This window comes from Quercus lobata, chromosome 3 (assembly GCF_001633185.2).
Source record: "Quercus lobata isolate SW786 chromosome 3, ValleyOak3.0 Primary Assembly, whole genome shotgun sequence".
In the NCBI taxonomy this organism is placed as follows: Eukaryota; Viridiplantae; Streptophyta; class Magnoliopsida; order Fagales; family Fagaceae; genus Quercus; species Quercus lobata.
This window is the reverse complement of record NC_044906.1, coordinates 18,464,653-18,533,674: the sequence shown is the minus strand read 5'-3', so window position 1 is coordinate 18,533,674 and position 69,022 is coordinate 18,464,653. Positions and strand designations below refer to the sequence as shown.

At 33.7% G+C, this 69,022-nt stretch overlaps 3 protein-coding genes, 1 long non-coding RNA gene and 4 pseudogenes across 8 annotated transcripts; all 8 read left to right on the top strand.

Annotated features, from left to right (window-relative positions):
• The first annotated feature begins 9,920 nt into the window (after window positions 1–9,920).
• LOC115979843 (GTP-binding protein SAR2-like) lies at window positions 9,921–16,157 on the top strand. 2 transcript variants are annotated; one of them, XM_031101908.1, is made up of 6 exons: window positions 9,921–10,007; window positions 13,073–13,315; window positions 13,357–13,432; window positions 13,541–13,642; window positions 14,390–14,512; window positions 15,604–16,157. In XM_031101908.1, exons 3-6 carry the CDS (start codon window positions 13,394–13,396, stop codon window positions 15,919–15,921), a joined length of 582 nt encoding a protein of 193 aa, XP_030957768.1. In that variant the 5' UTR covers window positions 9,921–10,007; window positions 13,073–13,315; window positions 13,357–13,393; the 3' UTR covers window positions 15,922–16,157. The 2 variants fall into 2 exon arrangements, with proteins under 2 accessions (XP_030957768.1, XP_030957766.1); XM_031101906.1 differs by having other exon boundaries at window positions 13,073–13,432.
• A 2,231-nt stretch (window positions 16,158–18,388) lies between these two features.
• Window positions 18,389–25,506, top strand: LOC115979851. Its single transcript, XR_004089206.1, has 3 exons — window positions 18,389–18,559; window positions 22,608–22,739; window positions 24,274–25,506. It is a non-coding gene; the product is annotated as an uncharacterized LOC115979851 (long non-coding RNA).
• Window positions 23,294–23,413, top strand: LOC115983032 (annotated as a pseudogene).
• LOC115983034 lies at window positions 23,725–23,844 on the top strand (annotated as a pseudogene).
• Window positions 25,507–38,737: 13,231 nt separating the features above from the next.
• On the top strand, window positions 38,738–46,274 carry LOC115979842 (GTP-binding protein SAR1A-like). Of its 2 annotated transcripts, none has more exons than XM_031101904.1 (4): window positions 38,738–39,123; window positions 39,223–39,330; window positions 44,534–44,662; window positions 45,384–46,274. In XM_031101904.1, the coding sequence occupies exons 1-4, from the start codon at window positions 38,857–38,859 to the stop codon at window positions 45,708–45,710; spliced, it is 831 nt and encodes a 276-aa protein (XP_030957764.1). In that variant the 5' UTR covers window positions 38,738–38,856; the 3' UTR covers window positions 45,711–46,274. The 2 variants fall into 2 exon arrangements, with proteins under 2 accessions (XP_030957764.1, XP_030957765.1); XM_031101905.1 differs by having other exon boundaries at window positions 38,741–39,123; window positions 44,570–44,662.
• A 10,377-nt stretch (window positions 46,275–56,651) lies between these two features.
• Window positions 56,652–66,753, top strand: LOC115979844 (GTP-binding protein SAR1A-like). Of its 3 annotated transcripts, none has more exons than XM_031101909.1 (6): window positions 56,652–56,786; window positions 59,989–60,120; window positions 63,811–64,746; window positions 64,833–64,940; window positions 65,107–65,268; window positions 66,228–66,753. In XM_031101909.1, exons 3-6 carry the CDS (start codon window positions 64,684–64,686, stop codon window positions 66,636–66,638), a joined length of 744 nt encoding a protein of 247 aa, XP_030957769.1. In that variant the 5' UTR covers window positions 56,652–56,786; window positions 59,989–60,120; window positions 63,811–64,683; the 3' UTR covers window positions 66,639–66,753. The 3 variants fall into 3 exon arrangements, with proteins under 3 accessions (XP_030957769.1, XP_030957771.1, XP_030957770.1); XM_031101911.1 differs by lacking the exon at window positions 56,652–56,786 and adding an exon at window positions 58,521–59,076; XM_031101910.1 differs by lacking the exon at window positions 56,652–56,786 and having other exon boundaries at window positions 59,972–60,120.
• On the top strand, window positions 60,642–60,761 carry LOC115983029 (annotated as a pseudogene).
• Window positions 61,066–61,185, top strand: LOC115983037 (annotated as a pseudogene).
• Window positions 66,754–69,022: the final 2,269 nt, after the last annotated feature.

Sequence of the window (69,022 nt, the reverse complement as noted above, 5' to 3'; positions counted from 1 at the left end):
ACCTTACATTATGTCCTAATAAAGTCCTTATTTGATCTTGAAGATTGTGTAGTTCAGATATTGATATGATTGAATAAAAAGTGTGGTATAAATTCTTTTTGGCATCCTTTCATGAGACTACTTGTTCATTCTTGGTTAAGCGTTTTCCATTCAATTTATATGTGAGGTATTTGACATTATTCTGCTCACATATATTGTTGAGAGTGTTGCACCCCATTTCAGAGTGATTTCATTTGTTGAGTGATAACACTAGAAAGATTTGAGTTGAAGCATACTTTCAAATAGAGATTCGAGTCAAGTTTATTCTAAAACTAAGAGTATGTTTGGGTTGGCTACCATTTTTTTAGTATTCATTCTCAGAATTTTGTGGGTATATTCCCTGCAAACCCTCACGAGACTACAACTCGTCCACTAGTGTAAGCTAGGGGTTTAAAGGCTTGTTGCATACGCTAAATGCAATCGAAATTTCTAGCGAAAGTGGATTAGATAGGATTTCCTTTTTCTTTGTTTTGTTTTACTCTTTATCTGTTTTGCTCGAGGACTAGCAAAATATAGGTTTGGGGGTATTTGATGTGCATGAAATATATACAATAAAGTACTCACATATCTACATATTTAGCCTTACTTTTATGTTATTTTGTGACTAATTCTATAATATCTTTGTGTTGTAGGTAACAAGGGCTTTACATGCAAAGTGAGGTTAGGCCAATTGAATCAAGCCAACTTACATCCAGCCAGGCATGAATTCAAGAAAATACCAATCCAATTAAATTTAAGTCCAATTGGAGTAAGGAATCAAAAGAAATTTGCACCAAATCCAAGCCCAATTCGGATTAGGATTCCAGACTGCACATCAGTTAGTATTTTTAGCATAACTTTCGGCTCACATGTCCAATCGAGATGATTCAAGTTGGGCTGAAAAGTTAACTTAAAGGGCTACAACTTTGTAGTTTAGCAAAAGTCGGAATTCTGAAGTTAAATGGGCCAAAACCATCGGTTAAATGAAGCCTAAAAATCTGGGATTTTCTCCAAACAGGAATTCAACTTGTAATAGGATTCCTTGACCTATTTAAAGGCTCTTTAGGGCAAAATTCAGGGGGCTGAGGCTAGTGCTAGGGCTGGGGGCTGTACATAGAGAGTGCGGCTACTTCTTTGGTTTTCTTCCATGACAGTTAGTTTTATTTTATTTGTCTAGTTTAATGTTTAGTATTTTATTTTTGTGTTTTCTTTCAATTACCATGTGTAGCTAAATTTATAATTAGAGTTGAGGATAAAACCTTGTTAACGATTAACAGTAATATTTATGTAATTTGATTTTTCCCACAATAGTTGTTCTTTAATTATTTAAATTGTTCTTGCTTCATATCAATTGACTAAGATAGAATTCTAGATATGAGTTCAATCATGTTTTTCTCATGATTTAGGATTTGTCTTAATTAATTGAATGCTTGGTTTATTAATTCTTGATTATAAAATTGGATATCGCTTGTGATTTGTCTGTCAATGGATACAATTTATGATTTGATTTTTAGAATTGGATATATTTTATGATTTGTTTGGCTACGGATACAATTGATGATTTGATTTTATACTTAAGAAGAGAAGAAGAACATGCTTTTGATTTTTAAAATAAGGGTTTAAATGATGATATTTTCCATGATAGCAAGATTGATTTCTAGATTATCATGTAGTGAGTTGGGAAAAATTAATGATCATAAATGTTGATATGATTTACAAGGCAGATTCCAAAACCTTAATTCTTTTCCTTTGATTGTTTACATCTTTTTATTGTTTTATATCTTTTGGTTAGTTTAACTATTTGCTTAGTTTTATTATTTGCTTAGTTTATTTAATCTCAGAAAACCAATTTTTATTAAACTAGATTAGGATTAATTTGATTAAGGTTTAATTAATTTTTCTACGTTTATTCAAGTCCTTGTGGGTTCGACCTCGTTCTTGTCCAACTATACTTCGGTACGGTTCGTACACTTGCGAGTATTTTAAAATTTCACAACAAGTTTTAAAATTTCAAAACTTGTTGTGAAATTTTAAAATACTCGCAAGTGTACGAACCGTACCGAAGTATAGTTGGACAAGAACGAGGTCGAATCCACAGGGACTTGAATAAACGTAGGAAAATTAATTAAACCTTAACCAAATTAATCATAATCTAGTTTAATAAAAATTGGTTTTCTGAGATTAAATAAACTAAGCAAATAATAAAACTAAGCAAATAGTTAAACTAAGCAAAAGATATAAAACAATAAAAAGATGTAAACAATCAAGGGAAAAGAATTAAGATTTTGGAATCTGCCTTGTAAATCATTGCAGCATATATTTATGATCATTAATTTTTCCCAACTCACTACATGATAATCTAGAAATCAATCTTGCTATCATGTAAAATATCATCATTTAAACCCTTATTTCAAAAATCAAAAGCATGTTCTTCTTCGCTTCTTAAGTATAAAATCAAATCATCAATTGTATCCGTAGCCAAACAAATCACAAGATATATCCAATTCTAAAAATCAAATCATAAATTGTATCCATTGACAGACAAATCACAAGCGATATCCAATTTTATAATCAAGAATTAATAAACCAAGCATTCAATTAATTAAGACAAATCCTAAATCATGAGAAAAATATGATTGAACTCATATATAGAATTCCATCTTAATCAATTGATATGAAGCAAGAACAATTTAAATCATTAAAGAACAACTATTGTAGGAAAAATCAAATCACATAAATATTACTGTTAATCGTTAACAAGGTTTCATCCTCAACCCTAATTATAAATTTAGCTACACATGGTAATTGAAAGAAAACACAAAAATAAAATACTAAACATTAAACTAGACAAATAAAATAAAACTAACTGTCATGGAAGAAAATCAAAGAAGTAGCCGCACTCTCTATGTACAGCCCCCAACCCTAGCACTAGCCTTAGCCCCCTAAATTTTGCCCTAAAGAGCCTTTAAATAGGTCAAGGAATCCTATGACAAGTTGAATTCCCGTTTGGAGAAAATCCCAGATTTTTAGGCTTCACTTAACCGACGGTTTTGGCCCATTTAACTTCAGAATTCGGACTTTTGCTAAACTACAAAGTTGTAGCCCTTTAAGTTACTTTTCAGCCCAACTTGAATCACCTCGATTGGACATCTGAGCCGAAAGTTATGCCAAAAATACTAACTGATGTGCAGTTTGGAATCCTAATCCGAATTGGACTTGGACTTAGTGCAAATTTCTTTTGATTCCTTGCTCCAATTGGACTTAAATTTAATTGGATTGGTCTTTTCTTGAATTCATGCCTAGCTGGATGTAAGTTGGCTTGATTCAATTGGCCTAGCCCCACTTTGCATGTAAAGCCCTTATTACCTACAACACAAAGATATTATAGAATCAGTCATAAAATAACATAAAAGTAAGGCTAAATATGTAGATATGTGAGTACTTTATTGTATATATTTCATGCACATTAATTCTATAAGTGGATTATGTGAATATTGCAACAACAGGGAAAAAAGAGCTTAAGGATTAAGGGATATTTGCAAACTAACGTTGTGAAGGGATAGAATATAGTAAGTTAATACGGGTTTGAAAGAAAATTGTACACTAGCATCTCGAGTTTTAGAAACTCGAGTTCCATATCAATCTTAAGCCCCAAAGACTTGCTTCCCACTTGCGAGTTTACTGAGTTGGACATAATTATGCCACATAGATCTCGAGTTTTTAATAGTCCAGTTCAAAAAAAATGAATCTCGAGTTTTTTACACTTGATTTCAAACAGAGAGCAAAAAACGTACAAACCCAGAGAAAAAAAAAAAAAAAAAAAAAAAAAAAAAAAAAAAGGACCTAAAAAAAAAACAAAGATCTGAAGAAAGAACGAAGAGACGCTAGGTAGGCGATCTGGCTAGAGAAGAACACTGGGTGAAGCGATGAAGAAGAACACCAGCTACGCTGGGCAATCTAGCTAGAGAAGAACGCTGGGTGGAGCGACGAAGAAGAACACTAACGACGAAGAAGAACATAGAACACGAACAGACGCAAAGAAGAAGAAGAGAAATAAGATGGTGGAACTCGAGTCTTAGAGCATCCACATTAGTTCTTTTAAATTTTCTGTCTATTTTACACAAGAAAAAACCTACTTTTTCTAATTTACATTATCACTTTTACAAAACACCCACATCAGATTATCTATTTTACAAGATATTTCAATAAAATATTCATTCTTCTCAATTTTTTTATTATTTCTCTCAACTACCCTTTACCTACATACACGCGCTCTCTCTCTCTCTCTCTCTCCCTTTCTCTCTCTCTCTCTCTCTCAAAAACTACCAACCCAGATCACTTCTTCACTGGGTCCTTTCTTCACCAGCCAATCCAAATCCTTTTTTCACCAGCCAATCCACGAAACAAGCTCCACGACTTAGATCCTTTCTTCACTGGCTAATCCACGAACCAAGCTCCAGCGACCCAGATCCTTTCTTCACCGGCCGATCCACGAACCAAGCTCCACTACCCAAATCACTTCTTCACCAGCCGATCCACAAACCAAGCTCCACAAGCACCGATCTATCTCTTTGTTGATTTGTTTGTGTGGGTTTGTTTGGGTGTGGGTGTGTTTCTGTGTTGATTTGTCTGTGTGGATATGTTTGTGTATGGGTGTGTTTGTGTGCATCTGAGGAAAAGAAGATAAGGAGTTGAGGTCATTGTGCACGGAGAAGAGAGAGAAAAATTAGTGCGAATGGAAATTAATAAAATAATAAATACACATGCTACAGTAACCGTGTAAATATACACGATTACTATAGCTCGTGAAAATATATAAACAAGTTTAGAAGCACTGATGTGGAGCAATTTTGAGGCAAAATGTGTAAAAGTGATGTCTTTTTTTATTTTACACATCTTTAGAAGCACTAATGTGAATGCTTTTAAAAACTCGAGTTCCACGTAGATTTTTTCTCTCACATCACCACTCACCACTTACAAATCGAGACTTATAAACTCGAGTTTTATCTTGGAACTTGAGTTTTAGACACTCAAGATGTTAGTTTCTAAATGGTTTCGAAACATGACAACTAATTAAATGGTTTGATATTTAAGGTTATTTGGAAAAAAAAATTCTTAAAGATTATATGTAGTTTTAAAACTCTAGGTTCTTATTCGTAGAAAGGACAAATGGTCATATCAAATAAAAGGATGTGTTGATTAGACTCAGGTAACCAACACAACAAGCTTAAGGACAAGGGAACCATTCCAGAAGATATCAAGCACAAAGCATCTTAGGAGAAATGACTTTTACACTGCTTTTATAAGAAATTACCTTTTCCAACATTAGCTGATGCCCCCGGCAAATCATGGAAACTGGTGTCCGTATAAAATCCACCAATCATCTAATATGTTAATTTTATTTTTGCTGAAAGTGTATTAAAATATATTTGTATTTAAAAAATATATATATATATATAAATATATATATATATATATATAATTTTAAAAAATTATACATAAAAATTAAAGAGTAAAAATCTAGCTTATAAATTATACCAACACGCAAGAGATTAAAGTTTTGTGAGATTGTGGCCCATAGTCACATCTAGGCCCCTTAAATATTACTCAACAAGCATATAGATGCTACTAAAATCACGTCTAAATAAGATCTTCAAGGGATTGGTCACTCATACCTGTTTTTCAGGAAGGAAGGAAGAACAAAAATAGAGTTGAACTAGATTCATACTTAAATTGGCTAAGCAGGAAGCACCATTAAAAGATAGGAATGTGCATCAAACTTACTAACCCAACCCAACCCTTCAGTTAGTTTTGTGTGTTGGTGAGTTTGATTAGATTGAAATTTTATTTTGAAACTTAAGTCAAGTCAAATTGGAGTTAATAGTATTTTCAACCCATCATGTATATAAATTTATTTTATAATCTTTATTTTTTCTTTAAAATATTTTTAGTTGATTTTGATTTTGGTATTTTAAGAATCAGTTTTGATTCATTTATAAAATTTAAATATAAATTAAACATATTATATGAATTGTAATAATTTATTGAAAAAAGTATTTAAATAATTGCACAACTCACAAACCCAACCCAACCTAACAATAACTTAGGTCATGTGATGGTTTGGAAATTTATCAACCTGACAAGGTGTTAGGAGCTTTACAAGTTGCTGATGATGGCATGAGGAAGTGGAGTGCTTGGACAACATTAGACCAGTCATATGGCTCAATGTTTTCTCAAGACACCAATGACTCCTCATGCCTATCTAGTGAAGCTCCTAAGTGCTCTTTGAGGGAGACAAGCCCGGTCTCCCTGTTGGAATCAGATTGATGAGCATGATAAGGGGCAGCATATGGAGGCACCTTGCTCCACATGATGCCCCAAGGCCATGGTAGAGGAGGGCCATGGTGGGTAGGGACGAATTGTTGATGATGGGCAACAGCAGGTGGTGCTGACCCTACGTGGTAGTGCATGGCATGATGGCTTGGTTAGTGGTTGCTTTGTATGTGAGCTTGGTGGCTTGGGTGCAAGGCAGTGCTGGGCTGCTGTGATGATGATATGTTGTGCAAGACATTGGGTTGGTTGGTGTTGGCTAAATGCATGGACTTGTATGAGTAGGCTGATGGCAGTTACTTGGTGTGCTGCTGATGAACATGTTATGTGGGCTGTGATGCTGATGAGAAGGGGTTGGGCAGAGGGCCAAGGCTTCTAAAACGTGGTGAAACTATCATGTGTGGGCTGCTGGAACACGGGTAGAAGCCCCATGATGATGTGCTGAGTAATGGGCTGGCATGTGCAGAGTGTGCAGCAGCAGTTATTAGCAGTTACCAAACGTTTCCAGGCTTTGTGGATGTTTAGACATGCTGTGTAAGGGCTGGAAACGTGTAAGGTAGGCCAAGACAGCATCAGTGAAGGTGTCCTAAGTCAAACTACATGTGGCAGCAAGTCCTGGACAAGGGGCAGTTACTTGGCAGTAACTGCTGTGACAGTTTACTCTGTATATTATCCTAAGCTGTTGGGGTTGTCAACAGCAGAGAGTGTATTATTTGCTTAGAGAATTTCGTGTGTATTCTCTAGGCTTCCTTTGTACTTGATATTGAGTAATAAAGGTTGGGGTTGATGCCCTGTAAATACTGTGTGTGCTCTGTGTGTGTGCATTCCCTTTATAATTTTGTTCATAGTATTCCTGCAGTGTGTGAGTGTGGAGTGTTGGCTGAGACTAAGTCAATGGACTTAGTGCCATCACAGGCAGAAAATTTAAGAGAAAAATTGACCTTGTGACACAAGGTCAAGTTGGGTTAAAAAAAAAAAAACCTCAAACTTGAACCAGGCACACCACTATTAAAATATTTAGGTTCCAATAGAGTAATTAGGAAGAAAGTGAATAATCTCTTTTACATCAAGTTTCTATTGTATACATTTTAAGATAAAGATTTTGCCATACTTAAAAAGTTTAATGGTTTTATTGGATTTTGATTTCTACGTATATGAGAGTGATGCGTGGAAATTAACACTTAATGGAAGTATCAAAACATGGACAACAAAAGATGTAATGGGTAGTGTGTTATGGACTGAAACAGAAGCTACAATCATAATAATAGTTTCTGGAAGCCTGTTATAGTTTTAGTCATTTCTTAGGGTGATTCTCAAAACACCATTTTAGCCTTTAATAAAGCAAGATCGTTCAAATTTCGATTGAGAGGTATAGTGAATGTTGGAAGGGACCTCAAAAACGTGCTAGCAAGAAGCAACCTTCAGAATATGGGACTTTTGTTATTCCCATATGGAGCCCAATTTGTTGGTCCATTAATTTGGAAACTGTGGGCTGCTCTTTGTTCTTCTTGGGCCTCATCCCATGTCCTCCCTTTTCTTTTTAGGAGCCCCAAAAAAAAGGAACTTCTGAATTGTTTTGTCTGCTTTACGAAAATCAGCAACAACAAAAAAAGATCCATAGCAAAATGCATTTGAATTTTTTTTTTTCTATGTTAAGAACTTATTTGTTAACAGTTAACAAAAGTTCTAGTTTTGCCTTGAAAAAAAAAAAAAAAAATTTAAATGTTGTACGTAACCAAATAAGTTTAAAAGAAACTATCTATTTTTTTTTTTTTTTTGGTATATATATATATATATTTATAATTGTTTTCACAGTGCTTTTCTCAATTTACTAGTGATAAATGGTGATTGGAATATCATTTTTACCTGGACTACAACTAATACTACTTATCCACCAATTATAATAAACAATATTAGTAATTCTTCAATATTTAAACTTTCGACTTTCGAGAGTACACTGTGATGATATTTTCATTTATCATATAATAGTTGATTTTATTATTTAAAATACATGTGGTAAAATTGGATCTGGGCCCAATAACCCGACCTAAAAAAGAAGATAAATACTTGACAATTGACATGGCCTATGATTTTTTTTTCCTGGGTAAAAAAAGGGGTCGAACCTTACCCAATCCGTTTTTAAAGGGATTTTTTTTTCTTTTTAACATATCAGATTTAGGTGGGAAAATTTTATATATATCTCTTTCATGTTTCACATGCACATTTAGAGCACTTGCAATGGTGATGCTAAAATTGCTAAAATGCTAAAAAGCAGCTACAATGGTGGAGGTATATCTAATTTTTTTTGCTGATAAGGGAAATTTTGTGGCATTAGCAAACTCGTCCATATTAGGCAAAGACGACGGGCCTAATAAACAGCCTCGCTTGCACATTCATAGCCCAACAACGAAAGGTTAAGGTCGACTGTTTCACCTCGAAGTTGACGGCTGCACCTTGAAGTCAACAAACACCTAAACAAGACGATTAGAATATATAGACGGGATAAGAAATTGATGGAGTGAAGCTGAAGAGGATAAGCAAACCTTTGACGAGGCTGATGTGGCCTTACTTGGCCTCCATGCATGAGCATATAAGGAAATATTTTGTGCCCCATGTTTAACTCTAATCAAGAGAGTCTTATAAGGAAAGGATCTCGTAAGATACGCGAATTAAAGAAGATCTCTCCCACAAGAAAAGATCTTCTACGCTAAGGAACGAATATCAACCCCATGCTACTATAAAAACCTAAAGGCCCTCACAAATCAAGGTACGCATAATTCCCCTAGCTCTGACACTCTAGAATTGTGAAAAGTTTCCAAACTTAACATTCGAAGGGTTTTTGGCTGGTACCACACTGGTACTCTCTTAAGGTCTTCTTTATTTTTGTTTCGTAGGTGTTATCTCGAACACGTGAGGACTATATGACTTACCGACGATTTTTCAACATCATCATTTGCAAATGGTGAACAATAAACTTCTATCTTTACAAGCTCCCTCTAGCTCCAAAGGGGGGAAAATTGTTGTTTATTTGGCAATTGTGGGTGATAAAGAAACAAAAATAAAGAGAGATAAAGAGACAAAAAATAAAGTAAGAATAAAAAAATGATAAAAAAAATAGGGTGGTAAAATATATAAAAATAGTTTTTTAAGATACTAGAAGCTAAATTTTTTAGGGCCGTGAATGCTTTTAGTAATTATGGTGATAAAATATTGTATCTAAAAAATATTAGATTGTGGGAACTTAAGAATTTTCAGTTGCATTTTGTTATCTTGCTTTCGTAAAATAGAGTCTTCTCATGTTACACGGCAATGTAATATACCTATTATAACTTACAACTCATTTATTAACAAAACATGTCTTAAGCATTGATAGTTTATCTCTTTGGATCAAAGAGAATTATTATTTTATTGAACAAACTATTCTCTAATATATAATTTTTTTTTTTTAATGTTTAATGAAGTTTCTCGTATTTCCTTTAAAAAAAAAAAAAAAGGCCAAAATGGGACTGCACTGTAGATCTTTATAAAGTGTTCTATAAAGGATGGGTTGGGGTCACATCAAAAAGAAAAGAAAAACAAGGCCAGGCTGTCTGTTCAAACTTTCTCAAGTTCCTCCGTCTATAAAAACCGGTCTGGTTATCCCTCATTTCCTCACTTAGGTGACTCTCTCTCTCTCTCTCTCTCTCTCATTTCTTAAGCACTTTGAGCTCATTTTTAAAGCTGTGTGTCGTTTTTAAAGCTCTGTGTTAATTTGTATTTGCGTTAAGTAATATTTGACATCATGGGTGTGTAGTATTGGGAAAGGTAGATTTCTCAATCTATCAAATTATCTTTAATGGGAACATTAAGTTAATGATATATTCAATATGATGATATTGTGATTGTAGTTTAAATTTCATATTTACTCTTGAGAATGCTTGCATCTTTTGGGGTTGCCTAGTTCTAACTCTCTTGCTTACTTTAATTTAATGGAATCCTTTCTGTCATAGTAGGGAACATGACTTACATGATTGAGCTAAACTCTAACCAAAATACCAAGCAAATGAAAAAATTTTGGTGTTCAAATATATTCTGTATTTATTAAGTTTCTTTTACATATGAGCTTTGCTATCCCAGCTGGTCTTCTGTAATTGTGTGTGCTTATGTTATGTTATTGCTTTCTATTCCGTATTTGATTCATGGGATTTTGGTGATAGCACAATATTTTGTTTTAGAAGGTGTGCTAATTCTAATAGTGTCTCGACCTACCAAATTTATCAGGTCAAATATTAATTACATTGCAGATCTCTTGCATATTATAATATATATGGAGTTTCATAATTTTGCTAGTACATCATTTTCTCACTCGTTGATTATCATTTCTTGTTAGTTGTGTTTAAAATACTATTCTAAACACAATGGTGATCCTTCTTATCTCTTTTGAGATTCTGGATTTGGGAAACTTGGCAAATGTCTCAATCCACACCTAGATGGCTAGATCACTCCGCCATCCACCCACCGACCCACGCCTAGAACTTGATCACTCTGGGACCCACGCACCGACCACGCCTAGAACTTTATTATTAGTATTTTATTTTTTATCTTGGTAATTGAAATAAAGAATAATAGTGTGAGAGATGGGTTAGTATTAGTTTCCCCATTTTAGGGTAAGTTCCCAATTTAGAGAAAAATGTTCAAAATCTCTACTAGTTCTTCATTTTTGGGAAGCATAGCTCATTCCCCGAACTAGGTACATTGCTGTCCTATATCTAGTGAAGCGGAAAAATTTCATATGCGTTCAACACATGAGATACGATCTCTTAGGAAAGTATGGCTCGTTCCCCAAAATCCCAAACTAGGATCTGCTTATTTGGGAGAGGATGATGATAAATTTTATATATGTATATTTAGGGTAGATTACTTATTCAATCCCTAACTCTTAGGTTGTGTGTTAATTTGGTTTCTAATGTTTCAAATTTGTCAATTTTGTTTCTAACCTTTTGATATTGTGTCAATTTGTTCTCAACATGGATCTGTCTTTGTTGAGAAAGAGAGAGACATCTCATTTCAATTTGGAAATTTTTGCTGCCAAGTTTGATTTGGGAAAGAGAATTAGAAACTGGTTTAAATTGAGTGGGCAAACCACATTAAACAAGTTCAGCTCTTCTTCCCAAGTTGATGTGTGATTTTTTGATAATAAAAACTGATCACATCACTAAAAAAGTCATATCATTACTTTGTTAGATATATTAACAAGAAAACTATCATAAGTTGGTAGAGGAAATAATAACACTCATTTTTTAAATTTCAAGGATAAAAAAGCTAACTTCAAAGGGTTGGCTTTATGGTTCCTAAAACATTATAATATCTATGAGATCCTAAGTTCGAAATCTCTTGTTAGCATCTTTGGGCTACCCTCAATGGGATTCTTTTGTGTAATAACCTAATGTGTTTGAGATGGGGGGATTACATACACCCGAGGGAATAGTCAAATCCTCAAATAGGTCTAGACATCCTTATTTGTATAAAAAAAAAAAAAAAAAAGGACAATTAAATGTTCGTAGGTTAACTTTAAAGATCAACAATGTATTTTGACCCTTTTTTAATAATATATTTTAGATTGTTCAATCAAAATGATCACATAATTGATTCTAAAAAAAAAAAATTATCACATAATTGTATTGACCAACAAAACCATAAGTATTTCTTCAAATATATTTGAATTCAACCTTGTGGTTAAAAAACTACACAATTAAATTTAATTAAAGAATCTAAAATACAAAAAACTCTAAATAAGTTAAGATAGAATGTTGGTGGCTTTGCTTAAAGCATGAGAAAGTCTATAGACAAAAAATATTGAATAAAACTTCTGACAATTGCTGATGTGGCAAATTATTAGTGACAAGTAAAAAAGTAGCATCGATGGTGAACTTTTTAGATGAAAACTAGTAAAAACTTGACAATTTAATTGTTGTGAAAAATGTAGTAAATTTTTTTGCGTAATGTAACATTGTTCATAAAACACAACTATTTTAGGTCCACGTTGAACCTTTCACGCTCTTGCAAATTCTTCTAGGATCACAACTTTTATTCTGTATTTTTTTTCGTAATTATGACGTGATCTATCACTTTCATATGAGTTTACAATTTTTTTTTTTCCTCTATTACTCACAATCTACTACAGGAAAATTATGGTAGAAGTTGTGTTCATATATTTTATCCCGTTATTTACTTTCTTTTTTTGTGGAAAGATCCTGTCATTTACCATTAGTTCAGTTGTTTGTGGTAAACTCATGACTGAATGGTAATAAAAATTAGGCCTGGATAACGAGTTTTTTAATTGTCAAATTTTAAGAAATTTTTTATATAACTTTTATAAAAAATATAAAAGGAAAGTAAAAAAAAAAAAAAATCAGTTACTTTTTGTTCTCATAAATAAATTATGAAAATATTACCTAAATTAATAAGGCATTCCTTAACTTTTTTTTTAGTAAAATTTATTTATAATCTAATTTATTTATGATTCTAGTTAATAAATACTCTTAACGCATTAAAGCATTTGTTAATTGATAATTTTTTTAAAAAATTAATACCATTTTTACGAAGAGTATAAACATTTGTAAAAGTTTTTTTTTTTTTTTTTTTTTTTTTTTAATAAAAAATTTCTAAAAGTAATCGTTAAACCAAAGGAGATTTGCTAACTTTTCTCTTTACTTAACTCTACTGCTTTGCACTTTGGAAGCAGGCTATCCCTTCCTTTCACCTGTCATTGCTGTCAACACTTTGACTTTGTATCCCTTCAAAACAAAACAAACACTTGACCATGTACAAAAACAAGCATGGACGTGTTGTGATAGAGTTGGATATATACACCTTAAACATAAACATTGACACTACCACCAAGAAGAAAAAAGAAGGTAAACTCCTCCACCATAGCCAACGTACCAGTAAAAATACAATCAGTCTCCTTCTCTGTTCTCTCACAAACATACAAATACAATCAGTCTCCTTCTCTGTTCTCTCACAAACATACATACTACAACAAAAGAAAATAGAAGAAGGAAGGATGGATTTGGTCAATTGGGTTCGTGATCTCTACTTTGAGGTGCCACTCTCTCTCTCTAATTTCTTAAGCAATTTTTAAAGCTTTCTGTTAATTCTTGAGTTTTTAGTTTTTTTTTTTTTTTTTTTTTTTTTTTTTTCCTGAGAAAAGCTGGAGGGCTTTTATATCTTCAAACCAAAGGGTGCCAACGTGTTGTTCGTAGGCAATGATGAGAGCTGCAAAATGGCGGTGATTTCGAGCCTCTCAGACGAGGTAATTCTTTTTTATACTTTTTTTGGCTCAGGAGATCAAGAGTGCATTTTTAAGAAAAATAAATCCTGGGTTTTCTTTTTCCTGCTAAGAAGGGAAGGTTCGATTTTGTTTTTCACTGAAAATAGAATTATGTTTCTGCTGTGGAAAATTCAATAGTAGTAAAGAAGATATTAATTAAAAAAAAAAAAAAAAACAGGAGTTTGATGAAGTATGCATTTGGTGGGCTATATAATTTTGGTAGATTCTGCCTTGTGTGTAATAATACCTAAGGATGTACTATTTGAGGATGGTGGAGATGAAAAGTTAAACTTTTCATTTCAACCGTTAATTAGAGAAAGTAAAAAATGTTACTTTTTTTTTTTTTAATCTCTAATCCGACAGCTGAAATAAAAAATTGGGTTGTTTAACTTCACATCTTTGCCATCCATGAATCTGAATCCAAGTAAATGAAATTGGTAAATGCAGAATCTAAAGATTTTAGGTTAAGAAGGTGTAACAGAGTTCATAGATTAGAGAGTGACATTAGTAATAGTTAAGAATGAGATAGATACAGTCATTTGTATTAGTGAATGTGAGATTTTTAAGCTTTAAAGCTGGAACTTTTAACAATGAAAAAGCTTTTTTTTTGGTTTGATTTTGATTCTCAGCTAAAAAATGATGGATTGGTGTTTTGTTTCATTTGACTACCATTGATTTGATATTCTTTTTTGTGGGTATTGAATCTCTATGGATGAATGAATATTGCAGAATGTTGAGCCAGCGCTGTATTTGACATCATGGGTGTCTTGTATTGGGAAAATCATATTCAACTTTTTTGATTTAGGAAGACCTCGGATAGCTCATGCAGTTTGGAGAGACTATGGTGCCAAGGTACATTTCTCAAATTGTCAATTATCAATTGTCAATTATGTTTGACAAGAATATTTAGTTAATGATATGTGCAATATGATGATATTGTGATTGTAGTTCAAATTTCATATTTAGTCTTGAGAATGCTTGCATGTTTTGGGGTAGCGTAGTTCTAACTCTCTTGCTGTGTTAGACCAGGCTGTTTTATCTGATGCAGTTCCTGAACTCTCTGTTTTAGTTAAATGGAATCCTTTCTGTCCTAGTCTGAACATGACTTTCATGATTGTGACTAGTTTTTGCTAGTAAGCCGGATTCTAATTCACCCTGATTTGAAGTTTGAACCATGATAAACTTTGAGTTGTGACTGTATATGCCATAAATTTGGTAGTGGTGAATGTTTTGGTTTAGAATGGAAAAGTTAGCCTTTGTTATATTTTAATTGATTTGGCTAACCGCTAACCAAAATATCAAGCAAATGAGAATTTTGGTGCTCTTACATTTGCTATATTAAATTTCTTTTATACTTCTCTCATATGCTTAAGCTTTGCTATCCCAACTGAACACCAGCAGCCTGTGAAATTGTTTTTGCTTATGTCGTTGCCTTGCCCTAAATCTTAATATACTATTGCCTTCATACTCCCAGGCAAACCATTCCATGTTTATATTTGATTCATGGAGGCAAACATTGATCATGGAAGTTCGGTTATAGCACATTTTGTTTTAGGTCTGTTTGTAGTGTCTCAACTTACATGATTCATTCTACCAAATTTATCAGTTAAAATATTACATTGCAGAGATCTTGCATTAAAATATGGAATTTCATACTTTTACTAGTACATCATTACATCTTACATGTTGATTATCCTTTCTTGTTTAGAAATTCTTTCTTGTTGGTTGTTTTAAATGACATTTGGGAAATGTTGAAAAAAAAAGGTGATCCTTATATGTCTCTTGAAATTCTGGATTGGGAATTTGGCTTAATTTCTGTCGGATTGGATAACAAGATGGAAAATGTTTCAAGTTATGCTTGGCATTGTGAGTTGCTCCACCATGCCATCTTCTTTGTTAAGTAATGCAATTTTGCTAAATACATTTCAATCTTTGTTCTGTAGATGGATGCAGTTGTCTACATTGTGGATGCTACCAGGGCCAATGAGCAATTTTTGGGGCCAAGAAGAGACCTGAATGATCTACTCTCTGATGAGGCCTTTGCCAATCTTCCATTCCTTATTTTGTGCACAACTCAATCTTTTGATTACCCAGAAGAGGAATTGTGTTCCCTTCTCAACCTGACCAATGTCACCACAGGGAAGGGTTTGTTAGAGCTGGCAATAGCAAATGCCCATCCCCTTGAGGTTTTTGTGGCTGAAAAATACAACACAAAGGAGTATCTACGTGGCTTCAAGTGGCTTTCTCACTACATAAAGTAGTGGTAAACTAAGAAGAGGCAGAACAAAAATCTTATGTACAACACAAAGGAGTATCTACGTGGCTTCAAGTGGCTTTCTCACTACATAAAGTAGTCGTAAACTAAGAAGAGGCAGAACAAAAATCTTATGTTTCACTTCCACTTTATACTCTATCAATCATAACTTGTTATCTATTTATGTATGTTATATATTTATGTATGTTACTTATAGTATAACCAAAGTTAAAAAAAAAAAAACGTGACACAACATGATTATGGTATTCAAAAACAGTTTTTTTATTATTGTAGGTTCTATAGATTCTGTGACTTTTAGAATTTAATTTTTCTTTTATATAATTTTTAAATGAACTTTGTGTATACATCCTCTGCATCAATAGAGTTCTTAAATTCTTCTTGTTTATTGAATTTGAAATGAGTGGATTTGGATTTTACTATGTCATCAAAATGGTCAATGTTTTACCCTATAATAGTAAAATCCAATTTACTCATTTTAAAATGAGTAAAATTGTAAATACAATTTTAGAAACTTTACAATGAAATTACCATAAAAACTCTAGAAAATTTTAATCCATGAGTAATACAGCATCACACATTAACCATGCAATGTATAAGCCTATTACCCTAGCCAATCCAAGAGAATATCCTAGTGGGCGTAATTGGTGGCAGTGATGATGGTTTTAGCTGTTGTGAGAATGCTTAAAGATTTGTTTACTCCTTAGCATGTGTATGTGGGTGTATGCCTGTATAGTCTGAATCTGGTGAGGAGTGTTTCTCTTTCAGAAATCAGCTTTTTTTTTTTTTTTGACAGTAAAACGATAGACGTATATTAAGCTTTAGAAAAGAATACAAAGATTTAGCACCTGAAGGTTGTACAAGTAGAAAAACCAACTCAGTGGCTATCAACCTCAGGGAAAAACCTAAAGAATAAAGAAAAACTTAAAAGAAAAACAAAAACCAAAAAGTATAAAAAAGGGGATGAGTTCCATGACAGAGCTCATCGTTTGTGAAAGGCTGCAGTAAGTCTCTTGTACTCTTCCAGCAGAGACGAAGCACCTTTAAGAATCACATTAGGAGAAGTCTGTACCTGCTCAAAATGGAACTTGTTCCTGGTATTCCATAGAAATCAGCTATGTTAATGCCAATTTTACATGATTTTTTTTTTTACTGAAATAGGAATTAATATAGCTGAATTCAAATTAAAAAATGGCATTTAATTTTTTTTTTTTTTTAAATGTGAAATCAGTATTAGCATTTTAACTTAGAAATTTTCAGCCAAAAAAAAATTTTAATTTTAATTTTTTTACAGTGATGGTTATGATTTTTCTTTTTTCTTTTTTCTTTTTTTTTTAAAAATTGAAATGAGCAGTGACATTGTATTTTCTCATTTACTTTTGAATCAAATATATAGACTTATAAAAAGTTTCTAATTTGTTAGAAAATTTAACTACAGTTTTTTTTTTTTTTGGGTCTAATGTCATAATTTTCTATTATTTCAATTTTAGATTATGATACAACTTAAAAAAAAAAAGCTTTAGAGCTGTCATTTAAAGAGATTAAACTGTTTAGATTATTAAAAAAAAAAAAAATTAACTGTTTTACAATGTGGATTGAGAAGTTTTTTTTTTATATTTATTTATAATTTTTGGATAAGTTTATTTTGAAAACATGGATTAGTAGAAGAATATTTTATTTTGCAGGCATTTTTAGTGGAATTGGGATATATTTTTACTGGATTGTTCCTAAATTTTGTTCATATTAAACATAGGGTTTAGATTATTTCTGAATCATATAAAAGTCCAATCCAAATAAGAGAATCCTGTTATAAATAGTATGAATAAATTTAGATACTGTACCTAAAGTATTGTACCTAGTACCTTTTTTTTTTTTTTTTTTTAATTTAAACACCTCTCCACTTACTTGTTTTAATTTTCGTTTAAACCATCAATTAGAGAAGGTGAAAACTTGGAAACTTAAAAAAGAGCGTGCATGCGCGCGCACACACATATATATGGGTTTGGTTCAAGTTACACCTGGTGTAACTCTAAGTAATGTTACATGACTCAATATTTTTTAATTAAATACAAATTTTGACAAATCCACCGTTAGATTATACTATTTTTGTATATTCTCCATGCTTGCAAAATTTCAAGGTGATCAAAGATTAATAGTCATATCATCAATCAATTATTTAAATTCAAATTTTTATAGTTTAAAATAATGCATAAAATATTAGTTTATGAATCGAATAGTAAATAAAATTCAATTGACATGAATATTGACATGAACGCTAAGAACATATAAAACATGTAATTCAACGGTAGGATTTTCAAAATATAAATTCTATAACAACTTATTGGGTGGTGTAATATTGCCTAGAGTTATACCAAGTGTAACTTGAACCCAACCCTATAATATATATATTCCTATAATAGGTCCGACCGTTGAAATGAAAAGTTGAAGTTTTGAACTTTACATCTTGGCCATCCATGGCTGTTGCACCCTGTGCAAGACTCTGAATCCAAGCAGATGAAAAAGTAAACACCCAGTTGAAAATCTAAAGAGATGAAGGATCTAAAGATTTAGGAGGACATTGAAATTGGATAGCTCGTAGAGTTTGGAGAGACTACTACTGTGCCAAGGTAGATTTTTCTCAATCTATCAAATTGTCCCTTTGATGAGAATATTCCTTCAGTTAATGATTTGTGCAATATGATGATATTGTGATTGTGTAGAGAGGGAAAATTTCCAACCTATCACAAGCTGACACGTCGCATTACCAAGTCTACAAAATACAACCAATTATAAAGCACCACGTATTGCTACTAGGTTTTGCTATCACTATTCAGAAACCAATAGACATTTGCCAAGTGTCATGCAAAAACCAATCACACATCAGTGCGTGTAAGCGATACCATAAGCAGTCCAGCACGTGCAAACGATGACACAAGCAGACCAATCAGGTTGTAACATGTGTCACCAATCAGACTCTGCCACATGTCGCTTACCCACCCCAAAACTCCTATAAATAGAAGCCTTCCTAAGGCATTTAGGAGGACACCAAGACATCTTAGGGAAGGAGACCAAGCCATCTGAAGCACAAGCAGCATCAAAGAAGGTTCAGAAGCACTCAGAAGTACTGAAATTCTGCTGGAATCAAGCTCTGAAGCCTCCAGCAACTTCAAGAACTTCGACCTCAAATGCAAGGAACATCCAAAGCAGAATCATCCAAACTACCTGCCTAGATCTTAAAGGTCATTGGAATCAAGCTCAAAAGCCTCCAGAAACCTCAAACAACTACAAATCAGTGAAGCTCCATGGATTCAAGCCTCTAAAGCCCCGAAGAACTTCCACCACAAATCTTCGAAGACGAAAAACACACAAAGAACACGAAGAACGCGAAGAACAAAGGATTTCCAACAAGCTCATAGCCAGAGATTCATTGTAATTCTGTTCCAAATATCTTCAATCCATTCTTTAGCCAAATTGAAGTATATTGGGTGTTCGAATCAAAATCACATTACTACAAATACAATCAACAAGTCTTTTAAGGAGATCGAATCAGAGGATAACTCTTTTGTAATCACAGAGAATTATACCACACAATCATCAATACAAATTCACATTTGTGAAACTATTTTACTTGTTTGACTTATTTCAAACCGAGAAATTTAGTCGTCCACAGATTGTAATTTCAATTTCTCTGTTTTATCTTATATATTCTCTTTTTGTTAATGTAGAGACTGTAAAGTCAATTTTTTTTTTTTATTCAATTGTTGTGAGTAGTTTTTGGTAGCAATCCAGATTCAGATTTCAAGCATGATGAACTTTGAGTTGTGACTTACAACATTAAATTGCCATAACTTTTGGCTGAATTCTAACCAAAAACTAAGTAAATGAGCACCAACATTCTCATTTACTTAGTGCTCTTAGTCTTATATATCTACAGTTATTTTCTTTTATATATGTCTCATTTGCCTGTGCAATTGTTTTTGCTTATGTTATTACCTGACAATAAAGTAAAGCTTTCCGTGTTTATATCTGATCCATCGGAGAACATTGATGATGGGAGTTTGCCGATAGCGCCTTTTGTTGTTTCGTCTGCTATTAGTGTCTCAACATACATGCATGAGTCATTCTCTATGTCATTATTTATCAAGGTCAAATATTACATTGCAGATATCTTGCATTAAAATATTGATACCAAAACTAATTCATATACATGCATTGAGATACCATTCCTCTGCTGCCATATGTGATACACAGCAAACCATAAAGCTAAACGGAATACATTGGATCTGAGGCTCTTATTTTTGGCATCTCTTTCACCCCAAGCCATGATCTCTACCCAACAAAAGCTAGGATGCTTCACCAAGCACCAACTCATTAGAGTTTTCCATATTATACTGGGTAAAAGAGCATTCAAAGAAGAGGTGCTCTCTGTTTTCAATTTCATTTCTGCATAGTACACACTTAGTATCTCCATTAAAGCCCCATTTAAGCATTCTTTCCTTTGTTGACAATTTCAACATGGCCAGCCAACCAATGAAAGAGGTTTGGCTCTTGAATACATATCAATCTCCACCAACTAACCTCGGCTTTTTTCTCCCTGATGGCCTTCAAAGTTTCTGCACAAGAGTATGTACCAGATTTGGAAGGGATCCAAATTGGTCTATCTTCCTCAGCAAAATCAATTAAGCACAATTTGCTTTGGATAGGAACTAGGTTATCGGATCTGGCTGGTGCCCAAATCCAATTACCCTCTTGCAACACACTAGACAAAAGAGCATTAGAAGAATTGGCTGCATCATGCATTCATACGTTTTCCTGTGGATATATTTCAAGAACAAGGCACCATTTGGATGCCACCAATTGTGCCAAAGATGGATATTCTTACCTGAACCCACATGAAATCTAATGAAGGTTCTAGCAATCTCCCTGAGCTTCAGGATTTTCCTCCACCCCCAGCTGCAATCTTGAGGTATTTTGATTATCCAAAAGCTTTTACCCTTTAGGAGATTAGTTCTAATCCATGCTACCCATAATGACCAAGCTTGAACAAAGAGAGACCAAATAAAACCCATTATTGCTGCTTTTTTCCAATCTTCAAGCCACTTTCACATTTTCGTTCACAAACCAAGTCCCATTTTACTCTAGTAACTTTTTTAGGCAATATGAACGTCCTACACCAATAGGACTGAAGACTAAATAGAACAAATTTTATTAACTGGAGCTTACCTGCATCAGAGAGATATTTCACAGACCATGACTGCTGTGATTTTATTGCACTCTTTTTCAGATCATCTTCCTGATATAAGAGGGACTCCAAGATAGTTAACAGGCAGCTTCCCTTCTTTAAACTGAAGGAACTCTAGGATTTGGTGCTTTAAATGTGCAGGAACAGCCGAAAGAAAATTTTCAGTCTTTGTAGGATTTGCACTAAGGCCTGAAATTCTTTCGAAAGCCTCAAGAGTATCTTGAAATATAGTAACAGAATGGATGTTAGCGCTTGAAAACAGCATCAAGTCATCCGCAAAACAGAGGTGAGTGACTTTTAGAGCTTAACATTTAGGATGGAATCTAAATGCAGAGGATCTTGTGAGATAGCTGACTGTAACATTCTCAAAAAGACTTCCATTACCAATACAAATAAGTAAGGAGGCAACAGATCCCCTTGTCTAAGCCCTCTCCTCACTTTGAAGTATCCCACAAGGCCGCCATTGAAAGCAATAGAGAATTTTGGGGTGGTATACACTCCCTTACCCAATATGTCATAACTTTACTGTTACATCATTTACTTCTTACATGTTGATTCTTCTTTCTTGTTTAGCCCTTGTTTCTTGTTAGTTGTTTGAAATACCATTTGGGAAGCCAGGAGCCTTGTAGCTCAATTTGTTGGCACCCCTTAGTATTTCCAAGGAATACATTAAAGGTTCAAATTGCTTCTCCTTAGTTATAACTATCAAATTATAAAATAAAAATAAAAAACCATTTGGGAAATGTGAAAAAAATGGGTGATTCTTAAATATATATTGAGATTCTTGATTGGGAGTTTGGAAAATTGCTGCCTGATTGCCTAACAAAGTGAACTGACCATTTTTGAGTTATGCTTGTCATTGTGTGTTGCTCCACCATGCTATCTTCCTTACTAAGTAATGCATTTTTGCTAAATACATTTCAATCTTTGTTCATCTAATCATGAATCAATTTTTGGTGCTAAGGGAAGAGCTGTATGCTCTACTCTTTGATGAGGTCTTTGCAAATGTTCCATCCCTAATCTTTTGCATAACATTTGCTGCATCTTCTTCTTGGCCAGAAGAGGATTTGTGTTCCCTCCTTGGCCCGACCAATGTCACCACAGGGCCTTGGGGTAGAGCTGGCCGAAGCAAATGCTTGTCCCCTTGAGGCTAAGAGAAGAGCTGTATGCTCTACTCATGCATCCATGGTTTTCTCCTTAGGGGTGGGTCCAAATGGCCTTGCCATGGTGAGATTCCATATCATCAGAAAAGAAAAAGGAAAAAAAGCCATAACAATACAAAACTTATGACTGAAACAGTGTTTTTTTTTTTTTTTTTAAATTGTGATTCTAAGCAAACAATTGGTGGGTTTTGTTTAGTTTGATTACCATTGGCTTGATATTCCTTCTTTCTTTTCTTTTTTTTCCTGGGTATTGGTAATGGAATATTGCAGAGATTAGTTCAACACCAGACAACACAGTACCCTGCATCAGAGGAGTTAAGTATTGAGAAAATCAAGTTTAAGGCTTTTGATTTGGGAGGACATCAAATAGCTCGTTGAGTGTGGAAAGACTGCTACACCAAGGTAGATAGATCAATCTATCAATCATCTTTGATGTGAATGTTGAGTTGATTCTTGGAATGCGATAATCTGGTGATTATAATATATATTTTTGTTGCTCTTTAGAGTACTTGTTATTCATAGAGCGTCAATTGTGTGATTCAAGGTTGAACAATAGGGAATGTGGTTTAAATGATTGTCTGTGACTAGTTTTTGCTAGCTAGATTCAGATTTTCCCCAATTTGAATCGTGATAAACTTAGGGTTGTTACCATATGTGCCATAAATTTGGCAACAACGAATATTTTGATACGGAATAATTACCCCTTGTAAAAAATTAAACTGATTTGGCTGAAGTCTAACCAAAATCCTAAGAAAATTAGAAATTTTGGTGCTATTATATGAATTAACTCCCCCCCCCCCCCCCCCCCCCACCCCCCCCCTCTCAACTAGCTAGATGATAATCCATGTCCCTTATTCCTGAGTTTTGCTATCCTAATAGAATACCAGTGTCCTGTTCGGTTGTTTTTGCTTATGTTATAGCCTACAGAATGATCTTAGGATAATTCTGCCTTCATAACCCCAGACAAACCTTTCAATATTTATCTGATTCATGGGTGGCAGATATTGATTGTGGGAGTTCGCTGATAGCACATTTTGATTTTAGAAGTTCTACTAATAGCATCTCACCATACATGATTCACTCTGCTTTATTTTACCGAATCTATCTAGGTCATGAATCATGATGTACATTTTGGACCTCTTCCATTAAAATATGGAATTTCACTTTTTTTTTTTACTAGTAGATTAGAGATTTCTTACATGTTAATTTTTTCTTTCTTGATCTGACCTTGTTTCTTGTCAATTTTTCTAAAACCTGAGAGAAATTGTAACTTCTTACGTATTCCTGAGCTGTGCTATCCTAATTGAGTACCAGCATTCTGTGCAATTGTTTTTGCTTATGTTATTGCATGCTGAAACCTAAATGTTATGATAGTTCTGCCTTCATAATCCCGGACAAACATTTCCATGTTTATCTGACTCATTGGAGGCAGACATTGATTGTGAGAGTTCACTAATAGCACCTTCAGTGTTTAGAATGTCTGCTAATAGTATCTCACTATACATAATTCATGCTCTCTTGTATTAAAATATGGCATTTCATAATTCTACCAGTGCATTGGTGAGTTGGTGACTTCTTTGCATGTTAATTTTTATTTCTTGATCAGACCTTCTTTCTTGTCAGTTTTAAAAACCGGAGGAATGCTTTTAATTGTTGAGGGTAAAATGCTTCCATTTGGGAAATGTTAAGAAATAGTGATCCTAAAATCAAACTTGAAATTCTGTATTGGAAATTTGGCAAGATGTTGCTTGATTGCCTAACAAAGAGAAATATATTTTAAATTATGCTCATCATTGCATGTTGGTTCAAAATGCTGCAGTATTTTCTTTTAATGTCTCAAATTATGGCTGTATTTTTCTTGTTAAATTAACAAGAAAGATATAGGTACAATGTTAATTAATGTTTTTTTGCTAAATACATTTCTGTCTTTCTGAAGGTGGATGCAGTTATCTACTTAGCAGATCCTTATGACTAGGAGAGGTTTGTTGAGTGAAAAAAACAAAGAGCTGGACGCTCTCCTCTCTGATGAGGTCTTGGCAAATGTAGATACCCCAACCTGGTGTCCGTATACTTAAAAGACCAACTACTGGTGTCCCTAAGACAATACAAAGTGCTGGATTAATAAATATTCTGGAACTTTTAGGGTTACTCCATATTTTTTTTATACCACAAAAAAAAAAAATACAACCAGTACACCAACGTAAGGCTCTCTATAGGCTACACAAAAGCTATAGGCCTGTTTAGCGCAGTTTAAAACTGGTCCCAGAGTAGTATCATTTACATTTACAACAAAAATTATCAATTGTTATTCCATCATTTTGGCAGACTGGCACTGCTGCAAGTCTTCCAATACGACTCAGTTCTTCCAATTTGGATTGTACCTTCCACTCAACACATCCCGCAGCTATTTTGAGCTTGATAGCAGAAGTATTTCCTTATATCCTTGCCTCTTGGCCTGGGAAACAGCTTCCCTTGTTGCCAATAACAAGGTCTGCAATCTCTCTGTTTCTGCAGTAGAACAGCATCCTTTGAAAATTTCCTTCCCTTCCTTGTCCTTTGCCAAGTAAGCTATTATACTAAGGATTTGCCACCTGATAGCTCCTTGTTTGAGGCCTTCTTCTGGATTGCAGCTACTGTGCTGTTTGTTATTTTCTTTGTTGAAAGCTTGTCGTACTTGCCAATCAAGTTTTTTGACATTAGTAATGAGTCTTGGGGATAGGATCCTTACATTCAAAAATGACTCGGCTCCTGTTTATCCAGATGGTCCATAAAGTACAAGCAATGATATATTCAAAGAAAGGATTTTGATTCCTGTAATTATCAATGTTAGTCACCAATTTCCTCAACCAGTAGCTAATTGAAATTGGATGTAGCAGATCAGATTATAAATTGATGTCTGTTGTCATCTAAATTGCTTTTGCAAGTGTACAGGATAGGAAAAGATGGTCTAAGTCCTCTTCTGCGGAATGACACACTACATATCTTGTATCTGATGCAATCTTTCTTTTCTCTAGACCCAGTTTGGTTGGAAGTGCATTTTTCAAAAATTTCCACAAAAAGGTAGTGATTCTTACAGGATTTTTCAACCTCCATAACTTCTTCCAACACCCTTCTCTATAATTACTGTCTTCTAATCCAGGAGAGGTACTACCTGAAAGAAGCTGATACCCTTTTTAGCCACGACTTTGGTCGTAGTCAGTTTAAACACATAAACCCAGTCCACTTGCAGCCATGTTGATAAAAATTACTAAGTTTCATGACTTGACCAGTCACTCGCCCTCGTATTAGAAGATCATCTCACCCTGTGGTCGACATTCCATTCCCCTTAGTCGTAGGTGCTCCTTCTATTTTGATTTGAATGGGCCGGGTCTTTCGAGGTACATATGGCCGGCCCTTCGGGTGTCTCAGAGGTTGCATTTGATCGAGCAGAAGCAGAGGCATTTCATTGAAGTTACCCAATTCCAGCTGCTATAGAGGCATTATCTCTTCGCTCAGGTCCAGATTCACCAGCAGCAGAATAGCACGCAGCTATAGGGGCAGCGTTCCTGCTCTTGCTATTGTTGCTAGGGTTCTCTTCTCCTATTGGTTGCTAGTCCCAGGCTTCTAGGACAAAGTGTAAAGAAAAGAGTTATAGTTCTTCTGATTAAGTATAGAAAGAGGAGTTTCATAAACTCCCCAATTTGAAACAGGCATATTGAGTATTATCCTTATCTGTTTTAGATAAGGGAATAGAGCTAATACTTGGAGCTTCTGCAAATTCATAAACTTGGTTTAGAAGTTGTGAGTTCCAAGTTTTTGTTTCATGATTAATTAGGTGTGAAACAGCATTTAGACCTAATTGTTGAAGCTGTGAGGGTATTAATTTAGGAGAGAACCAGTCCTTGTGATTTAGGGCAATACTACAACCATTACCCACTCTCCATTTTGCCTGAGTCAGAAGGGAGTTCTTGCAAGAGCAAAAACTATTCCAAATCCATGAGTCTAGTGGTTTGAACTGTCCCTCAAAGGGGGAAGTTTCGGGAAAGTATTGGCTTTCAGTGTCCTAGACATGATTGATTACATGATTGATTGGGGCTGGTTGGCTAATCTTTAGACTTGTTTAGCTAGCACGACCTTAATAACCAACGAAGCTTTTCTAAACTCCAGCTCCCTCTCCAAATAGATTGACATAAGGCATCCCAACCCACCATATGGAGCTTCCTACGTTCATTCTCATGCCACCACCAAAAATTGCATACAGTCCAAGAAAATATGTATAAAGGCAAGGAACTAATCACTGATTTAATTAAGGTCATTCTTTCTGCCTGGGATAAGAGTTTAGCTTTCCATCCATGAAGCTTAGAATTACTTTTATCCAGCTAGGAGTGAAAGTGTGGCACCTTACGCCTGCTGAAATTAAAATTAAAACCAAGGTACCTTCTAGGAGTACTCACACTTCTAATGTGCAAGGAGTTTTCCCATTTCAGTTTTAGATCAATTATTGTGTTTGGACTGAAAAAAATGTCAGATTTGGATGTGTTGATCACTTGTCTAGAAACTCTAGAATACGAATCAAGTTTTTCCACCTAGATGTATATAATTGCAGGAGCATTTCTGGCTATTTTGATGCCACAGAAGGTCTTGGACAGTTCACCATCAAGAACAACACGAGAAACATTTTTGCAAAGGATGAAAAGGTAAGGGGATGGAGGATCCCCTTGCCTAATTCCTCTTCTGCTTCTACACAGGCAATTACCAATGGCTGCTGATCCACCATGTTTTGAAGGTTGTGTTGAGAAGTGGGCGCTGCCATAGCTTGAAACTCGAACTGTACTCCATGAAGTTCAGTTAGTCTTAACCTTTGAGCATGCAACATTCTTTCCACTTCATCTGCCTCGAAGGATCATTGAAGCCTTTCATTGCCTATCATCCTGCACTTTGTACCCAGCTTTAAAACTTGTTCATATCGACACTGTATCCATTGCTTTGCTCCATTGTCCATCTTAAGGACAAAGCCTGCAAGGAGAGGCTTCAACGGGTCCACTTGAACTCTAATGTTTCTGTGGGCCGACCCAAGGCCTAGGCCTAAGGCCCCACCACGAAAAAAAAAACTTTAGGGAAAAATGCCCCTCCTCCATTTGTAGGCCCAACATTTTATAAAATTATATATATTTTTCTAATGGTTGTGCACTTTAAAAAAAAAAAATAGCAATGCTAAAGATACCATAAATTTATTATAAACTTACAAGTTGGCATGTCATAAATCACAAAAAAGTAATTTAAACATTCATTAATTAGATTGATGAAATTCATGAATCATAGTTATTGTCACATCATATTGTGAATATTTTATAGTACTTTTCAATTCTATAAAGACTCTCAAAGTACGAGACCAATAGAAACTTAACCCAATTGAATGCCTAAAATTTTTCAAAAAAAGAAAATGTTGTAAATGTGTTAAATCATCAATTATATATTAATCTCTCATAATAATTTAAGACTTTAATTTTTATAAATCGATATTCTATAAAGCAACACATCAAATAATCTCTCTCTCTCTCTCTCTCTCTCAAAAACAAGATATAAAATTAAAAATTAGATTACAACTTTACTTAACTATGCATTGTTATATATTCAAACTAAAGTATTTTTTTAATCATAATTTTTTTTATTTATTAAAATTCATGATTCAACTATGACATTCAATTATCTATATGAAATTAACATCAATATAGTTGGTATCATTCTTCAAATGATATATTTAATGTTTCAAATTAACTTTGATTTAATTAGTATTAAATAATTTTGTTTAATTAATATCCGCATATAAAAGGTCTTCACATAAGTTTTTCTCCTTAAACCTCAAATTATGTTGGGTTGTCCCTGCTAACCCATTCTATCCACTATAGGTAATACATGAAATTGGACTCAAAAGAGAGAGAGAGATTGAAGCTTACCAAAAAGGCCAAAACCAGATTGGGCCTCCAATGTTCTAATATGAAGAAAGTCCCATCAAGGGACCGTGGCCCTTTAGAACAGTGTAAGTCTAAATCAATTCAAGAAGAGAAAATTAAGCAGATAAAAGGAAGCTTCCATGCTCAACCACCCTCACTGTGCCTCTGAGACACCATGCAGCGTTAATCAGCTACTTGCTGCATGCGTGGTACCGAGAAAGATCCAAAATCTCTAGGACAAGAATAATAAATTAGGAAGTACAAAAAGTAGAGAAGCTTTCTAAGTGTCAAGTCAAGATAAGAGAGACAGATTGTTTAAAACAAGGTGAGTGAAGATGATAATGATTGATGATTATTATTATTATTATTATTATTTGCTAAACTGATGATTATTATTAGGATTTTACTAATGACAGTTTTTTCAATTGAAAAAACTGATGATTATTAATTGGGATTTTACTAATGATTATTATTAGGATTTTACTAAACTGATGATTATTAATTTCTATTTTTGAAAAAAAAAAATTCGAGAATTGAAAAAATAATGACAGTTTTTTCAATTCCCAAGAAAATATTTGTAAAAATAGAAAACTTAATGTGTGCCCTTAGGACACACATTAACCGGATCCTTATTATTATTTTTATTATTATTATTATTATTATTAGTAAGATGATGATAAGTAATTGCCTGACTACAGCCTTTCTCAAAAAATTGTTTATAATTATTTCATGTTATAAAAGTAAACTGTGACTATATGTTAGCAACAGCAAGCTAGAGAGGGAGAGAGCAATTAAGTAAAGTCACGCAATAGGTTGGACTTCTCAAGAATCAAGAGTCAAGACTATAGAAACGGCGGCAGGTATAATCTAACAGATTTTATTAAGCACTGGACCAGAAGTAAATGATTGCCTTCCACCCAAGAAAACATCTTACTGGGCTTTTATGTCTGGGTCCAAAACAACGTACATTAATTATTTATTTTTAGAAATTTCTACGAGCAAACATGATATTCTTTAAGATTTTCAATTAAACTAATAACGTGATTGTATTAATCATTATTACCTTATCTATAAACATACTTATAATTAACTAGAAGTGTTATTACGTATATAATATTTTCGCAATATATCTATAACCAATTTTAGATGGTAAGATGTTATTAGTTTAAATCTTAACTTACTATTGAAATTATTATTTTGCTTACCTAGTAAGTAACAATTTATATGATTTGAAATTGGATTTTACTTTAATTTCCATTTTTTGATAAAATTTTCTCGAGAATTGAAAAAGTAAGGACAACTTTTTCAATTTTCAAGAAAATGTTTTCAAAAATAAAAAACTTAATGTATGTCCTAAAGGCACACATTAACTAGACCTTATTGTGAAAAGTCATAACTAAAAGTAACTAAGAAACAGCTCTTTTACTCAAAAAAAAAAAAAAAAAAAGCAGAGGAAATTAATGTTGCCTAAACCTAAATTTTTTTTAAAAATAAAAATAAAATTGTCGGCTATTTTGACTGAAAAGTCAAAACCCAACTGTCATTCAATGTGGGTGTGCCAAAAGTAAGCTAACGTGGACTTGAGGATGCGGACAAATTGATGTGGATTTATCTCTCGACCGTAATCCATAAGCTGCCCTGGTCTGTTCCACCACATAATTTCTGCTGTTGTAATTGTGGACCAATATAATAACCCAAAGGAATCTACCAAATGCTCCAAAATTATTGCTTGCCTTAAAAACACAAACAAAACCGCACACACACAACACCTCTCTCTCTCTCTCTCTCTCATTAGATGCACCTAGAACACAAACTCATGTATAATTTTTGAGGAATTCATTCCAATTATGTTGTACTTCATTATAAAGAAAGGAAATGTAAATTTTTTTTTGATTATTATAATTAAGAATATGAACTTATTTTATAAGTAAATTGAGAAATATTTAATTATTTATGTAGTAATTTAAGCACACAATTATTTTATTATATTATTGATTGCATGTTTTACTAAATATTTTTTTTCTCCTATTTCTTGATTTTGTCAAAATAACTAAACTCAAGCAGGAATACAATATTCCTAATCAATAATTTCCCATGTAAAATTTAGAAAAATAACATAAAATTTCATTTGATATAAATTATTGGGTAAATTGAAAATTATACTCCTAAAGTTTGGAGGTGATTGGATTTTACACCCTAAAGTTTCAGAATTTAGATTTTACCCTCTGAAGTTTGGAGTGTTTGGATTTTATACTCTAATGTTTCAAAACTTCGATTTTATCTCCTAAAGTTTAGAGTTATTTGGATTTTACACCCCTAAATTTTAATACTTTAGAGTGTAAAATCCAAAAACCCCAAAATTTTAGAGAGTAAAATCCAAATACTCTCAAAATATAGAGCGTAAAATCCAAATTTTGAAACATTAAGGTATAAAATCCAAATATCACCAAACTTCAGGAGGTGAAATCTAAATTCTGAAATTTTAAAATGTAAAATTCAATTACTCTCAAACTTTAGGAGTAATTTATAATTTGCCCTAAATTATTAGTGTACCATATATAATTAATAAATGAAATAAATACGTTTACACCCTCCCTAAACTCTTCTCAACGACAGCACAAGTTTAGGCTGCTATAATCTTAATTCTTGTTTATATATATAAATACGTCATTATAATTTGGCTTGTTTTTAATAAAGTAATTGTGGATCCCACCAACCCGCAACGACCAATCAAAGCATAAATAGTATAAAATACTAAAACGGTTATCAGGTAACGGCATCTAGATTCTAGAGGATATTCATTTTTATTTCCTTTTTTACCCCCAACATCATGTGTCGCTACCGAAAGTGACAAACTCATATAAGGGTGATTCCAGACATTCTTATTCCCACTGTCCAAGAAGTTTCTTCCAGTCAAAAAATGTCGTTCGGTACAAGTAAGTACCATTTGAATAAATTAACGTGTTGTTTTTTTTTTTTTTTGATGAAAAACGTGTTGTTTTTTATTATCAAGTATCGAAGTCCAACTTTGGAATATGATTGGTGGGGTCCATGTGGATAAGGATCTGACCAATTCCACTATCTTGTTTTTTATTTCCTTCACCATTTTTAATTCTTATTTTGCACACAGCCTAAAGCACACAATTATTTTATTATATTCTTTTTTTTATATAAATATTTGTTTTATTATATTCTTGATTGCATGTTTCCTTAAATATTTTTTTTCTCCCTTTGTTTGATTTTGTTTCTCTTATTGTCAAAGTAATTAACTTTTCCCAAAAACAGATTGCTATCTCCATAAACAATAAACTTACTTGTTTGAATAAAATGATAGTACATAAAAGGATATTGTTAAGTTTTGTTTGTTTCAATAATGATGTTTTCTAGAAAATAAGTCATTTTCCAAGAATCATTTTCAATAAAACTATTTCATTTTTCAATGTTTAGTAGTAACTTTAAATGAGTTGAAAAATAACCTCTTAACTTCCCTTATTTAGTTTGTTGTGAGATAAAGTTGTTTTTCAAAAAAAATTTAGTGGAAAACAATTTCTAAAAATAAGTCATATTTTTTATGTTGACCAAAGATAGTTTTCCTTTAACTTATCTTTTTTTATACTACCAAACACTGGAAAACACGGAAAACTATTTTTACACAAAGTTTTCCATTGAAACAAACGGAGCATCAATGTCCAATGAGTAAGTGATTAAGATTTATTTAAAACTTTATTAAATAATGTCATTATAATTTTTTTAAAATAAAGTTTATGGGGGCCGGTCAGTCACTAAAATTATTAAGGTCAAGTTAATTGCGCCTGTGGCCCATCCGAGGATGCAAATTTGTCCGAGGAGGCCCGTGTCAGATTGTCAGAGTAACCAGACGAAAGATAGAGTGAATATTACGAAAAGTAAGTTCAATATTCGTCCGAGGACAAAATCCTTCTTGGCAGTATGAGTCCGAGGACGATTAAAGCGTCATCTTGTTACAAACGTACTTCGGAGCTACGTCACCACTAAAGGTGGGATAAGGGGCCACGGGTAAGAAAGAGAAGGCAAACAAATATCTATAACTACAGCTACCTCCGCATTAATTACCTCTCAACTAACTCTCTGGCCGCATTAATGTGGAAATGATACCTGAACAGTGATGAAGTAGCCTTACAGCTGCTAGTAGGAGGTTCCAGAAGGTGTAGATGGGACAGAAAGAGATCCCTTGAACCCAACCTACACGTGTGTGGTGAAAATGGTACGAAGGGGGCAGTATATAACATGAAAGAACAGCATGCAGAAAGGGATCGAAACATAAAAAAAAGAATACTTAGACAAAAGACAGAGAAACCTTAGAACTTTACTTGTTTCAAAGAAAAACCAATTGTGATATTGGTGCTAATCCATCTGTAAACGTGAGGTTGAATCGTTTTTCTTTTAAAAAAGTTAATCTAGTTTCTAAATACCCACGCTTTACAAATTTTATTGTTTGGGCCTTTAACGTACGAACCCAATACCAGTTTGGGATCGTTACGAATTGAGTCCTTACAAAGTTAAATTATACAAAACACACGTAACCACAATAAATTTGTAAGTAGGTTTAAAACTAATGAATCATTAATGTATGTCTTTTATTTTTGAGAAATATTAATTTATAACCTAAGGGCATTTGTTAATAAGGTTTAGCTTACCTCTAGTACTTTTTTTATTAGAATTTTTTTATTTTAATGAGAAATTATCATATCACCCACTAAATAAATAAAATATAGAGATTAAAATCTATTATTACATGCTATTGTATATTTAAAACAAAATGAGATGTTCAGTTGAAAAAATACTGGAGATAAACTAAATCCTTGTTAATAAACCGTTTAAGAAAATTTTTTATAGAAAAAAACAATTAATATTTTGACAATTTTTTCTATTTTCCATAAAATTGGTGTTAAAACATATCTAAAATAGTTTGTTAATAATTGTCCTAACCACACCCATTAACAAGACCCTTTATTATTATTTTTTAAATGCATTATAACTCATAAATCTTTATAAGGTAAACTACATATTTGGTCTCTATTCTTTACATTATATTTCAATTTGGTGCCTAATCATTCAATTGTGTCAATTTAGTTCCTAAAATTTCAGTGTTGTGTCAATCATGATTTTAAAAATCGAACTACCTCGTCCAACTGGTTGAATCGAAAATTGGCCACTAGTTCGGTCTGAAAAACATTAAAAACCGATCAAAATCGGTCAATAACTAGTCAAAATTGGTCAAAAACTAGATAAACCAGGAACCGAAGGCATATTTAGTTTTGCCCTTGGTTCGGTTTTTAAAACTATAGTGTGAATTTAGTTCCTACTGTTATATATTTGATGAAAATTACTGATATAACAAATAATAATAATAAAAAATTAGTTTATTATGACAATAACAGAAGCTAATTTCTTATTTTTGTCATTAAATAAATACATTATCAATTTTCATTTAAAAGATAACAGTAAAGAATCAAATGATATATTTAAAAAGTTAAAGATCCAATTACAATATGGTATATTGAAGAGTGATCAATTATATAGTTTATTGAGGAAGCAAATGGGTCACATGTGAGATGTGACTTGTGGGGAATCAATATCAAACAGCCAATCAAAGCATTAAATAAAAAAAGAAAGTACTTAAACGGTGCAGTTCATTATTGGGTACAGGTTTCCAGTTTCTACGGATACTTTCAATTATTCTACGTAGAATCCAGCATCACGTGTGATGTGTTGCCATGTTGGCACTCACTACCTTAAATGACAAATTTAGTATTATCCTTTTTGTTTTAATCATTTGACATCTTTTTCACATTCAAAGCATTGCTTATCCACCAATCATATTCCTAGACTTTAAAGAAGTTTTAATACAAGTACTATTCGAATCAATTGTGGTATGTCAAACGAAAGTGGCGGCTTTAGGAATTATATCGAAGATTTTGTTAAGAAATTTAAAATAAATGAATTAATAAAAAAAATTTAAATATATTGTATTATTGGCAAAAAAATATAAATACATTAAAATTTACAATTTTTTACAAGTTTTAAGATCCGTTTGTATACAGCTTATTTTTACTAAAACTGAAAATTGAAACTGAAAACACTGTAGCGAAATAATTTTTAAATGTGTAAATAGTGTTGTGGGACCTATTTTTAATGAAAAAGTTGCTGAAAAATGTAATTTGTAGGATCCGTGAACAGTGCACGGATGCACTATTCACAGTTGACTTGTCAACAATTGTGGGCTGAACAAAAAAAAAACACATATTACAAAACATAAACGCCAAATTAATTTGTATCCAAACAGGTACTTAATATTTTGAAATCGTCACATGATAGTTTATTATCAATTGTTATTATCTATTGTCAATATAGATGTGACAATTTTATTTTGTTAAGTATGTATAATATTTTTATTTTTATGTAATTGTCATTATTTATTTTTATTGTTTTTTTATAAATTATTGACCCACATAACCACACTTATCCATACATAAATAATACATTTAACAATCACTAACTTTCTACTAAAAAAAATAATCATTAACTTTACTATTTTTTTTTCTTTGAATCACTAGTTTTATAATAAAAAATTATTATAACATGATAACAATATACACATGTAATAAATCTTCTGTATTTCTTGGTTATTTAATTATATAAAGTTATATTATATTTATACCATGTACACATTCACAAACTTCACAATTCACATTAATTAAATTATATCAAAAAAATAAAAAATAATAACGCACACAATTAGTATCAAATGCACACACTCTCTCTCTCTATCTCTCTCTCTCTCACACACACACACACACACACACACATATATATAATATAAATTCACAATAAAGAGAGACATTCAAAACTCACAACACTCACATTTTACTCTTAGAGTCAGAGATACATAGAAAGTCAGATAGAGAACAGAGATGGGATAAGATTCATGCGAGAAATGGAGAGTGATTTGTGTTGTTGATTAGTTTTGGGATGAGCTCATCTATGTTGTTTGATTTTGGACATTGATTTGTGATCAAGGTGTGCAAGTTTTAAGCCAAATTGTGCAAAAATATTTTTAAGGGTAATTAAATTAATAAAAAAATATTATATCTATAAATACTTTTTTTTTTTTCAAATCAGGGGGTTCATTTGAACCCCCTTGAATTACAAGTGCTGTCGCCCCTGTCAAGTGTGGATCCCTAGGATACTGTTATTTATTTCTTTTAATAAATCTTGGATTTTAGGTTGAAGGGCCAAAATATGAATAATCTTTTTTTTTGTTTATAATTCTAGAATTTAAAAAATATAATAGAATTTTGGATTAAATACACTATTGTTGATACCATATTGTTTTTGGCCCAATTAACGCGTCAAAATAATGTTTTAAAACTCAAAAAGGGTGAAAATCATGATTTTTAAAGGTAAAAAGTTGTGAACAAATTGCAATAGACCAATTTACCCTAATAGGATGGTGGACCAAAAATCCAAACCCAATTTTTCCATTTCTTGGGCGAATTAGACCAAAAACCCTAATTGGGGATAGTCAAAAAGTTAACTTTTTGATTCGACCATTTGATCGGAATAAATTTTGGACCATATTGTAGATCATATTTTTCTCATCGAAATGATAGTTCACGGGACAAAATTGGAGTTAAAATAGATGAGATATTAATAAAATACCAAAATCCTGATTAAATGTTTCACTATTTTTAGGTCAGAGCTGATTTTGGGCCGTTTTTGTGCAAAAAATTGCACCAACTAAGCAATATGTTTGAACAAGATTGAAGTATGGTGTCTCAACTATCTTCTGTTAAAAGTTTTTGGCGATATCTGCCACGGTTTGAGAGAAATGAATTTTCCAAGAAAATGTCGCAGAATTTTATTAATTGCATCACCTCTCTTCTGAACGAGATATCTAGACAACCGTAACTCCAAATTGAATGAGGTTAGAGCCTATGAAAAAAGACATCTAGACCTTTCTAGGGATACTAAATTTGATAAAATTGGAGCTCAAAAAGACCTTCAAACCACAGAACGAAAATTGGGCTAAAACCAACAAAAAAAGAAAAAGAAAAAGAAGAAGAATAGTTTGGAGGGGAAAAGAGGAGACGCTATGTGAGATGTTGCACAACACATCTCACATAGCCGCATGTGGAGGTGTTGCAGCAGCACCTCCATTTGTTTCTCCCCTCCTATAAATAGACCTACCCCATTTTAGCAATTTGAGGCACAAAAATCCCAAAAATTATTCTTTCTCTCTCTCTCTCTCTCTCTCTCTCTCTCTCTCTTAGGAATGTTTTTTAGATATAGTTTTTCTATCTCTTTCTTTAGAAAACCCCTCTCCAAACAAAAATTCCAGCCCTCTTTTCCACCATTTTTACACCTCAAAAATCTTATGTAAGTGTGTAAGTTTGTAAGAAATGGGTTAGCTTCTTCATAGCTATATCCATTTCCTTTTTCACTTTTCCTTGTAAAAATCATTTTATATATAAAATGCTTCATTTATTTACTTTTTCATTTACATTCTAGCACTTTATTTCCTAGCTCTTATTAATATATTGCTTATTTATTTATTGTTCTTTACATATTGTCCTAATTAAATAATGATTTATTTACTTCACTAGTCCATTTATTATATTCTTGCACTTTATTTCCTTGCTCTATCTTTATATTGCTTGCCCTATTTATTTATTGCTCTTTACATATTGTCTTAGTTAAATAATGCTCTATTTTATTTTTTAGCTTTATTTACTTGTTGTTTATCCATATTTTTGTGAGTTTCTCCTAAATGGGTTTCACATCCCTTTTCCGTAGACACCATGTGAGAAGTAGCCATAGGAGAGTGGTTGAAGGCTTCAAGCCTCCTTAACAGGGGGAAGGACTGATCAAGTCTAAGCATTTAGGAAAAACACTCTTGTTCTACTTGTTCATCTATTTATTTATTGTTCTATCTACGTGTTCATCTATTTATTTAGTGCTCTATTTACTTGTTTATTTATTTGTTTGTTGTTCCATTCATTTACTTGTTGCTATTTATATTGCTTCATTTATATATTGCTTTACATATATTGTGCTATATTATTGTGTTCTTCTCCTTCTCTCTCTCTCTCTCTCTCTCTAAACCTAAAAATATGTTTTCTACCATTTTTCTTTTGGTTGTCTTCTCACTTGAGAAAGCAACCACAACATTTATGATAAATATTTACATTCCTAACTAGATGGCATGCAATGGCTTAGGCCGTGTGCACGACCATTCTAGTTGGAAAATAAAGTCTTATCATAGGTGAGTTTTTCTTAAATGGGTTCTAAACTTTGTTTCTAAGAACAATATGGGTACGTTGCCTAGAGAATGGTGATGGCTTGCCTTCCATTTCTCATATTGGTAAAGAACCCATAAGGCTTGCATGTGACAAGATTTGAACTTATTTAGGAGAAATTTCCTAAAAAAAAGATTTTCCAATAAACTTTATTTTCTTTTCTTTTCTTTAAATTCCTTTACATTCCAAGAACTTTATTTTATTGTCATGTATTTAAATTCCAAGCACTTTATTTTATTGTATTGTCTTTGAATTCCTTTAAATTCCAGGCACTTTATTATATTGTCTTGTATTTAAATTCCACTCTTTACATTATTATCTTGTCTTTGCATTCCTTTAAATTCTAAATACTTTATTTTAATGTCTTGTCTTTAAATTCCCTTAAATTTCAAGAAATTTATTTTTGTGTCTTATCTTTAGATTCCTTTACATTTAATCACTCTTGTTCTCTTCTATCCTTTCTCATGTTTAATATTGCTATAAAGTAAAAAGCTTGAAATAAAGAAACCTCTAAAAATGTTCTTCTCAAAGTATATATATATGTGTATATATATATATATATATATATAAAAAGATGGTTTCAATGACTACTCTTTTCTATTCTTTTCAAAATGATTTTCTTTTACTACATAAAAAAAGCTTTCTTTTTGAAAACCCATTTTGAATAGACAAAGTTTTTGATAAAAATGATCATTTTTCAACACCATGTTTTCTTCAAGAATATATAACAAAAACCATATGACTTTTGGGATCCAACATCCAAGCCTTTTTCTTTAAAAGTAGAACCCATGGATATTTTTTTCTTTAAATCAATTCTTTTCTTAAATTCCTATTGTTCCAAGTTATTGCTTTTACAAAAAGAATTTCAAAAAGATCATTTGGTTTTCATAAAACTTTTATCATCTCAATAAAAACCATAGGGTTTTTGGCTCTAAACCCCTTTCCTTAAAATAAAAACCCATGGAAACTTTTTCTTTAAATCAATTCTTTTGTTAAATTCTTTTTGTTTAAGATTAGTGTTTTCACAAAAATGTTTTCAATACAAACCTCTTTCCTCAAAACTTTTGTCATTTCAATAAAAACCATGGGATCTTTGGATCCAAACCCCTTTTCTTTGAAAAGAAGACCCATGGAAATCATTTTTTTTCAAAATAACTCTTTTTCCAAAATTCTTGTGTTTCTATAGATGGTTGTTTTCGCCAAAGCACCATACGTGTGAAAAGGTTCCTGTGTGACCGTGTGAAAGGAATGATCTCCACTGGTTCCTTCTCTTCCCCCCCATTTCCAAATTCTCTCTCTCTGCTCTCTCTCTCTCTCTCTCTCACGCGCAGAGAAACCCAAAAACCAGAAAAGAAAAGCATGAAGATGGTGGGTTTGCAAAACTGGGCTCAACCTCCGCAATTTATTTCATTTAAATTGCTCATGAGTTGGTACTTTAATTTCTTCAATGAAGTCAGGCCTTTCTTTTTATTGAACTTCCTGGGTCTATTATCCTCCTATTTGTTGGTTATTGAGGTGCCTTAAACTCTCTCTTTCTCTCTAGTTTCTTAAGCATTCTGCTAATTTTTAAAGCTTCTTGTTAATTTGTATGGTTTTTTTTTTTTTTTTTTGAAGTTGTGCAAATTTTATTCCAAAATTCCAAAGACGGCAAGTCTGTTGATCCTAGTCAGGGATGGGATCTACAAACCGACAGGGATTCTGAATCTCTCAGATGACAATGAGGTATTTTTTTTCCCCCTATTTTTGTGTGTGTGCAGAGGACATATTTTTAGTAGACTATGGATTTTGGAATAGGATATAGTTGTATATGAAGGGAATTAGAGACAGAGAGAGAATGAGAAAACTGAAATCTTGTATATACCAATTTTTGTTGTTGTTGAGAATCCGGACCCGAAGGCCAAGCAAACAACCCTCATCTCTAACTCTCTTCTGACAAACCCCATATATTTCGGATTACATCACTAACAAATCCCACATATTGTGGAACACTGTTATAGCTGTGTTGACTGCTGCCTAGATGAACATCACATGTGTAGACTATTTTAACATCCCCTTCAATCGAAGACTCGTAGGAGATTACAACGCCAGCAAGCTTTTTTTTTTTTTTTTTTTTAGGAGAAATTGCAACGCCAGCAAGCTGAGTGAGCAAGAAACAACACCGGGTTTGAAGCTAAGGCAATTGTTGATTGATTGTCACACCGGAGTACGGGTGGAATAGAGAGAAAAGGTCCCAAATCTTCGGGTTTTCATAGGATAAATATTGGTAATAGGGGTCTGGGCTCTCACAAAGTGGGTGGGCCCCATACGTGGGTCCCATCATGGGGCCCACCCACATTTTGAGTGAGCCCGGAGCACTGTTCCGTGACTACCTAAGTTTTTTTTTCCGGTAATAGGATGAAGAGAAGTAGCAGGGGTAGTTGAGAAAGTGTCAGATAAGGTACTAAGGATGATGCATATGATAGTGATGCCTCAGGAATGGAGTGCAAAGCTGGTTGTATAGGTGTAGCTGACTATGAAGGTGTAGATGACCATATAGGTGTAGGTAAGAGAGGCTGTGATGGTAATGTATCGATAAGGAGTGAAGTGGCAGGAGAAGGTACAATGGGGCAATGTACATTGGACAAAGACTGAGGTTCAACAGGACAAGGAGGTGGACCTAAAATAGATGGAGTAGAAGAACAATGTAAATTGGTTAAAAATTAGGGATAATTACAATAAACCCACCTGTGGTTAGGTCCGTTTATATTATGTTTATCTGTAGTTCAAAACTTATCACTTTGCCCACTTGAGATGCCTTCCGTTAGGGATCTGTTACCCACCTCTTCGTTTGCCGTTAGAAAAACACATTTTTAGAGAAAAACAAACATAACAAAGATCAAAAAGTAGGGTTTTTATTTCTTAAGAACTTCTATAAGAACAAAACACAGGAATAGCACAGATCAAATGCTCAATGAAATCCCTTTTAATCAGGAGGATGATGCAGAGGTGGGAGTATAGGACAATTCCTTCAATAAAGACTTCATCAAATAGTTCCTAACAATCCAATTACATGCTCCACACTTGGAAAACCCATTGAAACGTGGATTAGGAAGCAATTACAGAACCCAAAAAAAGAATTCACAAAAGGGTTTATTCACAAAAGAACCCAAACGTGGAAAACCCAATATTTTTCTGGTGTTTGGAAAAGAAGAAGGAAAACACAAATCCAGAAAAACACAAGCCACAACCCAAAAAAAAATCATCAACGATCGCGATCTCATCGGCGCGATCTCGCGAAGGCGAGATTGCAATCAACGTCGCGATCTCGCGAAGGTGAGATCGCGATCAACATTGCGATCTTGCGACGGCACGATCTCGCGAACGCGAGATCGCGGTCGTCGGACTGGTTGCAGAGAATGGATTTGGAATGGAGGACAAGGATCAACAGCAAAATATATTTCTGGTAATTTGTTTTCTGGGATTTGGAATTTTTTTTTTTTTTTTTTGGGTTTGGTTTGGTTTGAATAAAAGTTGGAGAGATCTATAAAAAAAACAAATGCTCAACGAAATCACTTTTAATCAGGAATAGCATTTGATCTGTGCTATTCCTATGTTTTGTTCTTATAGAAGTTCTTAAGAAATAAAAACCCTACTTTTTGATCTTTGTTATGTTTGTTTTTCTCTAAAAATGTGTTTTTCTAATGGCAAACGAAGAGGTGGGTAACAGATCCCTAACGGAAGGCACCTCAGGTGGGCAAAGTGATAAGTTTTGAACCACAAGTAGGCATAGTGTAAACGGGCCTAACCACAGGTGGGTTTATTGTAATTATCCCTAAAAATTAAGAATCAAAAGGAGGAGGTGCTGGACCTAAAACTGATGAAGTGGTGAGAGAGGGATTCGGATTGGGAGCTGGACCTAGAATAGATGGATTACGACCAGTTGTAAAAAGAAGAAGTGTACTAATCCAAGTGTTCGTAGGAGATTGGGAAGGAGGTGCAGTGTCTTTAGGAGAAATAGAAGTATGATATGGAAATAACTTTCATAAAAAACATGTCTAGATTTGTCGAGTTTATTAGATGAAAGGTCAAGGCACAAATAACCTTTGGAATAAGTTGTGTAGCCAAGGAAAACACATTCTGCAGATCTGAACTGCAACTTATGTTGATTATAAGGTCTTAATAAAGGAAAACAAGAGCACCCAAAAGTTTTAAACTGAGAATAATCAGGTTTTTGACCAACTAAAATTTCCCAGGAAGAAGAGAAGGGTAGGGAAGGAGTGGGCAACCTGTTTATCAAGAAGACAGCAGTAGAAATTGGTACTCGAACACCTACTAGACTGAATTTGGATGAAAAATTGCAGCTTTTGGAGTGTGGAGAATGAAGTTGTTGATTGAACTTCAATGGATTGAAGTAAATTGGGTATAGACCATCTTTACTATGGTCCTAATAGAGGATTTTCCATGAATGAAGGTCCTGTCTTGAGAACAAGAACTTATCAAAATAAAAGTTGCAATGATTATCTTCAACATTTATGAACTGAGAGTTAATTGGACTTCATGCCAGGAACCTTTAAGATGTGCCTAAGATGAAATATATGTTTGGATGCTTGAAGTTGAGAATTTCCAATGTGAGTGACAGGAATGGTCTTGCCATCTCATGTGTGAAATGATCTGTAGTTCCTGTATTTGATAACCAATAGTTCTGAGTTGGCTGGTATGAAGAAGAAGCCATTGCAGCAAGTTTGGCTGGTGGTTGTTTGCCTTGGAAAGCATAATTCATCCGATTATAACAATCAAAGGCAGTGTCCCATCTTATAGCATATCTGACATTGTGGCTTTTGATGGTTTGGTGTTGAAGAATAATTGCCTTGAAAATTCTGAGGTGTTGCATTACGTGGATTGCCTTGAAAACCACCTTGATAGAATCCTGATTCTGATATCCACCTCTATAGGGTCTACCTCCTCCTCTACCTCAATTATTGTTAGATCTTCCTCTGCCTCGATTGACTGAGATTGACCATTAAAGGTTGGAGTAGATGAATTGTTGAAATTAGGCCTAGGGTCCAGTTCCAATCATAGCCACTTGGACTGGATCTTTGATGAGTTCAGAAGCATGTTTAATTGATTTTTCTTCAGAAGTGAGAAGAACTTGAATCTGTTCATAGCCTATAGGATCATCCTTGGTTCGTACAGTAGAACTGAAAGAATAGTACTCTTGAGGCAGTCCATCAAGAATGATGTGGAGAAGCTCTTCATCTTCAACATGAACTCCTACTGCCTGTAATTTGTCTCTGCAATATTTGATCTTTGCCAAGTAAATTGCAATAGTATCATTGTTCTTCCCGAGGCTATTCAACTCTCTCTTCAGACCAAGTATGTTAGATCTAGACATAGACGTATACCTCCTCTCCAAAGTCTCCCATACACCTTTAGCTGTAGTTTGCCCAGCAACAACAAGAGTAAGTGCAGATTGAGATAGTATAGCACGAATCATAGACATCAAAGCACAATCTTTTGTGTGGTAGGATAACCTTTTTCGTCTCTAATGAATTTCTCAGGACATGAGAACAAGGATAAGAACCATCAACAATATCAAGGAAAGAGTATGCACTCAGAGTGGAGGTGATCTGAAACTTCCATAGCATGTAGTTACTGTGATCAAGCTTTACAGAAACCAGGTTGCGTATGTTAGAAAGAAGAATCATAAGAGTGTGAAGTGAGGAATTGTGTGAGGTAATGCTAGGTCTTAACAAAAAAGAAGACTGAATCTTGTGTATTCCAATCTAAGTTATACACTATGTGATCAGGTATTTATATACAGGGAAATGTTAACCAATGCCTGCATTGGTTTAGGAGCTATTTTTAGAAACATTTTACTGGGAGAATAATAAAACAATAAATGTTGTTAACAACTTTTTATATTTCCTATAAAAGTGGTGTCAAAATTTTCCTATTAGGGTTCATTAACAATTGCCCCAAGTGTATCCGTTAACATAACCCCTATATAAATACTTTAGCTAACCCTCATCTCTAAGAGCCTCTAACAAACCCCATATATTTCGGATTACATCACTAACAAATCCCACACATTATGGAACACTGATACACATTTGTTGATTGACTAGATGAACATCTCACGTGTAGTCTATCTTAACAGTATAAATGCAACAATTGTAGCATATAACACCTAGTTGGAAATCTAGAGGAATCTAGAGGGTTCAGAATTTAACAGTGTGTTTGGCAAAACAAGGGGAGGGAAAAGAAGTGAAAATTACACATTACCCCCTAAAGTATGACCCCTTTTTACACTTACCCACTAAACTGTGAGAATAAACACTTTATCCCCCTAAATCATACCCCTTTCTACACTTACACTTACACCTAAAATATGAGGATGCATACTTTATCTCCTAAACTATGACCCCTTTTACACTTTTTTCCTAAACTATGAGAATGCGTACTTATTTCCCTAAACTAGTACCCATGGGATGGGGTGCAAAATGTTACATGAGTAATAGTTTAGGGAGGTAAGTGTGCACTCTCATAATTTAAGGGAGTAAGTGTTATGCATGTAATAGTTTAAAAAGGTAATGTATGCATTCTCATAATTTAAGGGGTAAGTGTAAAAGGGATATAGTTTAGAGGGTAAAGTATAATTACCTGAGAAAAGAAAGAAACCAAGTGAGTTTGATTTCTTGGGTCAATAATTCAAAAGGTAAAGAGGGAAAAAAAGGGTGAGCAGTACACCTATCTAGCACAAAACAGTTATTATTATTATTAGTGAATGTGAGATTTTTTTAACTGAAACTTGATACTAGTAAAGCTTCTTTTATTAATTTATTAGATTTGATTATCAATGAACAAATGGTGACTTGGCGTTTTGTTTAATTTGACTACCACTGACTTGATATTCTTTGTTGTGTGTATTGGTGATTGAATGTTGTAGAGAATAGTTGCTAATGAGACACCACCATATTCACAGGTGTCTAGCATTTGGAGAATCATCAAGTTCAACGTATCTTATTTTGGAGAACTTCGGACAGCTTGTAGAGTTTGGAAAGACTACTGTGCCACGGTAGGTTTCTTCTCAATTATCAATTATCATGGATGAGAATATTTAGTCAATGATTTGTGCAATATAAAAGACCAGGCTATTTTATGAATCTGATGTACTCTCTGTTTCAGTTAATGGAGTCCTTTATGTCTTAGGCCTTTTTTTTAAAAAAATTAACGTAGAGTCAATTTTTTTTTATTCAATGTTGACTGATAGGGAACATACTTACATGATTGTGCCTAGTTTTTGATAGTAAGCTGAATACAGATTCACCCCAATTTGAACCATGATAAACTTTGAGTCATGACTGGATATGCCATAAATTTGGCAATATAGAATATTTTGGTTTAGAATGGAAAAGTTAGCCTTTGTTATATTTTTAACGAGTTGTGATGAACTCGTTCTCTCTGTCACTCTACCAAATTTATCTAGTTTAAATATCACAATGCAGATCTCTTGCATTAAAAAAAAAAAATGGAATTTCATAATTTTGCTAGTACATCATCAACATCTTACATGTTGATTATACTTGTTTTCAATACAACTTGGGAAATGTGGAAAAACCAAGAAAAAAAAAAAAGATCCTTGTATATCTCTTGAGATTCTGGATTGGGAATTTGGGATCGCTTCCTGATTGGCTAGCAAAGTGAAAAGTGTTTTGAGTTGTTCTCGTTATTGGCTAGCAAAGTGAAAAGTGAAAATTGCCTTGTAGTAATAATGCATTTAAATCTTTGTTTTGTAGAGGGATGCAGTAGTGTACATTGTGAATGCTGATACCAGGAGGAACATGGAGCAAGTTTTGGAGGCAAGAAGAGAGCTACATGCTCTACTCTCTGATGAAGAATTTGCAATTGTTCCGCTGCTTATATTTTGCATGACTGAAGAACCTTCTTCTGCATCAGAAAATGAATTGTGTTCCCTCTTGGGCCTGTCAGACAAAACCACAGGGAAGGGTAGGGTAACGCTGTCAGGCAATGCCCGTCCCCTTGAAGTTTTTATGGTTGAACCTCACAACTTAAATCAGTATCTAAATGCTATCGAGTGGCTATCTCAGTACGTCAAGAAGTAGGCATTAGAAGTGAAGACTGTTTCAAGTAGAGATTCTGGGTGCACTGTCAGTTAAATTCTTGATATATTATTCTTGATTTTTGATTGCCTGCTGTAACAAATACAACATGAGATCCATACTAAGGAACTCTCTACATTATTATTATTATTTTAAATAGAAAACACACAAACTTCATTAATAAATCAAAGCAAAAGATACATCATGGAAAAGAGCCTGTTCACTAAAAACTCAAAGATGCCTAAAGCATGTTTAGTACTTTAGTTAACAGGTGAACATGCAATATTGCCATTCCTACGAACATGAGAAAATAAAACATTACGAAATTCATAGGAAGTAGCTTGCACCCTGTAAATCAAAGAAGCAATCGAAGGAGCATGTGAATTTTCATGAAGAGCTTGAATGATAGTAAGAGAGTCCCCTCCATATCTTTAGCAAACACCAAACCAGATTCAAAGGCCTTCTCTTCAACTTCAATAGCTCCCAAAGAATACCGAAATTTCTTGCTAAGACCTGTAATAAAGTTTCCCACATGGTCTCAGATAACAACCCAAGTCCAACTTCTTTTTTATTCGAAAAAACAGCCCCATCCACATTAACCTTATAAAAAGGAAAAGACGACGGCACCTATTAACAAACCAGATTCTGAGAGGGCTTCACCGGAACTTCCACAGCCGCCCAATACTCCTCCAAGTAAAAAGTACACCATAGAATCAACAGCTTCCCATTCTTCCTCAAAACCCCATGATGAACTTCATTCTTATTTGATCAAAGTGCCCATACAATTGTGATTGCCACTGCGTTATCTTCACATGACCACTTAGCTTCCATCAGAATAAACCATAGGAAATCCATAAAACACCTAAACTGCACAGTAGCTAGCTCATGAAAATTTCTGAATAAAGCCCATGTCTCACGAGCCTTAGGGCACTCCAAAAAAAGATGAAGCACCGATTCCAAATTATCACCACATTCCTCACAAGCACCCTCTTAAGAGAACATGCATGTCAACCAGATTAGCTTCTGTTGAGAGAATATCACGAACAGCCCTCCAAATAAAATGGTGGATCTTGTGAGGAACTTGGATCTTCCAAAGCTTTCTCCAAAACAGCCGCATACCATCACCATCCGAACTTGAAGCACCTCCAATAGTCCAATCCAAATCCATAGCAACTTTATAGGCACTCCTAATTAACCAAAAATAAACCATTTGAAATCTCTGGAGCAAATCCAAATTCCAGCCTTTATCTTCAACATCAATCAGATCACTGACCATAGAGACCAATGGAGAAAGAACTCTAGGTGAGACAACCTTATATGAAGAGTTTGGAACTCACTTATCCTCCCAAATCCGGACCTTCTGTCCATTACCAACACTCCGTCTCATCCATTTTTTAACAATTTCTTGAGTTGCAAAAATGCTTCTCCAAACGTATGAAGGCTTATTACCCAAAGAGGATTGAACAAAATCACAATTTTTAAAATAACGTGCCTAAAAAACTATATAAACAAGAGAATTATTGGCCAATTGAAGTCCCCGGCCTTGTTTTGCCAAAAGAGCAAGATTAAAAGGTTTTAGAAGTTTGAATCCCAATCCTCCATACGATTTAGGCACACACATCTTCTCCCAACTTAACTGTGCCATCTTTCTTTCCTCCTTTTTTTTTCTCACCAAAAATTTCTAATCATATTAGAAAGATCATCACAAAGGGAATTAGGAATCTTGAAACAATTCATGGTATATGTTGGAATTGTTTGTGGAACCGCCTTAAACAAAATCTCTTTTCCAACTTTAGAAAGCAACTTCTCCTTCCATCTAAATAACTTTGTAGCCGATTTTGTTGGGTTTTACACGTGTGAGTGAAGTCCCACATTGAATAATGATGAGAAAAATGAGTGTTAATATGACATAACTGAGCACATACCCATTGAGCTTAGGCCTTTTGGGTTAAAGTGTCTCTTTATATTATATTAATTATTTAAGGCAGCTCCTCAAGGTGTGTACTCGAAGCCCTTTTGCAAATGGAGTAGGGCGGGTCCCTTGGAAAAATGCCCAACAAAGGAGTATTATTGCTAATGGTGCTAGACAACAATGAAGTGTGAGGTTCCATAGAGGATAAAAGACGTGCAGGTTGACACATGGAGGCCCATGGATGATGCACTAGTGAAGGAAAAAAACCCATTCGGCAAGGGGGCCCATATAGGGTTTTACACATATGAGTGAAGTCCTATATTGAATAATGATAAGAAGAATGAGTGGTTGATATAACATAATTGAGCACATACCCAATGAGTTTAGGCCTTTTGGGTTAAAATGTGTCTCTATATGTTATATTAATTATTCAAGAAAGCTCCTCAAAGTGTTTATCTCCCCCAACAAATTTTTCCTTCATAGAATTAAAAATGTTTCTTTTATTCCTCCCAACTAGAGAAGGAAGACCAAGGTACTTTTCATGTTGTCTAATAATCTGAGCTCCAAACCTTGTCTTAATCTCCTCTTGAATATCCTAATGAGGAACACATGAGAAAAACATGGAAGTTTTAGCCCTATTCAATTGTTGGCCAGAAGCATCTTCCTAAACTTTTAAAAATAAGACTATCATTTGCAAAAAAATAAGTGAGAAAGAACAGGAGCATAACACCACGTCAAACAGCCACCCCTTCCATCTTATTCTCTTGTACATATTTTTTAATTAAAGCAGAGAGATCCTCCGCACAAATTAAAAAAAGATAAGGAGACAAAGGGTCATTTTGCTCTAAACCTGTAGAGAGAATGATATTACCTCTAGGTTCACCATTAATATGTACAGAATAAGAAACAGAGGAAATGCATTGCATCATCAAACCCCTCCACCTAGAATTGAAACCCAATTTTTCCATGATTTTATCCAAAAAAATCCATTTCACTATATCACACGCCTTATTCATATCTAGCTTCAAAGTCATCTCTCCAATATTTCCCCCTTTGTTAGAATTAATGTGATGCATAGTTTCAAAAGCTACCAAACATTATCAATAGTTAACCTACCATGCACAAAAGTACTTTAGGTATCACTAATAAATTTGTGTAAAACTTTTTTAAGTTTATTAGCAAGAACTTTTGAGACCAATTTGTAAATCACATTACATAGACTACTAGGGCGATAATCAGTAATACGATTAGGATTATGTTTTTTTATTTTTATTTTTTGCACTAAAACAATATGGGTTTCATTAAACATTGGTGGGATAATACCAAGATTAAGAAAATCCAAAACAATCTTAGTAACAACATTTCCTATAGTAGGCCAAAAGTGCTAGAAAAATAAGGGCAGCATTACCATCTGGACCTGGAGTTTTAAGAGAATACATCTATTTAAGAGCCCTATGAACCTCCATGTCTTGAAATTCACCAGTGAGTCTGATATTCATATCTTGAGAAACCTTTGGAACAATGGCCTCCAACAATTCAACAAAATCAGAAGGGCAAGAGGACTTGAAAAGATCAAAATAATAATTAAGAACAATACCCTCCATGGCTTTATCATCATCCTGCCAATTATCATCTTCATCCAACAGCCCCTCAATGCAATTTTTCTAAAAATGGTTAGATGCTTTTGAGTGGAAATAGCCTATATTTCTATCACTAGCTTGAAACCAATTTAAGCGAGATCTCTGATGCCACATTGCATCTTCTTTGTCTAGCCAACAATTAAGCTCCACCTGAGTATCCCTCGGTAGAGATAATATTTTCAGGCGAAACCGGTTGCATCTCTATCCAATGTAGATGTTTTTGTGGGCGGGCAATATTAAAGATAATTATCACCAGCTTCCCTGATATTAAAACGCTGAGTCGTACGCTATAAAGGCCTAATTGCTACTGCATAAATGATAACATTCCTCTTTGTAAGAAATTTTGCCACTAAAACAAACTCATGAATTTGTTTATCCTTTTAAAGAAATAAACTCTTCCCTTCTTTATGAGAAAGAGAGTTTATTCCACTTAAGAGCAAGATCATCCATAACTAACAAGAAAACTGTTTCCCAAATCCTACAAGCCTTAACAGTAAACTAGTTACTGCAAGGAACGAAACATCTTCCCCAAGAAAATGAAGGAAACCAACTACTACAGCCTATAAAGTTGAGAGCATCAACCTTCATAGCGGAGAACGTAAACAGGAAATTTTTTTCTCAGGAAGTTAAGAGCAATTACATTATTATGTTATTATGTAGGTGTTAAGTTATATGTTTTCACATTTAACTATTTAAAATTTTAATTTTCAAACCGACCACTCTGCCCTCGTAAACAACTTGTGACATGAGAAGATAAAACAAAATGGAAAACATTTTGTCATGGAACTGGAAAGTCTCGGCACCTCTATAGTCTATACCCATTAAGCCAAAGTTTTCCTAACCAAGCAAAGTTTTGATGAAAAAGAAATTAACGTACAGAGGTACAATCATATGCATAACTAAATTTGAATTTAGTAAAATCACAAAGACTTTCAGTACTTTCAAATCTCTTTGCTTCATTTTTTGTTACAAATTTTCAATCGACTCACTAATTTAGCACCAACTTAACAATAAATTAAGGATAATTAACATATAAAATTCTAATAGCAATGTCATTTTGGAAGCATCATATAGCCAAGTGCCAACCATTATAATCAAATCGAAGGAAACCAATACATATTAGAAAATTCACGATCCAAACAAAAAAGTAGTTAGCAAGAGAGAACATACCAAGCTTGACTTCAATTTCTCCTCAAGCTCTCTGAAGTTCATCACATTCATCTTTCTAATCCTATATAAAAATCATTAGGAGAAGATGAAAAGGTGTAGACAACTGTAGAGATCGGTTTTATTTAAGATGAGAAACGAAGGGTTTTTTTTTTTTTTTTTTGAGAGAGAGAGAGAGAGAGAGAGAGAGAGAGAGGAGATTGATAGGAAATGTTAAAATTAAGAAGAGGTGGGTTCGGCAAATTTTTACAGGTTCTCATCTTAACCCACTATTAACTTTACCTTTTTAACTATTTAAAGTCACCTATCACATTAGTAATTTGTAAAAAGTTGGTGGCTTTAGTATTTTTCAAATCTCAAAGGAAGCCAAGTATATAGAGGTATATTATTGCCCATTTTTGGATATATTTGTATATGGTAAAATATAAAAGAGGGAATTGAGGAATCAATTTTGCATTAAATATACATAATTATATGTAGCCCATTTTTGTTTCAACTAAAGAGTCATACATATACAATTAAATACGTCAAAAAATTCCTCAAAAAAAAAAAAAAAAAAAACAGATTCGTCAAAATAAGCTTACATGAAGCAACAACATTAGCACTTGAATTCCCATTAAAAAAACATTAGCACTCAAAAACAGTACTTCTCCCGTCCCACTTTGTTCGTCCTATTTGAAAAGTCAAACTTTTTAAGGCAACATCATTTATTATCTTGTCTACCTTTTAAAAATGTATAAGTTTCCAAAACTACCCTTAAATAAATTTATCAGAAAATTGAATTATTAATAAAATAGGGGTATAATAGGAATATTAGTAAATTAATGACTTTTATTTTTAGAAACAGGACAATATTTTGGGACATCTTAAAATAGAATAGAGGACAAACAAAGTGGGACAGAAGGAATATTAATTATCATAAAATTCAATTAAGAGACCAGGAAAAATAAATAAAGAACAAAATGTAAAGATTTTGAAAAAGGATTGTTCTTTATAACCATGTTAAAAAAAAAATGTAAAATAATATAAGATTTCAACTAAAGAGTAAAAAAGTCAAATATATACAATTAGATACTTCAAAATAATTTCATAGCTCCTAGTTGAACCAAAACCAATTAACACAAACCAAAACTTCACACGAGAACGGAAATTAGCAAGTCTTGAACAAATAGTATTTGATATTTACAAACCATAAACAAGATAAATAGATAGAAAATAGTCAAAATTCCTTCCATGGCTTCAAATAGAGAGCAAAAATTATGAATTTCAAAGAGAAAGATTGTGTTTTATTGTCAACAATACAACGGACACAATTAACTTTGCCACTTTTCATGATGCCTATTGGGCATTTATTAATTTAATTTAATTTAAGGGTATAAAACTGATAAGAATTGACGGATTTTAAGGAATGAGATTGAGGAGACAATTATGCTTTTACTTTAATTTTATGGATGTTTTAAAATTAATAAATGGAAATTGTTGATATATCTCTTGGCCACGTGTCATTTGGATCACTTGTTACATGGCAGCTCATCCAACTCTATATTGCACCCATTATATATTATTATTATTATTATTATTATTATTATTATTATTATGCATTGATTTATAAACTTTTGTTGGATTTTATTTTTTATTTTCTCGAAACTTTTGACTCTTTCCACAAGCATAGGAGTCACACAGATTCTAAAAAAAAGCATATATAGGAATCAAACTTAATCGTGGTTTACTTTCACATTTCGTGTGCCCAAAGCATCCAACTCTTTTTTTTATTTTTCTTTTTTGCTTTTTGAGCTTAGCACAACAAATTTGGACTTTGGAGGCACAACCAAAGTCTACTTAAATTAAAGCTACCTAATTTAATGCTAATTACTATAAAGGGCTCCACAGCTTTTCTTTATAAGTACGTACCTAATGAAATGCCTAGATAATATTCTTACTCAGAGAGATTAACAATTAAGGGAGAGAGAGAAAGATATAAAATAATAAAAAGAACAATTAATTTCTTTTCTACAAAAGGTTGGAAAGAAATTTCTACCTGTGAACAAAATCATATGTAGACTTCTTTACATGGAAAGGAAATAAAAGTCGGCCACCTTTTATAGTGGATAATTTATGATGGTAATTTATGATCATTATATTCTATTCTACCCATTTAAAAATTCAAATTCTTTAGGAGTAATTTAATGATGTACATTAAAGATTCTAAATTTAAATCTTTCGACTCAAAGTACACGTGGACTCATAAACCTAAAGTGTAGCACAGGTTTTCATAATTGTATATAATATTGGATTAGATTAGATTAGATTAGATTAGATTATGTTGGGGGGAGACAACACCTTGAGGAGTTTTTAATTGAGTGGTTAATATAATATATAATAACACCATTTGACTTAAAAGACTTAAATTTATAAGTTTAGGCTCAACTATATTATATTAAAGGGAAAAATGCCTTGACACTCCCTAAACTTTGAGGTAATAGTCATGACACCCTATAAACTTTTAATTTAGCCCATTTAGTACCTGAACTATACACATGTACCAAATCACTACATCTATTAGTCTACTGTTAAAACTAACGTTTGAACTCACGTGAGAGACATGTTCAACAAAAATTACCAAATCCCAACCCCAAGTGAACTGATTGAGAGGAGAGAAAATTAGAGTTTAGTTTTGAGAGAGGACAGAGGAGGTTGAACTAGATCCACCATTCGTGGCTCGTCGGAGCTTGAGTTCGTGTTTGGCTGCCAATTGCACTATGTCGCCAAATCCTCTTGTCAATTCTCCCTTTTATTTTATTTTTTACAACAAGGTGTACATCATTACATCTTACATGTTGATTATGCTTTCTTGTTGGTTGTTTTAAATAACATCTGGGAAATGTTGAAAACAAAAAGGTGATCCTTATATATCTCTTGAGATTCTGGATTGGGAATTTGGCTTAATTTGTGTCTAATTGGATAACAAAGTGGAAAATGTTTCTAGTTATGCTTGGCATTGTGAGTTGCTCCACCATGCTGCCTTCCTTGTCAAGTAATGCAATTTTGCTTAATACATTACAATTTTTGTTCTGTAGATGGATGCAGTTGTCTACATTGTGGATGCTGCCAGGGCCAATGAGCAATTTTTGGGGCCAACAAGAGACCTGAATGATCTACTCTCAAATGAGGTCTTTGCCAATCTTTCATTCCTTATTTTGATTACCCAGGAGAAGAATTGTGTTCCCTCCTCAACCTAGCCAATGTCACCACAGGGAAGGGTTTGTTAGAGCTGGCAAAAGCACATGCCCGTCCCCTTGAGGATTTTGTAGCTGAAAAGTACAACACAAAGGAGTATCTACATGGTTTCGTGTGGCTTTCTCACTACGTTAAGTAGTAGTGGACTAAGCAAAGGCAGAACAAAAATCCTATATTTCACTTTTTGTGTTCCATTTTATACACTACCATTCAGTCATTCACAATTTGTCATATATTTATAAGAAATGCTATATTCACAATATTTTTACAATAAATCATAAGTGGCAAATTGTTATTAGCTATTACTGATGGATAAAAAAGTGATTTCAATAGTGGATTTAAACTATGGGCTATAAAAACTTACTACTAAAGATTTGTTGTGAAAGTACTGTGAAAATGTTGTGGATGTGGTACTTTCTTTTTTTATATTTAACTTATAATATAACCAAAGTTTAAAAAAAAAAAAAAAATCAGACACGGTGTTACACACCGTGATTGTAGTATTCAAAAACAGATTTTTGATATTTGCCTGTTGGAATATATTGGTTACATTATTAAAAACAGACTATTTGTAAGTACTAATTGGAGTGCATTGTCTATTTGATTGTAGATTCTATAGATTCTGTGTATTTTAGAATGTAATTCTTCTTTTATTTAATTTTTATTTTTATTGAACTTTGTTTATACATCCTCTTGCATCAATGGAGTTGTTAAATTCTTCTTATCCACTGATTTCGATTTTTCAAATGAGCGGATTTGGAATTTACTATGTCACCAAATGGTAAATGTTTTACCCTATAAATAGTAAAATCCAATTCATTCATTTCAAAATGAGTAAATACAATTTTAGAAACTTTACAATGAAATTATCATAAAAATTCTAGAAAAATTTAATCCATGAGTAAATACAGCATCATACATTAACTATGCAATGTATAGGCCTCCTATCCTATACCCTATCCAAAGAGAATATCCTAGTGGGCGTAATTGTTGGCAGTGATGATGGTTTTAGCTGTTGTGAGAATGCTCAAAGATTTGTTTACTCCTTAGCATGTTTATGTGGGTGTATGCGTGTAATGGCCTGAATAAGGTGAGGAGTGTTTCTCTCTTAGAAATCAGCTATGTTATTTATATTTATCTTTACATGATTTTTTTAAAGAATGAATTCGGCATTAATATAGTTGAATTCAAAATGGCATTTTAAAAAATTTTTAAAAATGTGAAATTAATATTAATGCAGGGGTGAGGGCCCAAGATCATATATTGGGATTTGGGCTTTATCCGAGGACATTGATAGGTCCGAAGAGGAACAAATAGTTATTAGGGGTTCGTAGTTAAAGTCTCATAAGTAGGGAACGAATGGAGGATGACCCAAGGAGGAACCCCTCCTCCGATATAACGAATGTAGCACAAGTGTGTACTCCAGTAATTAGAGTGACCCTCCAAGAGGCTCCAGTGATAGGAATGTGCCTCATGAACATATGAGAAAGAAGGAAACTCAAAAATATCTAAGGAAAAGCTGCTACCACCGCATTAAATGCGTTGCAGCTACTTTTCTGATCGCATTTATGTGGAGAAAACCTCTGAAGTGTTGTTTTGGCTACCACAACTCACAGAAAGCTAAAGGGGGTGCCTGACGGGATGAGTACTCAAGTAGGGGTTTAGATGATCAACAAGTGTAGGATTAAGATAACTCAAAAGGAGCTATATAATGTAAGAGACCCTCTATGAGAAAAGGAGGGGAAAAGAGGGAGAGAATATTGTAGCAATCTAACTTGTTCTTGTACTCAATTGTGATCTATTTATATAAGTGTGCCCTCCTCGGACCAGGAAGTCATTCAACTTTATTTCCTCTATTCTTGTTTGATTATCTCTCCAATCCATACTAGCCGTTGTCAAAATCATTAGGGCCTAGTTCTTCGACCCACTTTCTACAAATTTATTGTGTTGGGCTTATTGAACCAATATCCCATACGTTTTGGGCTTGGGCTGTAAATTGTGACCCTACAATTAACATTTTTACATAGCAAATTTTCAACAAAGAAAAAAAAAAAAAAAATTTTACAGTGATGTTTATGATTTCTATTTTTTCAAAAAAATAATGAAATGAGCAATGGCATTGTATTTTCGCATTTACTTTTGGATGAAATATATAGACTTATAAAAAGTTTCTATTTCATTAGAAAAATTCAACTACAGTTTTTCTTAATATTGTATTCTAGGTTGTTAAATTAAATTGATCCACATGGTTGTATAATTATCTATATTCATCTTTTTTCAAAGGTAATTAAATTCAACCTTGTGATTGAAAAAAAAAAAAAATACAAAATGCATAACTTTAAAAAAAGAGTCCAAATCCTCTGTACCACTTTTTGTATACCACTCTGTTTCATCAATCACTACTTGCCATGTTTTCATTTTACTTTTCCTTATAGAATAACTGAAGTTTAAAATGGAAAGCAATTATACACATGGTAAGTAATAACTGGTGGAATATAAAGTGGTATAAAAAAAGTGATACCGAGGATTTGGACTTCTAAAAAAAGCACACATATATTTATACTCTTAAGACATACATTAATTATTCATTTAAAATTTTTTTATGATTTTTTTAGAATACTAAGTATTTTTAACACATACGAAGAGAAGGAAGAAGATCTTAAAAAAACTGACAATAGTGTATATTTAAATTAAAAAAGTGGTAAAAAAATTGAAAAAGCTGTAAAAACAATTAGTCGCTTTTTCCATACAAAATTTCTTAAAATAATTTACTAATATACTCCCTGTATTTATTTATTTGGAGGGTTAAAGCTTATATTAGCAAAACCCTATATTTATTTATTTATTTTTTTTGGAGGAAAGTATAGTTGTAGTTTTCATTTAAACCACCAATCAGAAGGTTTTTTTTTTTTTTTTTTTTGGAGAAAAAGAAAGACGGTAAAAACTTGGAAACTTACATCGGCCCGACCGTTGAAATGAGAAGTAGTTAACTTTACATGGGTGTCGCACCCGTGCAAGACCTAGTTGAAAATCTAAAGAGAAGAAGGATCTAAAGATTTAGGATGACATTGGATAGCTGGTAAAGTTTGTGGTTGTGGAGAGACAGACTACTATTGTGCCAAGGTAGATTATTTCTCTCAATCTACCAAATTGTCTCAATCCTCAGAATATTCCTTCTGTTAATGATTTGTGCAATATGATGATATTGTGATTGTAATTTCAATTTCTCTGTTTTATCTGATATATTCTCTTTCTGTTAATGTAGAGACTGAAGAGTCAATTTTTTTTTTTTTTTTTGTTTTTTAATTCAATTGTTGTGAGTAGTTTTTGGTAGCAATCCAGATTCAGATTTGAAGCATGATGAACTCTGAGTTGTGACTTATAATATTAACAAAATACTAAGGAAAATGAGAATGTTGAGGCGCTCTTATATATCTACAGTCGTTATTATTATTATTATTTTTACCTGTTTTTTTTTTATAGGTAATAGAAGCTTTATTGATTAGAAAAGTACAATGTGTTTAAGATTATAAACCCGCTGCACTTGAAACGAATACAAACTAATCAAAGAGAAGAGCTAACAGAAATTAAGAAATCAGATATGGAAATACAATGCGTAAAACCCCAAATAATAGACCACTCAAACAAAGTCCCAACTAGCAAAGCCTTCAAAAGATCTACAGGTCTCTCTATATCTTCAAACGTACATTAATTGCATTCCCTAAAGATTTACCTATGTTATTGCCTGACCCTAAAGCAAAGCTTTCCGTGTTTGTATCTGATTAATGGGAGAACATTGATGACAGGAGTTTGCCGATAACGCCTTTTGTTTTAAAGTAGCCATTCCCTTCAATTCTCCCTTGATGCAAGATACCATTCCTCTGCTGCCATATGTGATACAAAGCAAACCATAAAGCTAAACAGAATACATTGGATCTAAGGCTCTAACCTTTGGCATGTCTTTCACCCCTAGCCCATGATCTCAACCCGACAAAAGCTAGGATGCTTCACCAAGCACCAATTCATGAGAGTCCTCCATATTCTCCTGGAAAAAAGAGCATTCAAAGAAGAGGTGCTTTCTGTTTTCAATTTTATTTCTGCTTAGTACACACTTAGTATCTCCATTAAAGCCCCATTTAAGCATTCTTTCCTTTGTTGACAATCTATTCAACATGGCCAGCCAACCAATGAAAGTATGCTTAGGTATGGCTTTTGAATACCATATCAATCTCCACCAACTAACCTCAGCTCCTTTCTCCCTAATGGCCTCCAATGTTCCTGCACAAGAGTCTGAACCAGATTTGGAAGGGATCCAAATTGGTGTATCTTCCTCAGCAAAATCAATTAACCACAATTTGCTTTAGATAGGAACTAGGTTATAGGATTTGGCTGGTGCTCAAATCCAATTACCCTCTTGCAACACACTAGACAAAAGAGCATTAGAAGAACTGGCTGCATCATACATTATCCTGTGGCCATATTTCAAGAACAAGGCAGTATTTGGATGCCACCTATTGTGCCAAAGTTGGATATTCTTACCTGAACCCACATGAATCTAATGAAAAGTCTAGCAATCTCCCAAGCTTCAGGATTTTCCTCCACCCCCAGCTGCAATCTTGAGTTATTTTGATTATCCAAAAGCTTTTACCCTTTAGGAGATTAGTTCTAACCCATGCTACCCATAATGACCGAGCTTGAACAAAGAGAGACCAAATAAAACCCATTATTGCTGCTTTATTCCAATCTTCAAGCCTTTTTAAACCCAAGCCATTTTCATATTTTGGTTTACAAACCAAGTCCCTTTTTACTTTAATAACCTTTTTAGGCAATATGAACGTCCTACACCAATAAGACTGAAGACTAAACAGAACAGACTTTATTAACTGGAGCCTACCTGCATAAGAGAGATATTTCACAGACCATGACTGCTGTGATTTTATCTACAAGAGGCTTGCACTCTATTTCAGATCATCTTCCTGATATAAGAGGGACTCCAAGATATTTAACAGGCAGCTTCCCTTCTTTAAACCGAAGGAAGTCTAGGATCTGGTGCTTTAAATGTGCAGGAACAGCCAAAAGAAATTTTTCACTCTTTGTAGGATTTGCACTAAGGTCTGAAATTCTTTTGAAAGCCTCAATAGTATCTTGAATTATAGTAAGAGATTGGATGTTAGCACTTGAAAACAGCATCAAATCATCTGCAAAACAGAGGCGAGTGAGTTTTAGAGTTTCACATTCAGGATGGAATCTAAATGCAGAGGATCTTGCGATAGCTGACTGTAACATTCTCAAAAAGACTTCAATTACCAATACAAATAAGTAAGGAGACAACAGATCCCCTTGTCTTAGCCCTCTCCTCCCTTTGAAGTATCCCACAAGGCTGCCATTGAAAGCAATAGAGAATTTTGTGGTGGTAATACACTCCCTGACCCAATATGGATTTTCATAATTTTACTAGTACATCATTTACTTCTTACATGTTGATTATTCTTTCTTGTTTAGCCCTTGTTTCTTGTTAGTTGCTTCAAAAACCATTTGGGAAGCCAAGAGCCTTGTAGCTTAATTTGTTGGCACCTTCTGGTGTTTCCAAGGAAGACATTAAGGGTTCAAATTGCTTCTTCCTAGTTATTTCTATTGAATTATAAAATAAATAAATAAACCATTTGGAAAATGTGAAAAAAGGGTGATTCTTAAGTGTATCTTGAGATTCTGGATTGAAAGTTTGGCAAATTGCTGCCTGATTGCCTAACAAAGTGGACTGACCATTTTCGAGTTATGCTTGTCATTTTGTGTTGCTCCACCATGCTATCTTCCTTATTAAGTAATGCATTTTTGCTAAATTCATTTCAATATTTGTTCATCTAATCACAGAGCAATTTTTGGGGCTAAGAGAAGAGCTGTATGCTCTACTCTTTGATGAGGCCTTTGCAAATGTTCCATTCCTGATCTTTTGCATAACATTTGCTGGATCTTCTTCTTGGCCAGAAGAGGATTTGTGTTCCCTCCTCGGCCTGACCAATGTCATCACAGGGCCTTGGGCTAGAGCTGGCAGAAGCACGTCCCTTCGAGGCTAAGAGAAGAGCTGTATGCTTTACTCGTGCATCTGTGGTTTTCTACCTAGGGGTGGGTCCAAATGGCCTTGCCTTGGTGAGGTTCCACATCATCAAAAAAGAAAAAAGCCATAACAACACAAAACTTAAGACTGAAACAGTTTTCTTTTTTTTAATTGTGATTCTAAGCAAACAATTGGTGGATTTTGTATGGTTTGATTACCATTGGCTTGATCTTTTTTTTTTTCCTGGGTATTGGTAATGGAACATTGCAGAGATTAGTTCAACACCAGCCAACTCAGTACCCTGCATCAGAGGAGATGAGTATCGGGAAAATCAAGTTTAATGCTTTTGACTTGGGAGGACATCAAATAGCTCGTAGAGTGTGGAAAGACTTCTATGCCAAGGTAGATATATCAATCTATCAATTATCTTTTATGAGAATGTTTAGTTAATGTTTATTACTCTTGAGAGTACTTGCAATTTTTATACTTGTTTTTCATAGAGCGTCAATTGTGTGATTCAAGGATGAACAATAGGGAATGTGGTTTAAATGATTGTGACTAGTTTTTGCTAGCCAGATTCAGATTTGCTTTGATTTGAATTGTCATAAATTTAGGGTTGTAACCATACGTGCCATAAATTTGGCAATAACAAATATTTTGATATGGAATAATTACCCCTTTGTAATAAATTAAACTAATTTGGCTGAAGTCTAACTAAAATACTAAGAAAATGAAAAATTTTGGTGCTTTTATATGAATTAACACCCCCCCCCCCTCTGCGGCCGCCTCTGAACTAGCTAGATGATAATCCATGTCCCATATTCCTGAGTTTTGCTATCCTAATAGAATACCAGCGTCCTGTGAAGTTGTTTTTGCTTATGTTGTCACCTGCAGAATGATCTTAGGATAGTTCTTCCTTCATAATCCCAGACAAACCTTTCAGTATTTATTTGATTCATGGGAGGCAGATATTGATTGTGGGAGTTTGCTAATAGCACCTTTTGCTTTTAGAAGGTCTGCTAATAGTATCTCACCATACACGATTCACTCTCTACTTTATTTTGCCAAATCTATCTAGGTCATGAATCATGATGTGCATTTTGGACCTCTTTCATTAAAATATGGAATTTTTTTTTTTACTAGTAGATCAGAGATTTCTTATATGTGAATTCTTTCTTTCTTGATTTGATCTTGTTTCTTGTCAATTTTTCTTAAACCAGAGAAAAATAGTGACTATTGTATTCCTGAGCTTTGCTATCCTGATTGAGTAACAACATTCTTTGCAATTGTTTTTGCTTATGTTATTGCATGCAGAATCCTAAATGTTATGATAGTCCTGCTTTCATAAACCCAGACAAACATTTCCATGTTTATCTGATTCATGGGAGGCAGTCTTTGATTGTGGGAGTTCGATGAAAGCACCTTTAGTGTTTAGAATGTCTGCTAATAGTATCTCACCATACATAATTCATACTCTTAGCCATTGTACCAAATCTATCTACGTCAAAATATACATTGAAGATCTCTTGCATTAAAATATGGCATTTCATAATTCTACGAGTGCATTGGTGAGTTGGTGACTTCTTTGCAAGTTAATTTTTATTTCTTGATTGGACCTTCTTTCTTGTGAGTTTTAAAAACCAGAGGAATGCTTTTAGTAGTTGAGGGTAAAAATGCTTCCATTTGAGAAATGTAAAGAAATAGAGATCCTTAAATCAAACTTGAAATTTGGCAAGATGTTGCCTTATTGCCTAACAAAGAGAAATATATTTCAAATTATGCTCATCATTGCATGTTGGTTCACAATGCTGCAGGATTTTTTTTTTTTAATGGCTCAAATTATGCCTATATCTTCCTTGATAAGTAATGTTTTTTTGCTAAATACATTTCCATCTTTCTGAAGGTGGATGCAGTTATCTACTTAGCGGATCCTTATAGAGCTAAACTTATAGCTTTTGCAAATTCATAAACTTGGTTTAGAAGTTGTGAGTTCCAAGTTTTTTTTCATGATTAATTAGGTCTGAAACAGAATTTAGACCTAATTGTTGAAGCTGTGAGGGGGTTAATTTAGGAGAGAACCAGTCCTTGTGATTAAGTTCAAATACTACAACCATTACCCACTCTCCACTTTGCCTGAGTCAGAAGGGAATTCTTGCAAGAGAAAAAACTATTCCAAATCCATGAGTCTAGTGGTTTGAACTGTCCCTCAATGGGGAAAGTTTTGGGAAAGTATTGGCTTTCAGTGTCCTAGACATGATTGATTGGGGCTGATTGGCTAATCTACAGACCTGTTTAGCTAGTACAACCTTAATAACCAACGAAGCTTCTCTAAACTCCGGCCCCCTCTCCAAATAGGTTGACATAAGGCATCCTGACCCACCATATGGAGTTTCCTAATGCCCCCACCAAAAATTGCACTGTCCTATCCATGGCACTAAGTTTCTGGAATCTTGAAACAAGAAAATGTGTATAAAGGCAAGGAACTAATCACTGGTTTAATTAAGGTCATTCTACCTGCCTGGGATAAGAGTTTAGCTTTCCATCCTTGAAGCTTAGAATTAATTTTATCCAGCAAGGAGTGAAAGTGTGGCACCTTACACCTGCTGAAATTAAAATTATAACCAAGGTACCTTCCAAGAGTGCTCACACTTCTAATGTGCAAGGAGTTTTCCTATTATAGTTTTAGATCTATGGCTGTGTTTGGACTGAAAAAAATCTGAGATTTGGATATGTTGATCACTTGTCTAGAAACTCTAGAATACCAATCAAGTTTTTCCACCAAGATATATATAATTGCAGGAGCATTTCTGGCTATTTTGATGCCACGGAAGGTCTTGGACGGTTCACCATCAAGAACAACATGAGAAACATTTGTGCAGAGGATGAAAAGGTAAGGGGATAGAGGATCCCCCTGCCTAATTCCTCTTCTTCCTCCTATGCTTCTACACAGGCAATTACTGATGGCTACTGATCCACCATGTTTTGAAGGTTGTGTTGTATGCCTCCTTTGCCTGTTGTAGAATGCCATTATCTCATTTGAGAAGTGGTCCGCCGTAGCTTCTAATTTGAATTGTACTCCATGAAGTTCGGTTAGTCTTAACCTTTGAGCATGCAACATTCTTTCCACTTCATCTGCCTCCAAGTTTCATTGAAGCCTTTCATGACCTATCATCCTGCACTTTGTACACAGCTTAAAAAAACTCGTTCATATCAACACTGCATCCATTGCTTTACTCCATTGTCCATCTTAAGGACAAAGCCTGCAAGGAGAGGCTTCAACAGGTCCACTTGAATTCTAATGTTTCTATGGTGTCTGGTTCTGCCAATCTTCCTTTTCAACCAAGCCAATCAGACCACCCATTCTTTCCACCATGTGAGAACCGGTACTCTATCAGTAATCCATGAAATTGGACCCCAAGAGAGAGATACTTTGAAGTTCCAGGTTACCCAAAATCCAGATTGGGTCTCCAATGTTCTAATTAGTGATTGTGGTGTGGGGTCTTAGCCTGAAAGCAGTTAGGATGCTACTATGATTACACTCAGGTCGGAAAGCTACACTAGTTGTCCCCCTCAAACCATTTTTCTTTTACCAAAAAAAAAATCACTTCTAGGGACCATGGCCCTTTAGCACAAATGAAGTCTTGATCAATTCTAGAAGAGAAATGAAGTAGATAAAAGGAAGCTTCCATACTCAACACCCTCACTATGCCTCTGAGATGCCATGCAGCATTAATCAGTTGCTGCTTGCAGGGCACAGAGAAAGATCTAAATAGAAACTTCATTGAATCAATAAAGTACAGCTACTTTGAGCCAATAAAGTACAGCCACTGAAGGGCAAGAGAAACCCCACTTGCTTTCCAAAAGCTCTAGGACAAGAATAATAAACTATAAAGGATAGAGAAGCTTTTAAGAGTCAAGAAGAGGGACATATTGTGAAAAGTAAGGTTAAATTAAGGCGAGTGAAGATGATGATTAGCAATTGTAGGACCACACCTTTGTCACAATTTTTCACTATTATCTTATATGGGAGACTGACTAGTTGCTTTTTACTTTCATATGAGACTGACCAAATTTTTTTTTTACTATTCACAGCTTGTCATGTTAGAGTTATGGTGTAGCACAAAAGGGTGTGATCCTAGATTTGATGGTAGTCTATGGAGAAGACAAGAAGACAGTTTAGAAACTGCAAGCTAATGTGTGAGAGAGAGAGCAATTAAGTAAACGCACGCAATCGGTTGGACTTCTCAAATCTGAAGAGTCAAGACTATAGAAACGGCGCCTGGTATAATCTGAAAAAGATATTATTATTTATTAAGCACTTTTTTTTTTTATAATCAAGATATTATTAAGCACTAGAAGACTACAAGTAATTAAAAATGATTGCCTCCTGTCCTCTACCCAATCCAAGAGAACATCTTATTGGGCTTTTATATTTTATAAGCCATTGGGCTTGTTTGTAGGTGGTAAAGTAAGCAAACTATTCTTTAAAATTTTCAATTACACTAATCACCTGATTATATTAATCATTGCAAGAAAGTCAATGTTATCTTATCTATAAACATAATACATAACTAAAAGCAACTAATAAGCGTCGCCTATTTTGACTGAAATGTCAAAATCCAACTGTCATTCAATGTGGGTGTTGCTAAGTAAACTTTAAGTGGTTTCACCGTTTGAGGATGGGACAAATTGACAGTTTTTTGTTTATTTTCCTCTCTTGACCCTGACACATAGCTTAGTCGGTTCCACAATTCCAGATGTGGAAATTGTGGACCAATTGTACCTTAAAGGGACCCAAAACTCCCGAATTATTGCCTTATAAGCACTCACAGACAAAGCATACGCACACGCACACATAACACCTAGGTTGTCTACTTCTCTCTGTCTCTGTCTCTGTCTCTCTCTCTGTCTCTCTCTCTCTTTCTGTCACTGAAACACACAACAGAGAAGAAAGGAAAGAAGGAAATGGATTTTATCAACTGGGTTCAAGAGTCGATGACTCGGGTCTCTCGTTTCTTCATTTATCAGGTGCTCTCTCTCTCTCTCTCTGTTTTCTTGCTCATTTTTAAAGTTGTGTTAATTTGTATGTGCTCTTTCTTTTTCCCTGAGAAAAGCTGGGCGCCTTTAATCCCTCTGAAACAAATTCAAAGGAGGCCAATATCTTGTTCTTGGGCCAGGATATTGACTGCAAAGAGGCTGTGATTTTTAGCCTCTCAGATGAGGTATCTCTCTCTCTCTCTCTCTCTCTCAAGAAAGAGAAAGGAAATAGCTGGAACTTAATACTGATAAAGCTTCTTTTATTTATTTAATTATTTAAATTTGATTCTCAACCAACAAATGGTGAACTTGATGTTCTTTGTTGTGGGCATTGATGAGTGCATATTGCAGATCCAGAGCATATATAGGAAAAGGACAAATATTATGCGATCTATGTTTCCATCTCAGTATTTGACATCATGGGTGTCTAGTATTGGGAAAATCAAGTTTAACTTTTTTGATTTAGGAGAACATGGGATAGCTCACAGAGTTTGGAGAGACCATTGTGCCAAGGTAGATTTCTCAATCTATCAATCATCTTTGATGAGAATATTTAGATGATTTGTGTAATATGATGGTCTTGTGATTATAATTTAATTTTTTTATTAACTCTTGAGAAAGCTTGCATCTTGCAGTGGTAGACCAGGCTGTTTAATGGAATCCTTTATGTCTTTAAAGGTTTTTTTTTTTTTTACATAGAGTCAATTTTTTGATTCCATTTTGACTAATAGGGAACATGTCTTACATGATTGTGCTAGTTTTTGTTAGAAAGCTATATCCAGATTCACCCCAATTGAACCATGATAAACTTTGAGTTGTGACTGTTTATATTTGCCTGATAGATTTGGCAATATTGAATATTTTGGTTTTAAATGGAAAAGTTAACCATTGCTATATTTTTAACTGATTTGGCTTACGTCTAATAAAAATACTATGCAAATGAGAATTTTGGTTCTCTTAACGTATCTATATTTATTAAATTTCTTTTATACATGTCTCATATGCTTAAGCTTTGTTATCCCAACTGAACACCAGTGGCCTGTGAAATTCATTTTGCTTATGGTATTGCGTTACCCTAAATCTTAATATACTTTTGCCTTCATACTCCCAGGCAAACCTTTCTGTTTTTATATTTCATTCATGGGAGGCAAGCATTGATCATGGTATATTGGTTATAGCACATTGTGTTTCAGAAGGTCTGCTAATAGTGTCTCAACATACATGTTGATTATTCTTTCTTGTGTATCCTTTGTTTCTTATTAGTTGTTTTGTTATACCATTTGATAAATGTGAATATATATATACACACACTGATCCTTGTATGTCTCTTGAGATTCTGGATTGCGATTTTGGCAAAGTGCTGCCTGATTGGCTTGCAAAAGAAAAGTGTTTTGAGTTATGCTTATCACTGTGTGTTGCTCCTCCATGCTATCTTCCTTGTTAAGTGATGCATTTCAATCTTTGTTCTGTAGATGGATGCAGTTGTGTACATTGTGAATGCTGATGCTCTACTCAGGTGGCGATTTCTGAGGCCAAGAGAAAAGCGGGATGCTATACTCAGGGAGCATTTCCTGGGACCAAAAGATGAGCTGAATGCTTTACTCTCTGATGAGGCCTTTGCAAATGTTCCATTCCTTATTTTTGGTGTAACATTTGCTAGAACTCGTCTTCACCTTGAAAGGAGATTGTGTTCCTTCCTTGGCCTGCCCAACGTCACCGCAGAGCTGGCTGATGCAAATTCTCGTCCCCTTAAGGTTTTTGTGGCTAAAGAATTACGCAAAGACCAATATCTAGATGGTCCCCCTGAACATTTTTTGGCTAAAGCATCATGCAAATACCAGTATCTAGATGGCTTCAAGTGGCTTTCTCAATACATTAAATAGTAGTAGAGGTGTATCTTATGTTTCATACACATACGTGTAACATTATTCTCACAATGAGGTTGTATTTTATGGATCTTATAGGCAGTTTGAATGAATATTTGGCATCTTATTTCAAGTGGAGTTGCTTGCACACTTTTAGCTTGATTGTTGATTTTCCTCTATTGATTGCCTGCTATAAGAAGTATATCCATTTGGTTTAGGTGGAGAGGTGGGATCGGAAGTATTGCAAAAGATTGAAATCCGTTTGGATTCAATTACTGTGCATTTAGGCAATTCCCCTTCAGTTTCTGAATTTGGGAGCTTGAGATGGATGTTTGAAGTGAGTGCCTATTTCAGTGGGCTCTTTACCAAAAATTCTTATATCTCCACCCATTAGACGCAGCTAGAGCACAGAAACTATAACATCTAGGTATATGCATATATTTTTAGCTTAAAAGCAATGATATACTTCATCATTTCCCAATTGAGGTTACCTTATGCCAATTCCGGAAGTACTTTTTATCTCCTTCAAAGTAAACTTAGCTTCACTTTTGCTTTCAAAAGAAAAAATATATATATATTAAGACAGAAAGACCTTAACTATTGGTAAAGATTGTACAACAACAAACCAAAGCAACACTTTCTTTTGGAATGTAGTTCTTCTTTTTTTTTTTTTTTTAATTTTTGCTTGAACTTTGTACATTCATCCTTTGTACGTGAAGTATCTCCTCTTTATCGATAAAAAATGTCTTTGTTACCGGATGAATTGTGAATAATACAGATAAGATAAATCAATTCAACTCACTTGTAGCTATAACCGCTAGGAAGATGATTATAATAAATAATACACAACTTAAGATTGTTCTTTTCATAGAAGAGTGTTGGTCTAACATACTAGTACATATGTGGGAGTGACATGCAGAAACTCTTGTGAAAGTTTCTGAAAGCATGGATAGCAAGGGATGTAGCGGGTACTAGCCACTGGGTAATGTGTTGCACTCATAGTAATTATGGAAGCTTATCCCTGAAAGTTTGTCATCTTTAAGGGCGATTCTTAAAACACCATTTCAACCATTAGGCAAGATCCTTCAAAATGTTGAGTAGGAAGTTGTAAATATTGGTAGGGAATGAAAGAACATGCTATCAGTATTCTCAATGTCTAATTTTTGTTATTCCTCTAGAGAGGAATTCGTTGGCCCATAATTTGGTTAACTAGGCTGCCTTTATTTCATCTGAGGAAGTTATGAAGAGGTTTTTATATGAACCTGACAATTAGAATGATACTTGGAACAAAATTGGAGTGCAATTAAGATCTAATCGATCTCACGTGTGATGTATGTATACACCATAAGTTCATTTTTGAGGAATTAATTCCAATTATGTTGTATGTCATTGTAAAGAAATAAAATATGAATTTTTGTGATTATTATAATGAAGAATATGAACTTATTTCTAAAGTAAATTGAAAAAAATTTAATTATTTCCACTAACTTAAGCATACAATTATTTTATTATATTCTTGATTGCTTGTTTTCTTAATCAATTTTTTTTTTCTTCTCCTTATGCTTGATTTTGTTTCAATATTTGTTAGAGTAATTAAACTCAAGCAAGAATACAATATTCTTAATCAATAGTTTCTCATATAAAATTTAGAAAAAAAAAATATATATATATATATATATATATGTATAATTTCATTTGATATAAATAATCGGTGTACCATTTATAATTAGTATTGAAATAAATACATTTACCTTGTAAACTCTTCTTAAAAAAAAATGTAAACTATTGATTAAATATCACATCCCTTTTATAATTTTAAGTTTTCTTTGTGTATGTATTTAAAAATTATACATACATACATTTATATATATATATATATAAACTTAAGTTTATTAATCAAATAGTAATTATTAGCATCTTATTAAAATGAAATTTGATATGTGTGTTAAGGATTATGAAAATTATTTAACCCAATTATGCAATTTTGAATAAATTAAACTAACTAAAAATAACTTATAAGTTACATACATATTTGAAATTGAAATAAAAACAAGTTCAAAACCAAAAAAAAAAAAATAATAATTTTGTTAAAAATAATAATAATTGTAAGGACACGATTTGTGGCGGACCGTAACAGTGTCGGGTTCGCACGTGAAAAGGCCCTAACAATATCATTTGTAGAGCGAGGGTTTGGAAGGCTAGGCCTTGATCGACAGGCGGTGGGTTTTTCGTGGTGTTCATACAAGGTTAAGTTTTCCTTCACCCCTGGAGTCTTTCTCCTGGAGGTGGGCTGGGAGGCTCTGGTTTTTGGCCATTTTTCCCAGCCCCTCTGTTGGTACACCTTCCTTTTTATTATATAGTCCGTCTTGGCTGATCCTGACCCTCCACTTGTAGGTCAGGCA

Excerpts from the sequence above, each read along its gene's own strand:
- LOC115979843 (XM_031101906.1), top strand. The coding sequence starts at position 13,151 with ATGTACAAAAACAAGCATGGACGTGTTGTGATAGAGTTGGATATATAC. Across the intron at positions 13,433-13,540 it reads TTCGTGATCTCTACTTTGAG|CTGGAGGGCTTTTATATCTT; the intron begins GTGCCACTCTCT and ends TCCTGAGAAAAG. Across the intron at positions 14,513-15,603 it reads GGAGAGACTATGGTGCCAAG|ATGGATGCAGTTGTCTACAT; the intron begins GTACATTTCTCA and ends TTTGTTCTGTAG.
- LOC115979842 (XM_031101904.1), top strand. The coding sequence starts at position 38,857 with ATGATCTCCACTGGTTCCTTCTCTTCCCCCCCATTTCCAAATTCTCTC. Across the intron at positions 39,124-39,222 it reads CCTATTTGTTGGTTATTGAG|TTGTGCAAATTTTATTCCAA; the intron begins GTGCCTTAAACT and ends TTTTTTTTGAAG. Across the intron at positions 44,663-45,383 it reads GGAAAGACTACTGTGCCACG|AGGGATGCAGTAGTGTACAT; the intron begins GTAGGTTTCTTC and ends TTTGTTTTGTAG.
- LOC115979844 (XM_031101909.1), top strand. The coding sequence starts at position 64,684 with ATGGATTTTATCAACTGGGTTCAAGAGTCGATGACTCGGGTCTCTCGT. Across the intron at positions 64,747-64,832 it reads CTCGTTTCTTCATTTATCAG|CTGGGCGCCTTTAATCCCTC; the intron begins GTGCTCTCTCTC and ends CCCTGAGAAAAG. Across the intron at positions 64,941-65,106 it reads TTTTTAGCCTCTCAGATGAG|ATCCAGAGCATATATAGGAA; the intron begins GTATCTCTCTCT and ends TGCATATTGCAG.